This window comes from Pelmatolapia mariae, linkage group LG8, assembly GCF_036321145.2.
Source record: "Pelmatolapia mariae isolate MD_Pm_ZW linkage group LG8, Pm_UMD_F_2, whole genome shotgun sequence".
In the NCBI taxonomy this organism is placed as follows: domain Eukaryota; kingdom Metazoa; phylum Chordata; class Actinopteri; order Cichliformes; family Cichlidae; genus Pelmatolapia; species Pelmatolapia mariae.
Window position 1 is genome coordinate 7,919,718 of NC_086234.1, and position 72,089 is coordinate 7,991,806.

The 72,089-nt window shown below is 40.0% G+C and overlaps 1 protein-coding gene across 1 annotated transcript; it reads right to left on the bottom strand.

Annotated features, from left to right (window-relative positions):
* Window positions 1-10,203: 10,203 nt before the first annotated feature.
* On the bottom strand, window positions 10,204-45,324 carry LOC134633098 (heparan sulfate glucosamine 3-O-sulfotransferase 3A1-like). The gene is made up of 2 exons (XM_063481955.1): window positions 44,530-45,324; window positions 10,204-10,885 (listed from the first exon to the last, which is right to left on the bottom strand). Exons 1-2 carry the CDS (start codon window positions 45,096-45,098, stop codon window positions 10,264-10,266), a joined length of 1,191 nt encoding a protein of 396 aa, XP_063338025.1. The 5' UTR covers window positions 45,099-45,324; the 3' UTR covers window positions 10,204-10,263.
* Between the last annotated feature and the right edge of the window lie 26,765 nt (window positions 45,325-72,089).

Below are 72,089 nucleotides of genomic sequence, written 5' to 3' on the forward strand. Positions count from 1 at the left end.
ATATAGCGCCATCATTTGTCATAATGTATTTGGCAACTAAGATTTTGTATCAGGCTGAAATTACAAACATTTATAAACCAGCAGCTGCCTATAGATTGCAGTGACTTGGCATCTGATTGCCACCCCATTATTCAAATGAAGGGCGGGAAATAAAGCTATAGAGACAAAAACTGCTTCATAGCACGCAGTGAGCATATTTATTTCAGCTGTAAAGTTATGCACTTTCTCATGGGAGCCTTTGAGGATTGATTTTAAAGTGGCCATTAGAGAAACTTCTGTCTTTGGCACTGTTGTGCTCTCTTCACTTTTAGCGTTTATTTTTTTTTATTTTTTTGCAGAATGTAATACCACTATTAGGCTTGAACCCCATGACTTTGAAATGTGGACACAAGTTGGTTTAACTTCTGAAATTTTATAAGAGGCTAATTCTTCTTTGGCCGGTACTTGCAAAATACCTTCACTCTGTGACCAGGAGAGTCTTTAAATAACATTATTTATCATCTCATTGAGGTTTCCCCAAGTTAAATAAAGGTTATACACCATGTATCAGCATGACCACAAAGCGTGCTAAGAAAAAAAGCACCATGTGAAGGAATGTCAACACGGTTTATGACTGTTTTTTAAGGGCCAGGCGGCATTATGTGTAGCAATACATCACACTTAAATGCACCTTAAAATGGTCAGTGTTTGGTGAAATATTTGACAGCATGTGTAAATGATCCTCTATGCAACCTCGCTGATTACTATGGCATCCCCAGAAACAGATCCATCACCTGTGCACACCTAAACCTCAATGGCAACACAGTTCTTTAGAAAAGGGTAACAAACCGCCATACCTGTCATATTTGTGAGTCCAAGGGCCTCTGCTCGTAGCAGAGCTGGTGCGTACTTTATGCACTGACCCCTTTGGCACTCCCATTTGTCAGAACAAAACAGACCTTAAAATAAAAGGTTGAATAAACGGGTGGAGAAATCAGTGGGTTCAGTGACAGAACAGGGAGTGGTCCGGCAAAAACACACAAAGTTTTATATGCCGCAGATTGCATGTTATCACTAATCTAACACCAAAAGAAGTCAATGGGCTAAACTTAATTTAGCTGTTCAAGGAGACAAATGAGCCTCTTTCATGGTAGTGGAGGACCAACTGTTCAAATTTCCCATTGCTTGTTCTTAATCTTGACATCAACCCTAAGTATGGCCTTCTCCACCAAAATATACAGTCTGAAAGGTAATATTGAATCTGTCTGTAACACCTCATAAGGGTCTCCTGTAGGATAGTTCATCATGCTGGCACTCTCCAGTAACACTTTGTCTCCACAGCTATAGCCTTGGGTGATAAATAATTACTTAGTGGAACCTTGACTTTTCTTCTGTGGTGTTTGCATGCTGTCCCTTCACTCAGCACTGTGGCACTCTGACAACTTCAATTATTAACAAGCTCCTTTTGCTTTGGTGTGTACTCTTGGTGTGTTTCGATTTTTTCTGTGTTGGAAAAAAAAAAGGCAGAAAAGACAAACTTTAGACTGCAAGGGTAAGCACTGGCTGACTGATTGTTAGTTTGTTGTGTGTATGAAGTAGACAAGGGGACAGTTTTGTGAGCTTTCTTTTTTTTTGAACGAGAACAATAAGGAGCTCAAAGAGCCTCAGAGGATGTGTTTTCAGCAATAATGCAGCCCGTATGTGTGTTTGTGTAAGGGCCTCCGAGTGTGATGGGCCAGTGTCTGTAATGAGTGGGAGGTAAACAGGGCCGAGTTCTCATTTATTCATAAGGCAAACAGAGGATGAGCACTGAATGGGAATAAGTGTGTGATGATTTATTTAGAGCTATTTGTTTCAGGCCACACAGGCTAATTTCCTTCTAAAACAACTAGTGGTCTTTATCCAACTCTGCCCCCACTGTCTCTGGGTATGTTCCTCCTTTGTACTATCTCAAAAGAACAAACAGAACAATTTGTACTTTTGTGCAATTGCTTTTTTTGTATTGCTTTTTTTTTTTTTTTTTTTTTTTTTACAGTTTTTTTTAACACAAGCATAAACAGGAATAACTTGTGCAAAAAGGGTCAAGAAGTCATGAAAGAGGTCCAAAGAGAAAATATAAATGACGAGGAAAAGTGTCTGTTGAGAACAACATAAGTTGTATAAAAGATGGACATAGCCACTGTTATACTCGCTTTATCATAGCAAGTGAGCTTCAAGGAGCAGATTATAGGCGCATTTTTAAACTTTGCATAGACCCAACCTTGCAGTTTCCCCAACTTCCAGTATTTATAATAAGAAGAAAGCAGTGCGTCCCAGCTTCCAAGAACCAACCCAGTTAAGCTATAAAATGCATAAAAATCATGAACCCCTCAAGTTCTCCGAGAGCTTTTACTAAAGCGTGTGTGTGCATGAAAAAGAGAATGAGACGTTGATAAAAGCTTACACAGGCCTAAATTGAGTTCATGTGGGTGTGAGAGTGGGGAAATCCTAAACCTTGGAATCACTGACTATCATCTGATGACAAGCTTTTTTGTTTCTTCCATACATATGCAATATTTACCACCTGCAACATGAAGGTATCTGTTGGCTACATCACAAGTCCCAAAAAATAACACCACAGGTTTTCAGATGCTGCCCCCTTTGTTCCCTGATTAACCCACCGAGTCTATTTGGCTTTTAGAAACTGCTTCCACATTTACATTTGCAAAACACTCAAAAGGATTATCCCAAAACTACAGAAATCTGACCTTAATGTAGCATTCATGCAAATGCACTTTATGCTTCTATAAGAAAAAGGTTCCAGTGCAGTGGCACGGCTCACAGAAGTTCTCCACCCTTGACAACATTTTGGCTTTACCCCTAAGACAATCTGGTCATCTTGTTTAGAGGTCTGTCACCCTGCTTTTCTTTCAAAGGAAGGAAAATTTGAGCTTAACATGAGCACATCTTTAATCACGTGTCAAGATCAATTATCACCCTTTGAAAAGCAGCAACCCTTTTGAAGGAGGTTCTCTTAAGGAGGGATGCGTGAAAACTTCGAAGTCAAAACACACATGTCTGGAAAGAGTCCTGCTCCCAGACAATCTTAATTGCTAATTTTGTGAGTTGTCTGCTGTACTGTGGGCACAGAAGTGACAGTTCAAAGAGCAGTGCCTTGCTTTATTACTAGCATGCAAACCATTGGTAAAAATGCCTTTTCATCACGAACAAACAATTGGTCATTTTCATGAGAATGTCTTTAAACATAAAGCCAGCAATTTTGCTGCAGCATAGCTAAACATTTCTTTCTGTATGTTTTTTGCAGGCCACAGTCTCTCTGTTCTGTCACAATGAAAAACTTCAGTGAGGGTCAAAATAAAATAAAGTAATGACAGCTTGGAGGATATGAAAAAGAAAGTCGTGAAGCACTTTCATCTCCAGAGAAAATATTGATGGTTATTATCCATCATAACTATAAATCACATGATCACCTGCACTCCTGGAAAGTTAGTATAAAACACAGGTATATTGGTTCAATCTGAGAGTAATAGACCACGTGAGAAAGTAATTTTTTGAAATTTGGATATCTTTTTCAGTCTATGATAGATAAAGCAAACTTGAAACTGAAAAGACAACTCTATTGCCCCCCGGCTGTTTTGATTAAGACTGTGTGTGGAGCGTGCCTGGTGGATATATTTGCCCAGACTAGGCCAGGGATTAAGGGCTTCTCTTCTGGGAACCAAAGAAAACAGATCTGATCCCCTCCATGTCTCACCGCAGGACAGAAGTGGGTGGTGACTGTGCTCATGTGTGGAAATCAATGGGTCAGTGTGTATGTATGCGTGAGTGATTTCATACGTTGAAGCCACATCTGCATATATGTGCATGCGATTGACGGGAAGTTGTAGAAACGATCCTGGGTGTGTGCAAATTCTCCCACTGCTGCCTTCCTCTTCAAAGTAATCTCTCTGATCCCTTTACTTCAACATTTTACATGGCCTATATGATGCTTAGGGCACTTAACATGCAAGCACACAAGCACACTCAGTCCAGCCATCTTTAGCTGTGCTTCTGTACCGTCCGTTGTGTGCAAAAACAGGCTCAGATTTGCGTGTGTGGACAGAGAGATCTGGATGAAAGAAGGTTTAGGTGGCTTACTTTAAGTCGAGTGGGCTGCGAGCTAATTGTGCGCAGGTGACTCCACGCAGGTGCTCCTGCGTGCGTTTGTGAGGCACGTGATGCTATTATGATGGAATGAGGATAATAACCATAAAGGATGAAATATAAGAAGAAAGAAAAAGACGATCAAAGAGATTTGCAACGCTACCAGAAATGCCTGTCTTTCTGCAGCAGCCTGCCGCACCCTCAAAAAAACAAAAAAAATCTCACCGCATGCGGTCAGCTGTTTTTCAAAAGACAGACTTAAAGTTCCCTCCAGAATCGTGCCATTGATATCGAGCTGAATACACTCTGGCAAGGGTGGTCTGTATGTTGTCCCACAGCAGATGTCGGCGTCTTTCATACTAAGCTGCCCTTTGGAGAATTGAGCTGATGGATGAAAACTGTCTCTGTTTATTACTGTGAGGAACCGTCACTAAGGAGGACCTGCTGACCCACTCAGGAAGGAATAACAAGCAAATTGAACGAGTCAACAAATGGACATCAGCCTCCGCTTCCCCCCTGCTCCCGTGACACTGCGCAGGTCGTCGAAGTCACAACATCATTTTCAGCACACTGACAATCTCCTTCAGAGATTTTCAGAGACTTTCAACAGGTTTCCTCCTCTCATCACGGTTCATAAATGCTTGAGAGTGCAATTTCTCCAAATCAATCAGCAGACTGCGGGAGGAAAAGGCCAAGAGCAAAGAAAAACATGCAGGTGCAGTAGAAGAGGAAAGAAAAGACAGAGGTGTGGAAGAAAAAGGGAGACTGTCCCTTCAGGCACGGGCTCTGACTGATACACTGTTTATACATTCAGTCTACAGTTACTCTGTAGCTAGACAGAAGCATGTTGGCCATTTCAAGCCTTCAGTTTTACCTTAAAACCATCACAAAGCACAGCAGAAACCAGTCCCTATTGCTGTCAGAGGCCAAAAGGGGTTATTTGTCAGGCTGAAAATAGGCTTGACATGTGTTTCCCAGAAGTTAGCACTTCAGTGAATTCAATTCTTTATTCTTTAGAAGCTTTTCAGTCACCTCTGTCTTTTTTCAAAAAGAGGTGTTAGCCATGTGACAGATAGGTGTACCCTGCCTCGCCGACTGGATAAATGGATGCTTTATGGATGTTTGTTATGGCTTTTATTAAAGCCGTGCAGTCAATGTACAGATAGAACACTTTTTTGGGGTTCATTTGCACAAAATAATCACACTCAGTAACGCAATGGACATGTATCTGGAACAGATAAAGCACATTTTTATTGGATGGTCCACTTTGAAATATGACATTGTTTCAGTAGAAACAGCAGTGATTTTTTTTGTTTCCCTTTTCTTTACAGAAATGGGTAAAAACTGAAGAAAACCTCAAGTCTAAGAAAAAGAATTAAAAAAAATGGCTAAACATGAAACATATACTATGAAACTCTAACTTTAAAATGAAAAACTAAAATTAAAGATGACAACAAAGAAAACAACTCCGCAGTGGGCTGCATAACATTACTCTCCCACTGGCAGTACAGTTGCTGATTCGTCTTCTCCACTTTCGCAATATGAAAGAATAATTACTTACACAGTTAACTTATAATGTTGCTTAAACTGTCACTCATTAGACACATTTGAAAAAGTTAACTCTGGAAAAGCATTAATTAAAACATTAAACATGATGCTCAGAATCAGCATATTCTCCAACATATACCACACATCTCTTTCCGCCTTACCACACTTGGCACTTTCCCCGAGTTAAAAGCAGTCCAAATGGTTGGGTACTGGTTTGAAAGTTCTTGGGTTTAAACCAGGGGAAGGCTTGTCACAGAAGCATTTTAAAACTCAGCATTCTGTTTATTGTCACTCTGTTATTTGTGCATTGGTGCCACAGTCATGAGATCTTAGAGAAAGTCTGACATCCTTTAATCTGTACTAGCTGTCAAACAATGCATGCCAGCAAAATGCAAAAGAACAAGAGTCGACAAGCACTGTGTGCTCCTGTAATTTAGAGGTTATAAGGGTACTGTACTTGTTTCAGACTGCACTGCTATAAGACTAAAGCTCACCTGTTTTGCAGAACATAGAAACAAGGGTTAAAGCAATGTTTCGCACAGCACGCTTCTTTGAAACAGTAGGCACAGTAGATCGAAGAACCTTTGCTTTTATTTGTTGGGTGTGTCACAAGTTTAACCGGCCATCAGTGATGTGTGTATGAACCCAGATGCCTAAAAAGTTGGCATGCACAATGGATAAGCTCTGGGAGGTGCAAGCTTAGGTTACAATAGCGTGTTAAATGCATTTATCAGATTTTGAACATTGCTCACAATCTCCACATCAGCCTTTTCTTCTTCTTGTATCCTGGTGAAAGCAGACTGAAAATTACTTCAACTTCCTGGACTTTATTCTACAATAAGCCTGTTCTTGAGTCTTCAAGATGCTGCCAACACACTAGAATATAAAAGAGGAAGAACTCCCCAAGGAGCTGCTCAAAATGCATACTTACTGTTCGTGTACTTCTCGAATAAATACATGTGAAAAATAACAATGTTCTATCTTTTTATATTACTTTTGCTAGAAAAATGTAAAAAAAAAAAAAGAAAAAAAGAAAAAAGCAAAGTAGTTATGTTTAATACATGGCATTAGCGTTTTATCAAAAGCCCCTGGACACTATGTGAATTCACCAAACCACTTTAAGAAGCATAGCACACAATATTTGTTTTACAGTTATGGATGTGCAAACTAAAAGAAAAAATAAGTGTCCAGGTAGTGCAGGTGTTTATTTGCTCTGTTTGTCATATGCAAACTAAATGCATTTTCCAACCCAAGGACCCCACAGGTACTACTTCAACTTCCCGGGCTTTATTCCAAAAAAAAGCTTGTACCTAAGATGCTCCCCACACCAGTGTCCTTTTGACACTTTTCCGTGGAGGCTGGGCAGAGATAAGCTGAGACAATATGGGAAGGTTTTTTGTTTGTTTTTTTTTTGGTTTGTTTGTTTTTCCATAACTTGTGTATCTCCAAATATACTCATTCTGTATTTTTCATATGAAAGAAACTATACTGTGGTGGGGCTTGCTTATTTCTTGTTTTTGATTTATTTTGTTTTGCTTTTTGTTTACTTTTGTTTCATATGTTGATTGTTTAATTTAAGACTAAAAGAAAATTAAATGAATGAGAGGTAAAACTTGAGGGGGTAGGGACAAATAAGTAAATACTTCTGCCTACTCCTTTTCAAACAAATAATGAAATGATATTTTATAATGATTGCGAAGACACATGTTTGAAATGTTTGAAATAAAAATGAACTGAACTGAACTGAACTGAGGTGTAACAGAGGAGACGGGAAAGCAGGAACCAATGGGTGTTATCATTCCGTAAAAGGCTGAGCTTTAGTGGCTCATCCTTATGAGTGTGGATATACACCTTATGCCTGCATTTTTGCAATGAAGTTACAGCCATGACACCCCCCCCCCAAAAAAAAAAAAAAAAATAAGAGAGAGAGGCTCGGGTACACAAAATATTTACATATAACATCTTTTATTCAACGAGTGCGGAAAAAAACTCAACACTTTAAGAAAGAAACAGTCGCAACAATAAAGTTAGATTTGTTACATAATCTCTCCAAAGTCTATATAAGGTTCTTCTCTGAAGCTCTCTCGCACAGCCACGCACAAACACACACACACAGAAAATAACATTGTTAACATTGTTGATTGCGTTATCTTTTGAGGCACATCTGCTTTCAGAAAGTAGCTCACAATACAAGTGGACAAAGAAGGAACACAACTCAGTCATTGTTCTCATGCTTCCTGGGTTTAGCACAGTGTCCACACACACACACACACACACACACACACACACACACACATGCACACATTGCCTCAAGGCAAGGAAGGCCAGTGACATTAAGTGTATTCAATACACAAGGAGGCATGTTGAGGAATCTGAGTCACAGTTTGGGAAGGCCCTTTTCCTCCATCGGAGTCTATGTCTCTTGGATAACAGTGAGTGCTATCTTTGCTTGCAGCTTCATTGACTGAAGGTGGGTAAACGACCCTTGAAATAACAAACTCACAACTCTGGAACTGAAAGTGTTCCCACACCACGTTCATCCATGTATAGTAAATACATAATGAAATGAACGACCTGAAATTAAAACGAGGATAACACGTTTTTAGCGCACACAGTATAAAACAAACAAAACTCTAAAAGCATGGAAAACATAATAATAAACGAGGAAACACTCACCAAGGAGTTGCTCAAAATGCATACTTGCTTCTCGTGTACCTCTCGAATAAATACAATTCAAAAAATAACTGTTTTATCTTTTCATATTACTTTTGCTAGAAAAAATGTGAACATTTTAAAGCAGTCATGTTTAATATATGGCATTAGTTTTTATCAGAAGCTCCTGGACACTATGGGATTTTACCCATCCTCTTGAGGAAGCACAGCACACAATAATTTCCGTTTCACAGCCGAGGACTTGCAACGTGAAAGAAAAAAAAAAGTTTCCCCAGATAATGCAGACAGATATGATGCAAATCCTTCAACAACTCACTCTTTTTTTTTTCTTTTTTTGAAGAAAACATCTCCATGAGCGTGGATCACAACGAGCTCTGAGGATGGAAAACGTAGCAGAGAAATATTGCATATCAAAACTACCACTGAGGTGAGATAGGGCGTCTTGCTCTTTTTTAACAGCCCCGTATTGCTGCTAGTGTATTAATGCTGAGGATGTAGTGGTGGCAACACTGTTTGGAAAAAAAAATACAAGACTTTGAGAACAGATTTGGGAATCTAAGAGAACGGTAAGCAAACGAGTGAATAAAAGTACTGGTTCTTTGAAAAAGAGTAAATATTCTTCAAAACTATTAGGAAAAAATGTCATATCTCGGCAAAAAAATAAATAAAAAAATTAGGCATTAAAAGTGGCAATACTAATATTGATAATATAATAATTATAATGATTATAATAATTTTACATATGTAGTTTTTTTTATTTTTAAATTTTGAATATTAATTTGCACTAATTTGAGAAAAATACAAGATTAGCATAAAGCTTTAGGGGTTAAAAACCACCAGGGAAATAATATTTAGAGAAAGTGTAAGGAATTTCCATGGTTTTTGAACTCCAATGTTCTGAATAAAGTAGCAGAAAAAAAGTTTGTTTTTTTTTCTTATACCATTTTGTATCACCCTCAGTAAGCTACTCGTAAAAAACAAATACCAAATGATGCATATGCAAGTAAACTAATAAAAGCTATCACTTCTTTTAAATCAGTATATCGTTTCCTTCTAACCTGGCTCAGTTCACAGCCATGCCTAAAGTCTGCAAATACGGAGATTCTGGGTTTAAATCCACGAATCTTTTTTCTGATATTTTAGGCTGTAGTCACACAGATCTAGAGACCAGCCAGCCCCTAGCAGCCATCGAAAAATGAGTATTCTCCGACCAGCTGTAAAGTGGTTGCTGGGGTTTTCTGCCAGTAGCTAGGTGAAATTGGTTGCAAACAGGCAATCTCCTTGCAACTGCTTAGGTCGCTAGCGAGTTGCAGCCGTCTCATGCAGTTTGTAATGAAGATGCTTTGAAGCAGAATGTTTTCTTCTCAGTAAATGTTTGGTGAGTGTTTAGAGACAAGCTGGGGTCTTCCACAGGTAACGCTGCAATCTGTTAGCCTCTGAAACAATCAAGAAGGTTTTTGGTACAACACCCTCAAATCTGTGGCCAGATTTCACTTGGCAACATCCAGCAACCTCCAGCAACCACTCACCAACCGGTTGCAGAACACACATTTTCCCCTAGTGACCTGTTTTTGGCAGGGGGTTGACTACTATAAATAAAAGTACTATCAAACAAATGTATCTCAATAATTAAATATTATTAAAAATTATTTAATCGTTTTTATGTCATAAAATATATATTTTTTAAATATAACTATTTCTATATAAATTGTTTTTAATAAACTAAATTTAATATGATAATTATATATGTTTGGAATTATCCATAACTTTTTTTTTTTTTTTTTGCCAAAGTAGCCTTTTTTCCCCCAATAACTATGTTATTGTAATTAAAACTTTATTCTCATAACAACAAAACTTTATTCTCAAAATCTTATATTGATTTTCTGTCAGTTGTGATCCTAAACAAACTAAACTAAACATTCAGTCATCCCAACCAAAAAATCTTCCTGTCATCTGGTAGAACTTCATGTTGAAGGGTCTGTAGAAGTCTCGTAGTCTCTGCACCACCTCAGGGTTAATGTTTGGATGGGTTCGCCCTTTGGTTTTTCCAAGGCAGTGGGGCTTGCTGCTGCCTTCTGCTTTCTTCAGGCACGGGAATCCCTTGGTCTGGTTGAAATAAAAATGTTTGTCTGTGATGATCCTCTTGAGCCCGAGAAAGTCTTGCACACGGCCCAGCTCTCCAGCTGGGTCGCTGATCAAACGCTCGCCGCTCACAAACAGGATCTGCTCCATGGGGAAGTACTGCAGCCAGTTGTCCAGGTGCTTGGCGTAGATGCCAATCTGGATGGCGCTCCATGACGTGTCAATGAGCCCTGTAGTCCTGTTTTTAAAGGTGAGGCTCTCAAACGAGGGAATGTCAGGCTTCTTAGACAGTGTCTGTGTGTAGTCGGAGATAGCTCTAGTAACAGGATCCCTCACTACGACGATCAGCTTGGTGTTCCGGGACATGGCGGAGATTCGAGCAGGAGCCTCCCTGGTCACAAAGTAGCTGGGGGTTTTCTCCATTGTGATTTGGCCCTCCAGGGTCTTGGGCATCAGCTCTCTGAGAAGAGAAAATAGTGAGAGAGAAAAAAGGAAGTGAAATATTTATTTGACCTGCACTCTCCACCGAAACCTACTAAGCAACTGTCGCAGTTACACAACCGCTCTTACAACAATAAACATTAAAACTGGATGAACTCCAGCTAAGTCATCAAAAACATTGAATCCAATCAATCAAGAAAAACACTGGTAACAGTTTGCCTGCAGAAGTTTATTTATTTGATTTGTCTCATGCGTGACCAAATGTTGATTGGCAGGTTTGCCGCAGCTCCGCTTTCAGGAACGCCTCTGGATGTAAAGAGATGTGGTGTGGTTATAAAAGAGGGGGCTCTCCCTTGGGTGCATTTGAAAGGGGGTATTCCTCACTCTTGTCCAGAGCAAAAAAGAGAGCATGTCAATCTCTATACCTCTACTATGGTAATGCCAGTTATAAAATATTAATACTCAATGCCCTCGCAGTATGATCACCTTCTTACCATTCTTTCTCAACAGATGAAAAAAAGAAAGTATCCAAAAAATCCATTCAAGTGGATAGGGAGACTTTTTCCTCCTCACAAGCTTCACATATGGTTCAACATTATGTTTATTTCAAACATAATTTGGAAAATTCCTCATATAAATGGTTCCACTTGAGCAATCTGAACACAATGCATAGCCACATACTGATCCAAAATGAAATGAAATCCTGGTGATAAAGTTCAGCTAGAGCAATCCCTGAAATTATAATATTTGGTCGTAAATGGCATCTTTTCACCTTTTTCTTTCACATCCCTCTACCTCCACTCTCCTTCTGTCCAGCTGCCTTTAGGACAGCGACCTTAAGCAAAAGTGGGTAAAAGCAGCCCATAAATGATTAACGTGCCCTCCCTCTACCATTTAGAGTCTCTGCAGAATACAGCTTTAAAATTCACCAAAGTACAGAATGCAAGCGTCAATTATTCATCTGCTTGGCTGCTGCTGCGTAAAGCGAGGACTGGCACCGACTAAGTGGCCCGGCCTGTTCCCAAGGTAGATGAAGTTTCCCACCTGTGACAGAAGACCATCAAAAAGGGTGGTCCTCAGAAATTTCTGGAGAGTGCTCGACAACTGAATCTGTTGCGTGTAATACCATGTAGTAAAATGCATAGTAACATATACAATCAAAGTGCAGCTTCTGCCTGACAGTAGGCACGTTTTAATTTCTGATGTGACAGGCACCGTTTTTCATCCTTGCTAAGACACTGGTATACAATCATGCTCCGTTTAGCATGCACAGTATGAAATAAGACAGAGGGCATGTTTGCCGAGATGGAGCGCTAAACAAACAGAGTGCATTTCTAAAAGACACTAGCCGAGATGAACGTGATGGCTGGTTTTGCTCGGGGCTGTTTGCAATTACTCTTCATAATGACAAATACAAGCTCTTTCTGATCTAATGCTCTAACTGGTGGGTTGACAACAAACAGATAACAGGTGCAGACATTAAAGAACTGTCTGATCTGTCGCCGTTACGGCCTGAAGATTCAGATTTAGATTAATCTGCCATCTGCACAGGTACAGGAAAGTGCAGGGAAATTGGAATAAATGTGTGCACGCTCAAACTTTTCGAATATATTTTTTATAATATGCAGCAATAGTTGTAAAAGAAAACAAACTATAAGCATCATGAAAACAGTAAACTAGGTAAAGCTTGACACTGAGAGCTCCACAATGACAAACACAGGAGAGTGATATGTGTAGTTTAGTGGGATAAGGTTATCTCAACAACATCGAGACATCAACCTTTGCTGTTTGTTTCATTAATCACAAATTATCTGCTGAATGTACTGTTTTTGTGAGTAAAGCTGCAAGAATGGCATTGTCAGTTTTCTTTATGGTTGTTTCAGGTTTTAAAACAGCTGCTGGCTGATCTCAGTGTGTGAGGTGAAATGGATCTAAGAGCTACAAGTCAATACCTTCAGGCCAATGTCAAAACACATCCAGTATCCTGAGTGAATCCCCTCTTTGAGGGGCGATTTACGAGGTCAGCACAGTGGGGACAAGCAGGATGTGGTCGATAAGAGCAACAGCGTCAACACAGGTGCACCGATGTCTCGACATCTTCCTGCAACACTGACCGTCAGCTGACCTCCGGAGTCCTCTCAGTAACTGCGACCTCTCCTACAGCTGTGTAAAGAGGATCCCGGACAAGGCTCCTTTCCTCTCGCATTAGCTCTGCCCCATCGCACCGAGAGTCCAGAGCGAGGCAGTATAATAGTACTTTGAAACAAAATCAATGCCATCAGGGATTACAAAGGCTGCAGAGCTGACAAGTCACTGATGGAGAACATTGAGACTATTTATTGATAAAAGGGGACTTCCAGACGCTGGCATGCAGGTAGACACTCAGAATGTCTTTCTGCCTACATTGGGAACATGCTGATTTGGGAACCGCCAACCTTCCGAAGCAGTCCTCACAGGTTCCCGACGCAAAAGAGAACATTACTGCGTTATGAAAAAGAAATGAGTCTGTACTAAAGGAAGCATCCATATTTCATGGTGTGCGTTGAGCTGGTCCTGTGGTCGATGCGCTAACAGCAGTGGCATGGTGCTGCGAGGCCACTCGAAACAGTGGGGGGAATTTTCAGAGACAGGGAGGGATGTGGCATGGTGTAATGTAGATTACATGAAGACAGCCATGTTTGGAAGTTAAAATAGAGACGTCATAAAGTAGTAGTCAGAGTGATATAAATTTTATAGTTACCTGAAAAATGCAATACTGATTAAACAGCATATTTGTTTCTGTTTGAAAAATGAAATTTAAAAACTTATTCCAGGATTTCCCAAATTTAGCATTGGCTAACTTACACAGCTACACCATTTACTCTAAGCAAAGGATTTTATTTATCATGGGTTCTTGTTTATGTGCCTCTCAGTGCTCTTTCCAGCTCTGAGTACCGACCAACTAAATGCAACTGTGGTTACAAGTGGCTGAAATTAATTACTTTTAAAGAGTCAAGTAAAGGTAACAAGTCTAAATATGTAGAGGGAGTTTGAAATCAAGCCATCGCTTGTTACCTTCTTGCAACTTCTCCTGGGGGTCTAGAAGGCACAATTAGTAGGTCAGAGGCCCAGGCTAAACCCAGAACTCAGTTAAATGTTTATCCATCTCATGGCTTTGTGGGCATTACTGAGGAGAAGGACTGTTGCCACTGTGACCCAACTCTGGATAAGCAGTAGGCTGCAGCCAGATTTGCATCTATATGAAATGATGCAGCAGAGCCAGTTTTTGTTACTTTGATTCCAACCAATTCTCTTTTTGTCTATATTACCCACAATGCAACTTGAGTAGATCAGGCGTGTTTTTGTGCTTGCAGAGATCGTTAAGAAAATCCATGCTCATCTGGTGTATCTCGGAGTGGTGTCACAGATTTTGTACTTGTGATGACCTCCAAAGCAAATCCTCAAAGCTGTCAAAGGTCTAACCAATAATGTGACTCACACTAAAGTTATATAAAGAGAAGAACTTTAATTCTCAACATTAAAGTTTTACTTGGGGAAATAAATTTTTTTTACAGTAGGGGAACTGTAGTGGGACATTTCTTTCCATTCTAGAGAAGAAGCATGCAGCGATTTCTAATGAAACTTTACTGGCAGTGGTAGGTGATGTAACAGATGACAAACCGTCCAAGTGCTTGAGATTTACTGCAGTTCCAGATTCTGCTTTGATGTCTTCATCACGCTGCTAAAAAACGACTCCCTAAGCATACTGACGCATGAAACGCAGGCAGTGGGATCGACTCGTGAAACAAGATGCAGACCCAAAATGAAATACGAAACGGAGCACGCAAACCCAGGCTTCCCTTTAAATCAAATTCAATGCTTTGGCATACGTTTGACTACGGAAGACAAAACAAGAAAAAATACAAAGGCTGACTACGATGTTTAGAAGATGACAAACAAACAGTTTGTAGACATGACAGAACATCATACAAGTTGTAAATGTACGTCATTCCTCTCATATGGAACTAACTAGCTGGAAAGAGAGGCCAGGATTCTTTCAGGAAACTCTATTCCCTATTAAAAAACCAAATCCAATGTACACAGTAACAGGCAGTACATCACTAAATGTGCCCTTTGTAAGCTTGTCTATAAAGCAACCACTTTGGAATAAAGGGCCTGATGCATCAATGCTTTCCCTTCCCTACTGAACAAATTACACTTGCAAACCGACTCAGCTCTGCCCTCATATCCAGGCTGTGACTCATGTCTCTTAAATAAATGGTGAAAAAAAGTCTGAATGTGTCATAGGTCATATTTACTGTAAATCAGGTGCACACACAATATGACAGCACGGCATATGAATTAGCCAGGTGAAAATACTAACAAACTATCAGCTCCAAATGGGCCATTTCCTGGTGTTATCTTTAACCTTTTAGAAAGGGGTTTGGATTAGAGCCAAAGTCTGTTAATAGACGGGAGTTGTAAAGAAATAAAGGCAAGTGGGAATGAGTACTGTCCACTTCTCTCCCAAAAGCCTCTGATTCATTTTTCCTCTTTCAGCAGGGAGCACTGGCAGGCATAAATACACTCCCACAGTGTTCCCCTGCCACTACCACCAGATAATAATCTTGTAATTGGCTCAATATTTCTGCTGTTTGCAGGCGACGCTAGGGTCAGTGCCGCTCTTGGTGGCTTGGACTCACCAGATATTTTCCAGGTCAGTAGATTCTAACGGAGGTCAGGGATAAAGAAGGAGGAGGAGGAAAAAGGGGGGTGATTTAGAGTAATGGCTGCTGTGCGGTGAGGGGAAGGCCCATTCCTTTGAGCCCAGAGCTTTTCTTCTCTGTCAACCTTCTGCAACAACACAGCCCTTTACCTGCCCTGCGGGCTGTAATCGCTGGCAAGGCTGCCAACATAAAGGCATCCGAGAGGAAACTCATGAGGCAGGATGTTGTTGTGCTAACAGCCTGTGCAAATTTCTCTGAGATCCCATAGAAAGAACAATGAATGGCAAAATTATATATTTTCTTTAAACTCTGATTCACCTCCCTTAGTATTAATTAAATGTTTAATGGTAGTAGTGTGAAACAAAATGTTTCAGACTTTACTAAGTGGCGGCTAATCAAGAACTGTATATAAAGGATGTGAGTAGCCACATGACATCATATCTTAAATTAATTTATATTTTATTCATATAGCACCAGTTCTGAACAGTGTTAAAGAACCAGGGTTTTAAGGAGCCACAAGCAAACATTTTGGTTTACGAGGATGGAGTTTATGTCAAGTTTAGCTAGCTTAAATTTGATATTAACTAGCTCAGTCAATACCTGCTAGCATACACATGAAACAATTTTAGAATGTCATTCACTTAAAAAAGGTGCAGACTTGTTCATGCCAAGGTATAAACATGTTTACTTATATTTTAAATTTGAGAATTTTAAACTGAAGCGCTATCATAACTGGTAGTAAACTTGGTTCTGAAGTAGGGCTGTTCGATATAACGATATATATTGGATGACGATATAAAAACATCTATCGTTTCATTTTATGCTATCATTTGGTGTCGCAAAATAAACTTTTTATGGCAATATTTTTTCATCGTTTTGATGGTCACTGTAGTGGCTATATTAATTTCTTAAAGTTCTCTCTTTCTCTTATATTTAATATAACCACACTACGGACGGACAAGCTCCTGTTTTTATGCGTTGTCGTTAGCAGCAACGACAGCAAAACCATCGCGTGTCGCTGGTTTATTTTCCACATAAACCTTTCACAATAAAGCTCAAGATCCTGTTGAGACTTTTCAAAATAAACTGAATCACGTGAAAGAGTATGCAGAGAGTTTACGGATGGGAAGCAAAAAGAGCCGTGAGGTGCTAAAAAATAAATCTTAGACTCAAACGTCAGAACAGGCTTTTCCCCGCAGCACGCCGTGTAATAAATACTCACAAAGAAAACAGCGGCCGTTACAACCCATGTCTAAAAATGTATGGTTTAATGCATGGGTTAAAACACTCGACTCCGGGTATACGACGCCCAGCTGGAAATACTTCAGCTGCCCGAGATTCACAGAATTTACAGAAAATGTTAAATTTTTGTGATTTATATCGTTATCGGGACGATAGATGTCTTATATCAGGATATGAGATTTTGGTCATATCGCACAGCCCTATTCTGAAGCCAGTCTCCAGTGGCTATTTGAGGAAATACAATTTTAGAATTTCTGCATTTGCCCTAATTTTTCAGCTCCAGAAGGTTTGGTGTAAGAAATACAACTACGTATCATGGAGAGATTACAGGTGTTATCCTCCCAGCAAGTCCCAGTCAGGATTATTGTCCTTTTAAATCCCAGGTCCTGAAGGATCTACCTGATCCTTTTTTCCCTCTCTATTGGATTTAGAATAATCCCATATAATGTCACTTTTGCCTGCATACCTGCACTTAAAGTTTTAAGACCTCACTTTCTTTCACCATAGCAACACAGGACGAGTGTGAGTAGGGGGTCAGGTGTTAACTTTTGTGTATGTGTGTATTTCTCATAGACCAGGGGTGTCCAACTCCAGGGCTCAAGGGCCGGTGTCCTGCAGGTTTTAGATGTGTCCTTGATCCAACACAGCTGATTTAAATGGCTAAATTGCCTCCTCAACATGTCTTGAAGTTCTCCAGAGGCCTGGTAATGAACTAATCATTTGATTCAGGTGTGTTGACCAAGCGTGATGTCTACAAGCTGCAGGACACCGGCCCTCGAGGCCTGGAGTTACCCACCCCTGAAATAGGCAAACAGTAAATCATTAAATGATTTAAATTGCTGTTTGTCCTTCTGAGTTCATGCTATAGTGTGCATCCCCTCAACATAAAGACAGTTTCCTAATTTAAATAAAAAGTTATTTTTCATCATTTCTAACCTTCTTTTGTGGGTTTTTTTTTTCTGCAGTCACAAATATCCTTGAGTAAATCTCTTGATCAAAATACGTTAATATAATGAAGCTGGTTACATTGATTTCAACTAAAAAAAAAGAGGGGAAAAAACATAATTGGGATTATGATTTGTAAAAGCACAGACTACATCAAAATTATCCACCAAAGCTGTCTAAGAAATAAAGAGCTACACCAAAGTGATCCATGGGAACCGTAAGACGTAGGAAGTAATTCTGAGAGACATACAATTTCCAGATAACAGCATCGTCTATTCTTGGAAAAACAAATGGGAGGACATAGTCAACTATTCTCTGCTGGGAAATGACAAGGTTTTGATAAAGAGTAAGTCGGAAAGGAAAGAAACTCTGCAGGACACTGGGGACGCACAAGATAACAGCGTCATGGTGGAAAGAAGAAAAGTTTAAATGAATTAAGTAAAATGGCAACTTTTAAAAAATAGGAAATGTACTGTCTGCTTGAAAATTAGTAGATGAAAGGGATACAAACAGATTTCATGTAGTGGCTCTGGGGAGAAGAAAGCAGGAAATTAGGTTGAAATATTAAAATATAAAAATATTGGTTAATATCAAAGAGGTCTATAAAAAATATTTGTTGTTAATAACTTGTCATTGAAAAAACTGAAGAATAAAACTTTCAGCCGCTCCTTAACGGAGATGGTGAGGGAAACAATAAAGCAAAGGAACATAAGATTCAGTCACACTGGCTATAAATACACTGGTTAAAGCACTTGAACACGTTTTTTTTTCTACTCTCATACATAAAATCTGAAAAAATATATGCTGGCCTATTTCCATTGCAATTCATATAATGTCAGGCTGAACTTGGAAAATGTTATACACATTTAAATATTAGAGACCTCATAAATAATGAAAAAAAAAAATCAGACCACTGCGAGTTGTTACTGAGTGAACCTGATTATAAATAGACTACAAGAATAATATTGTATCATGCACTGTAGTAAAAACTTTTCTTTTTTCATATAATCTTGTGTAAATAAATCTCTCTGCTGGACACTCGCCCTACTACTGAGCTGTGAGGTTTTCCTCCCTTTTTTTTTTCTTTCCATACAACAACCACCATACGATTTAGTAAAAAATTTATAGGCTCAGCTTTGCAATATGTTCTTATAAATTTGTCAGCAATATTTTTAACAGAATCCTTCTCTTTTTTTTCGCTGGTGCTGAGTGTCCTCCAGTTTATTGCATATGGGGAAAAAAAATAAGCTTTATCCTTATGGCAACTAGCTTGTGAATTATTGAACCTTTCTAACTGCGTTTGGAAGAGTTACTGAGGGAGGCAAAGAGGTTGCAGGAGGCATTCAAGCCTCTGCTGATGTCTGAAACCTTTCAGACATCAGCAGAGGCTTCAACATCCAGACTGCACATGAGCAGAGAGGAGGTGAAGTAAGGAAATGAATGAGCGTCGGGGTGATGAAGGACAGAAGATCACTCACTTTTGCTTTATTGCTATATAAACTCATTTAGGTAGGATGGTTATCCACATGCTGACTTATAATCTGTCTGCTAGTGTTTTATTCTTCTATACAGTAAGGTGAAAAAGGTTTGACAGGACTATGTGCAGACCTGTAAAAAACTACATAAACTGTTGCAGCTTCTACAGGAATTAAGAGGATAAATTGCAGCCATGTGCTCGTAATCAAATGCACTTGATTAACTGATCCTCAGCATGTGTGAGCACCTATAAAAGCAGAGGTTTGGGCAGTTTACTTATTCAGAGATCTCAGGTGTGTATGTTAAAACAATGCCAAAATCTTAACAGGTCTGAACACCCTAGCAAAGTCCACTCATGCAATGCTTAGAAAAATCGCAATAAGACCAAGAGCTACATCTCAGACTCCACAGGCCGCAGTTAGCATGCAATGCAATTACAGAAAGAGTTAACAGGTATGGCTTTTTTTAGAACTGCTGACAGGAGAAAAGCCTCTTCTCTCTAAGAAGAGCAAGGTAGCACAGCTTTGGTCTCATCTGTCCAAAAGACAGACAAAACAAGTCTTCTGGTTTGGTCAGATGCAAACCAATGTAGCGATATCTAAACATAATGCACAGCACTGTTTTGCAAAAACCAAACACAGCATATCAAAACACACTTCACAAATATAATACCAAATGTCAATCACAGTGGTAGAGGAATGATTATTTGTTCTTGTTTTGCAGTCACACTCACACGCTTACATGAACTCCTGTATACCAAAGTACTTTAGAGTTAAATGTGAGGCCATCTAAGAGACCGCTAAAGCTGGGCTGAAACAGGGTAAAAGGCAGGACAATGATCTCAAGTACACTGATAACTCTACAACAGAACGGCTAAAAAAGAGAAGAATCAACGTGTGGAAATGGTCCAGTCCAGACCTCAAACCTGCTGCAGCCGGACCTTAAAAGAGATCTGCATAAAAATTCCCGGAAACTTGAAACATAAATGATTTCTTCAAGTTATTGTTGCCAGTATTTTCTTCAAGCTTTTGAATCATGAGATATACTTGATTTTTCTTTTTCAAATGCTTGTATATCTTTATATGCATATTCTAATTGTTGAGCTACAATCTGAATCAAAGACAAGGTTGAATTAACTTAACTTAAAAATTTATTTCTGTTGTGCTGCTAGTCCAGGTTAAGCAAAAAGGTTGAACATTGTGATGAAATGGGGAAAAAAAACAAACAAAAAAAACAAAAAACAAAGGTTAATGCACGTAAAGATTTCTCATTCTTTAATAAGGTTACACTTTATATACAAATAGTGTAATTTCTCTTTATAATCTTATAACATTAAGACAAAACTTTACATGTCTATGCATGGTTCAAGCCAGTCATTTTACTTCTCTTGGCATCTGGCAGATGCGCATGTGCCCTGTGGTGACGTCATGTACTGGATAAAGGCCATTCTGAAATGGGTCTCATTTCCAATCATCACATAGAAGTTTATAAAAAGACCCTCCCAATGTCACAATTAAACACACCAGGTAAGTTAATGATCAATGCTATGAAGGGGTATATTTTAATCCAAACCACAACCTTTTTCCTAACCCTAAACAAGACGTTTTGGTTTGTAAAATTAAAGTTTGCGTCCGAAGCAGCTGGGTGATGTGGAACCAATTCTGATTATTGCTTTGAGAGCCTGAAAAACCAACACAAACTGAGAGCAGCCAACAGACATGGGGCTTAATTTTGCATTTAGTGATTCATGTTCCATTAAACCAAATTGCTGGAGAACCTAACCATTAAATATAACCTAAGACGTATCTCTATATTGTACATAATGCCATCACATTGTATGTAGCTTTGAGTAGATTCCCCCACAGCACTTTTTTCATATTTCTCTGACCTACTTATTTGAAGTTACATGGAGTTTAAAACAGAGCGTGTGGAGATGACACTTCAGTGGGATCGGCTTTGGCAAAAGCTCACAGTTATTCTTCATTTTGCTAAGTCAGCTTTTAGAGACTCAGCAGCTAGTGGGAGATAAGACACCTAAACTTGGGTTTAATACCAAAGCTCATTTTCAAGGTATTGTGTTTTCGAATGTTCACTTATATGGGGAAGGTGGCTTCGTTAGGAAATTTCAAGTGGCCTTTCTATAGCCCTTCTTATCCCTTCTCCATGCTTCCTAATATCGAAATAATCTGGAGAAAGGAAAAAGCAGAAAGAACTACTTGCGTCAAACAGAACTCATTTCAGTGAATATTTAAATTCTACATCTAAGCCTGATTTGAATACAAAAAAGCCCTGTGTCAAATGCATGAGAGCAAAATTAAATGTGAATTTGTTCAGAGCCAAATGGAAGGCTTTAAGGGGCCTACTCTGTGATAATTACCCATGACAAAAGGCTAGGGCTTTTGTCTTTGGAACCATTGCCATGGTGATTTTCAAGCTTCTGAAACATTCAATATAAACATTTGAGGATGCTGAATATGCCATAGACTGTCACTAAAAAGAGAGCCGTTACAAGCCACATCTTTGCTGGCAGAGATCCTGCCTGCATGCCTCCATGCTGCTCTTGCAGAAAAAATTAGTTCAGATATTACGACACAGAAAACAGACCTGTGATTTGAACATATAAAGGCTAAACTCTGATAGCTACAGACACTTCTATGAACACAACGACAAATACATTGGATTGGCAAAAAGACAATCCTTTCTGTTTTTCGAAGGCATAGATACAACAATGCTAAATTTCCTGAACATTTCTGGAGCTCACTCAAAAATTTACATTTGTAAAAGGTTTTTAATTTGCGGCCTTCAATCAAGGAACGGCTCTATAAAGACATTTTCTCTTATTCTCTTCTCTTATTATTTTATCTGTTATACCTTATTCCTTTTGGGCATGGCCCTTTCTTTATCATCAAAAAAACAGCCTTGTAACGAGAGATGACAGTTTCATTATAGTTACCAGTGTAAGGAAACGTGACATTAAGATGTTTCGCGTACAGGAACACCACTTGGTCATCAAACTCTGATCATTGTGTAGTGTTTCCCAAAGAACTAGATTCAAGTTGTGGCAGATGTAAAGGTGTGTTCATGCGTCTGAGAAGACACACTGATGTTTTCTTAGATGAATTATTAATGAATACTATATAAGAAAGTTTTGTGCCAACATTTCAATGCTGAGCATTTTGTGACAAATTAAAAAATCTGAGTAAAATATTCAGGCGCTTCCCCAGTGAGTCCTACAGACAGATTCCACCGCCATCCTTCTGGACTGCAGCTGGCAACAGTCATCCTTGTTCTGCTCTGCAGTCTTGGTGAGCTTGCATATAAACTTGTTGCAAGCACTAGTTGGACTGACACTCCAGATTGCAGTGAACAAACTGCAGCCCAAAACAGACGGCAGGACTTGAGACTGTCTTAAAATGAGGCTGAATTGATGCTGTAACTGGTCAGCCTTCTGGGAGGACCCCCATGCTAGATAAAGATAAGCAGAACATCAATGACACAGTTGGGATTTAGCGATTGTTGTCTGTAAAACAAAAAGTGTGGCTTTGACCGCAATTTGGTTAAAGACCCATTAGGTGATCCCTGCAAGTTTCACCAATACTTTTCCAATACTCTGACTTTTTACGATGGCATGAGGTCACTGGCCCTTTAGCTAGATGTGCTTAAAAAAATAAAATTAAAATTAAAAAGAATTCTAAAATTAGTCACCAAATATGTTTCGGCAGCTGTTTATAGACCTGTGTAGTAGAGCCGAAATGGGATAAGACTAATATAGATACTGATATTTCTAAAATAAAAGGGAAAAAAAATAGGCTGACCAAGTTCTGAGTCTTCACAGAGATATGACAATCTTGTGTTATACCTTCTCGTTGGCAGGAAGGGGTAACACGACAACTTCAATAGGTCAGTACAACTGTTGTAGCAGAAGAGTTTTAATGGTTAATTTCTCAACAACAACAAAAAGTCTCAAAGCCATACAACAATGTGGGGGAGAAAGGGTGCGTTTGGTTGTGCCGAAGAAAAACACCAAAAAGACAAACCCAGAACCTAGCTGAGCTTTACTTTAAGAGAGAAACAAAAGAAACAAAGCCCTAATCCTCAACTCACAAAATAAGCTCAAACATTACATGGGTGGCCCCAACCTACTTACCTAGTGTGTTTAACAGAAAACATCCTACGTGAGGAAATGTACAGGGTCCCCCAGACTTACCTAGTCCTCTTACTCCCATCACAAACTTTACACAAACAAATGAAATGCTCTGGGGCAGCTCAACGCATGTGGCAAATGATCCTTAGCGAGGAGGAAGAGAGAACTGCCTCTAGCCACAGGTGAGTTCCCTTTTATAAGGGTGTCCTCAACTTCAGCTTGATGGCTCTGTTATTTCATATTGTCTTCTCAGACTGCTGACTGGTAACCAAACTTTCGAAATCTTTGATTGTGATGTGAAGCTGCTTGACTTCCTTCTCCAGCTTCTATCTCCAACTGACAAATCTGGAGTTTGAGATCAAACTCTGCTCCCCTTCCCGTGCTTCCAGCCGGAGGCGAGCTAGATGAACCTTAAGTCTGGCATTACCACTAGATTCATTGAAGTCTCGTGACACGGGTTAAAAAGGAGGAGGCTCCTGAGGTTCCACCAAGACTTTTGGGGGAGTTGCCATAACAGCAACCCTTTTTCAAAAGTGAGTACCGAATGGAAGTCAGGCTATCTCAGGCGAGCACATGGAGGGCTGTGCAGCCCCTCCAAAGCAATGCCACCCCACACCATTACTGACTCACTGCCAAACATGGAGGACGTCGCTGGCAGCAGAACGTTCTCCACGGCGTCTCCACACTGTCACGTCTGTCACATGTGCTCAGTGTGAACCTGCTTTCATCTGTGAAGAGCACAGGGCGCCAGTGGCGAAGTTGCCAGTCTTGGTGTTCTCTGGCAAATGCCAAACGTCCTGCACGGTGTTGGGCCGTAAGCACAACTCCCACCTGTGGACCTCGGGCCCTCATGCCACCCTCATGGAGTCTGTTTCTTACTGTTTGAGCAGACACGTGCAAATTTGTGGCCTCCATCCATCCATTCGCTTCCGCTTATCCTTTTCAGGGTCGCGGGGGGCGCTGGAGCCTATCCCAGCTATCATAGGGCGAGAGGCAGGGTACACCCTGGACAGGTCGCCAGTCTGTCGCAGGGCTAACATATAGGGACAGACAACCATTCGCACTCACATTCACTCGCACATTTACACCTAGTGGCAATTTGGGTTATCCAATTAACCTATCCCCACAAGCTGCATGTCTTTGGACAGTGGGAGGAAGCCGGAGTACCTGGAGAGAACCCACGCAAACACGGGGAGAACATGCAAACTCCACACAGAAAGACCCCGGCCTGATGTTGGAATTGAACTCAGGACCTTCTTGCTGTGCGGCAACAGTGCTAACCACCGTGCCACCGTGCTGCCCGAAATTTGTGGCCTGCTGGAGGTTATTTTGCAGGGCTCTGGCAGTGCTCCTCCGTTTCCTTCTTGTACAAAGGCGGAGGTAGCGGTCATGCTGCTGGGTTGTTGCCCTCCTACGGCCTCTTCCACATCTCCTGATGTGTACTGGCCTGTCTTCTGGTAGTGCCTCCATCCTCTGGACACAACGTTGAGAGACACAGCAAACCTTCTTGCCACAGCTTGCATTGATGTGCCATCCTGGATGAGCTGCACTACCTGAACCACTTGTGTGGGTTGTAGACTCACAAAAGTTTCACAAAAGTTTGACTTGAAGTTACATTGTGTTGTTTAAGTGTTCCCTTTATTTTTATGAGCAGTGTATATCAGTCCACCTACTGGGTAGCCCCCCTAAACACTGAGGAACTTAAAAGCTTATTTGGCCTACACTAGAAAATGCTTCTTCTGCACTGATACTGTGTTTTCATTGCTAATACTATTTTTTTGTATGTGTACTGTATGTCCATTCTCATATTAATTATCATAACTTTTGTCAGTGTGTATTGTAACCCTTACCTAACACTTTTTCTAACATAAATGTCTAGGGACAGTTGGGGCTTGATAAACTGGAGCTTATTTTTAAACTCTGGCAGTTGAACAATTAAAACTTCTGAGCTACTTTTAATCCTTTTAAGTTTTGCCCCACATCTGTTTCCCATTATACTGTAATACACATGGTAGTATGTCTTGATATTGCTTATGTTTCACCAGAACAGTCCACTAACACCCAGCGGGGATCTTGCATATGAATGATTAGTGTCATGGTTGCCTATAGAGCATTTAAGAAGGCTGTGCGGCTGTTTATCATTCAAATTTGAAGATACATCTGCCAATGTAACAATGCTTTTATCTCTCATCAGTTACCAGCTTTCCGACTCTGTGGCTCTCAGCCCAAAGTCCTTTAATATCTAAGTAAAGTAGCTCTGCACTCTTTTTTTTTCCTTGCAAAATGCATTAGTTAGGCACTACCTTCAGCCACAGACGAATACACAATTAGTATATGAGGGTTTGATTTAAAAAATAGGCATGTGCTGATCGGTTCTTTTGATCAGTTTTTAGAAAACTATAGCGAGATAAAAATAGGTCTTAGCTGCATAGACAAGACTTCAACTTTAGGGGGAAAAAAGAGATTTAATCAAGGGGCAAGAGAAAGGGAAGAAATGAGGAAGAGCTGGGTGTGGCGAAGACTGTGGTTAAGTGTGCATGTGTGTGGTTGGTCCTGCATTAGACAGTTTGCTCACTTTAACCACTCAAGATGAAAAGCTTGTGAAGATGTCTCATGCATCCTGAAAACTCTTAAGAGAGTCTGCTTTAATCTTTAACAGCATTTTCATCTCATACCCACTGCACAGGTAAGCACATCGATGCACAGACGATAATACAGTGGGATAACTGAACTCAACATCATACTGTACCACATCCACAATTAAAGTAAGAACTTGACAGGTTGAAAACCCAAGTCTGAGTCTTGTTGGCATACTTCTGAGAACTCTGACTGTAAACCGCCTGGGATTTTCTAAAATAGAACAACTTCTGAAAAGGAGTCATTGTTCTGTTCAAATGCAAGCATATAGAGAAGCCAAAATTAGTCAGGTAGAATCTCAGCCAACAGAGTTGGAGTAGACAGGCTGGCAGATTGTTTCGCTGTGAACTCAGAACATCATTGTATTTTTCTCTCAGACATTTAGGACTACCTCACAGCAGAGAGCCGGTGTTGGTTTCAGATGCCATCGTACAGAACCGCATTAGTTTTCTTACACTGCTTTGTCTCGGGACCTATACGCAGGAGGGGGCAAAAGGCAGTAAAACATAATTTCCATATGAAATTTGATAGTTTGAACATAATGAAATCCAAATATTTGAGTTCACTTTAAAAAGCTCTGGAAGCACATGGAAACTAAGCTTACCTAAATTAACAAAAAAGTTACAAGATAGCAAAACAGATCTGGACAAAAGTAATACTTCCAAAACGTGCGAGCTCAAGTTTCTGTTTAGACTGAGTAAAAAAGGAAAGGCACATAGACAGTGTGAGATATTGTAGAGGGGAGTGCAGAAAAGGCTTGGGGTAAGAGTCAAGTGTCAGGCGGACAGCAGTATCGGGGGGTGTAAAAGTGATTACACTGTCTCTGTGCTCTCTTCCTCCCTGTCTCCTCTTCCTATTTCATTTTCTCCCTCCTCCCCCCCTTCTTCCTGCCTCCATCCCTCTACTCCCAGGCTTAGAATACAAAGCGCCTGGCACATCACATTGCTCTCCTCATCGCTGTGCCAAACCACAAGGAGAGCACACCAGCACAGCTTGCACCCTCTGCGCTGTACTGCCACCACAGAAGAAGCAGAGAGGGGCAGGGATTAGCATATATGAATGCTCTCCCTTATCACTTCTTTTGACATGTACATGCTCACACAATCTTTTCGTTTTTTTCCCCTTAATTTTAGTGCCAGAGCGACACAGACAGCAGCAGATGAAGGTTATGTTCCCTTCCTCACATCTAGGAGCTTTAAATATTTTATATATTTTTTTATTCTTCCCCTTAAACATCCAGGAGAATAAATAATGAGCTTGGTAATAGCAAGTTACCAAAATGATTTATGCTCATCTGGTGTGAGAATGAATGCAGTTCAGGAAGGCAGGCAGGGAGGAGCCAGTGTTAAAGCCATGGTCGAATGCGTGATTTCCATTTTATGTCCCTTGCATTATCCATTAAATAAATAGCCTGGAGAAAATGGAACTTCGCGCCGCTCGTTTCTGTTGAGGCAGCAGTGCCGTGCATAACGAACAGGTGATGCTGAGATGCGCGAGGCTGGTATGCTATCAGCAACAGTTGCACACGCTGATGGTGATTGTAAGCGGTGCCACTGAGGTGGGGCGGGATGGAGAACAGGTTGTCGCTGAAAGAAAAGGTGAAAAATGACCCATTGTGGAATGTCACAGGAGCTAAAACGACACAGAATGGCTAAAGTGGAGCCAGTGGTTGCCTGGGGCTGGGCTGTGACCCAGAATTCCACAGACCCCCAGTGAGAAACCGGGAGGCTCCATCGTGGCTGAGTTAAACTGACTGTGTAACATGAAAACACCTCCTCTTTTTTTCCCCAGACTGCCGAGAGGTAACTCCATCTGGGAAGCTGAGTTGAGGGTACAAGATAATATGAAGTGTAACAGAGAACTGAGGAGACGCCGACAACGTGCTAATGTTTTAGCCTGTCAGCTCTCTGCGAGCAAAGACGGATGGTTTTAGAAATAGAATGTAATTACAGGGCAGAACCTCGTTGTCGGGGTTAGAACAATGCCTATACTGTAGTGGAGGTTTCTTTTTTCTCCCTGCTAACAAGGCCAATCGGTTGAAAGTGATTTTGAGTAAAGAGACAAAAGTGACACAAAGCAACTTCAATGATGTACCTTTTTTTTTTTTTTTTTTAATGAAGTAAGTCCCGCAAAATCCAAGAGATCTCTATTTAATTTTTTTTCCTGTTTTATTTCCCTATTTCAACAAAGTCTTTTACTTATGCATTTTTCATATCAGAAAGTAAAAGGTGAATATTTTATCGCCAAGAGGCCTAATGAGAGAGTTCGTTCTGATCCCTTCCATATTTAATATAGGTGTGCAGACGAACCAATGAGAACTGCTGGTGCAGGATAATGTGATCCCTCAATGACGCAAATTGTTTTCCCAGAGCAGTTACAAACAAAGTCTATGCAACAATGCGAAAGAATACAAATGCAAAACAGATACTTTTGCTAGCCACTGTGTCGTGAAACTCTGAAATCTCCTGACACCACTGACGATCAGAAATGGGGAGTTGGGGCGGCATAATTCAAATTTGCTTTTATATATAGACAGGGGAAAGAATTTGGAGAAAAGTAAGCAAAATTTTAGGGCTCTGAAAATTTCTGAACACATATTTCTGTCCCAGCTACTGGTTACTCTTGGAATGGTATAACGGTAAATGGACTGATTCTTATATAGCGCTTTTCTACACTCCTGGAGTACTCAAAGCGCTCTATACAACATGCCTCATTCACCCATACACACCCATTCACACAAGCACTGTTATCTATACTTTCAGTGCTTTCTAACTGTCATTCATACTCCGATGGATGCATTGGAGAGCAAGTCGGGGTTAGTATCTTGCCTAAGGATATTTAACATGCAAACTGGGGGAGCCAGGGATCAAACCACCAACCTTCCAATCAGCAGCTGACCTGCTCTACCTCCTAAGCTACAGCCACCCCAGGAAGCAGATCTTTCATTGACGAATATTTAGGGTTGGCACACTTCAGTGACTGCATTCGCACAAGGTTACACTCCTCATTGCGTTTCGTCTAGACACATTTTTTGAAATTCATGACAACAAGATACCAAAGGTACTTTACAAAGCAATGCCACACTTGGTATTTCTTTCTGAGAGTGATCCTGCTAGCCAATTGAAGCTAAAAATGCTAATGTGGTGAATTGGTCTGTGAACTAGTTCATTAAAATGAACTATTACTTCAGTAGTCACTTGAATATTAGGTTAACTGAATTAATAATAATAATAATAATAATAATACATTATTATTAAATAATAAAAATGTCTAAAGTCTAGATTATATTATCTAGCATCAGGGATATTGCACTGCTAAGAGACTCCACGTACAGTTTAAGTTTTTTTGTTATTTCAACATAGGTCAAATCTTTAAGTAAATAAGTGCAATTATAGTGGCAGGGATGAAGAGTGAACCCAGAATATAGTGCTTGACAAATTTATTAGATTAGACCACCTGTCATAAAAACACAAATATTTTATAAAACATTTAAAACTTGTTAAAGACTAAAAGCAATGTTGGCAAAAATGAATTCATGTTTTTATAGCTACGTCTGAATTAAATTCAAAATCCTGCTCCTCACATACAAATTCTTGAATAATCAGGCCCCAATTTATCTTAATGACCTTGTAGTACCATATCACCTCATTAGAGCACTTCACTCTGACACTGCAGGTATACTTGTTGTTCCTAGAGTATTTAAAAGTAGAATGGGAGGGAGAGCCTTCAGTTTTCAGGCCCCTCTTCTATGGAACCAGCTTCCAGTTTGGATTCAGGAGACGGACACTCACTACTTTTAAGATTGGGCTTAAAACTTTCCTTTTCGATAAAGCATATAGTTGGGGCTGGATCAGGTGACCCTGAATCCTCCCTTAGTTATGCTGTAATAGGCTGCTGGGTGATTCCCATGATGCATTGAGTATTTCTTCTTCAGTCACCTTTCTCACTCACTATGTGTTAATAGACCCCTCTGCATTTAATCACTACTTGTTATTAATCTCTGGTTCTCTTCCACAGCATGTCTTTTGCCCTGTCTTCCTTCTCTCACCCCAACCGGTTGCGGAAGATTGCCGCCCCTCCCTGAGCAGAGTTCCCTTTAAAGTTTCTTCCTGTTAAAAGGGAGTTTTTCCTTCCCACTGTCACCAAACTGTTTGCTCCTTGGGGGTCATATGATTGTTGGGTTTTTCTCTGTATGTATTATTGCAGGGTCTATCTTATAATAATATGCGCCTTGAGATGATTGTTGTGATTTGGTGCTGTATAAATAAAATTGAACTGACCTTGAAGTGACACACTGGACTTCTCTGAGAAGTCAGAAATGAATCAATCATAACAATTGAATTCTTTCAATGAACATCTGTAAGTAACTGTGATTTGGCATCATAAGTTAAAAAATAATAATGTGCTTTACTATTGTTTTTTTTCTGTTTTTTAATTCTGTTTTAGCATTAAAAAAATGATTTGCCAATTATCAATACTTTTAAATTAGGGCAGTTGTGACATAAACCTTGCATTGGGTAGTGGTCTAATACATTTGTTAAGCACTGCATATCTCCTCTGTTTAAATACTTGAGTCTTGAAGCTGACCTGGAAGCCTGAGGCTCATACACTTGAGCAGCTATAGATTAACAGTTAACTCCATGAGGGATGTTGCAGTGCCCATGTAGGCAATTACCGGCATGTTGCCATGGAGATGCTAAATGAGGTGTTTAAGGGGGCGGAGACACAGGCTTGATAATTCATGTTATCAATCAGGTTATTTTTCAATATTTCACATTGATGTAATCGTCCTAAAAACACATTAACATTGAGGGAGTACTCTGCAGAGAGATAATGGCTGGATATTTGCACTGTTATTGAGTCAAACTCTTCCAGCCTTGAATGACTGATGCGCCTCACATGCAGATAGAGGCTGCGCCACGAATAAATATAGCCTGTCTGCAGCGCAATAAGAAAATAAATAAATTGGGTGTAAGACAATAACGAGGAGGGGCTGGGCGTGTACGATCGCTCAAGAGTCCACATTCACATACAAAAAGAAGCAAACCAAAACTAAATGCACATTAATGCAATTCATATTCATGACAGTTGAAATGGGGGTTATTATGAACCCCTTTCAATCACATTTGCATTTACATTACAGGCCTGTAGTTCAGTTGTATACCCATAGAATAAATTGTGGCATATATAAAATGTGGTGAAAACAACAGGACTTCAATAAAAGACTTAATGACAGTGAATGCTTCCTTTAAAAAAACCTGTGTAACTGTATCTAAACACTGCATCAAATCCACTATAAGATTATTGACAGCTAGTATTAAACTACTATTTTACAGTGGACCTGCTATAAATTACAACAGGAGTTCTTTGCAGTAAAAAAAATGTTACATTAGGGTGATGTAAGGAATACAAGCTTTAATACTGTCAGTTGTTTAGCTGCAATTATGCTGTTATTTTAGTGTTCTTACTATAATCACCACAAACACATTTGGCTATATTTCTCGCCACGTACCACAAAATCATTTTCTTGTCTTTCTTAAACTAAACTTTTAAATCAGCTTAGTAGCAATTCCATTATTCTCTGCATTGTACCAAGGCAGGAATGCTGCTATTGTTATAGTTTAACAACTGAATAACACTGGCAGATGAGATTAATTGGTATAAAAGTCACAGACATGGTGGCGCAATCCTTGCTAAACATAAATTCAAGTTTTCAGGAACACAAAGGCTTAAACCACATCACACATTCAAAACAACTTAACCATCACAGCATCTTTAAAGTAACAATTTAAAACAAAAAAAAATTAGCATTTCCATGAGACTTCATGCTCAGCAGAAATATAGCAGTTTTAGATTGTAGCTCGCAGTATTTAACCATATTCACTGTACTGCATATACATCCATGCAATAATTTGTTAAAGTGTAAATTTTAAGTTGTGTGTCTTGAATGCGAACCTAATACATTTAAAGCAACCGTCTGCAAGTGCATGTTTTACACATTCACCTAGAGACTCAAAAGATCTCTTCCAAAAACCTACTTTTGCTACAATGTGCATTCAGGAGTTCATTGGGGAGAGCTAGAATCCCACATTGGCACTCGACTGCCAGAAGTAAAAGCTTTATGGGTGAGGGGGAAAACCCTTTAGCTGGATTTACGCCTTGCCAGAGCCGACCCTGTTTTAAAGCTAGTTGGATACAAGAAAGAGGAGGGGAAAAAAACCCATAGGAGCAAAAACAGGGTGGTGAAAAAGAATATTCACTGCTGCTGGGCTGAGTGGAAAATAATATGATGTAATAAATGGGATGTCAGAAACAGACCTGCCCACGACAGCCGCTGAGTCTGTGCATATATATATGTGCAGTGTATGTGTGTTTAGGTCTCTCCATTAGTGCTTGTGGAACATTTGGTGGGGCTAAAAAAAAAAAAAGCACAGGCCTATCAATGAGGCAATAGTGGGGCGAACCCTTCACAATATAGGCCTAATTACGCTGTTGTCTCAGAAGAGCCCTAAATCAATAGCTGTGGTGAATCCCGAACAAGAAAATCAATGCAGTTGCGTCTCAATGAGAAGCTTGTTGAAGATTTTGAAGCAGCCACATATGGGCTCCTTTGAGTGAACTAAATCTCAGCTGGGTGCGAAACATATGTAAAATTACAGCATGGCGATTAAAGCGAGACACACATTCTCACCATTTAAACGTGTGGCTCCAGCAAGAGGATTTAAAGTGGCACAGCGACATTTCATCGTGAGTGCAGATTTATTTTGTTCCTCCTGTTTATTGTGATAAGGAATTGTTATTTATAACTCAAGTACGCGGGCCGAGCCAGACGGAGTCAGTGTGAAGAAAAGCATGTGTAGGGTAACATGTAAACCGGCAGTGCCCCTGAACTCTCATTTGTGTTAATCAAACTTCTCTAAATTGTTTGTATAATGAAATTATGGCTGTCAGGGAGGCCTGGGGGACATCAATTAAGCAGATAAGCAAAATGAAAATAAATCACTTTTTTATCAAATGTGCAGCCGCCTGCTTGTGTGTCCGGTAAACACAGGAAAAACAGGAAGTGATTTTGTTCTGCGATTTGAGGGTCCATAAATCCCAGTGACAAGCAGTGTTGCCTCTTTGTTTATAGAGCTCAGGGAAATAGCAGACGGACATGAAAATGCAGGACTTCCTTTTCAGAACAAAATACAAATGGAGTTATGTGTTTTTGTTTTCTTTTTTCGACAGCGGGTATTAATTTTTGCCCCAGATTTTCTTTATTCGTCTTGTTTTAATCAGCAAAAACTTAATTGGTGAGCTTTGCATACTTTTGCTTTATTCTCATTAAGGCTTCAGCTGTCACCAACTCTGCTTTTTACATGACAGGGACATTGCACTCCTTGTGAGAAATCTATGGTAGAATTCCATAACAGCAAAGATAGTGATTGTCACACTACTAGCTCTTAAGAATCTTATTATTATTATTATTATTATTATTATTATTAATGAATAATAATCTATAAACTCAAGATTATATTATCCATCTATAAGAATAAAAGAGAACCTACATTTTTTTTAAAGGTTTTACTTATACATAATTAAAGTAAGGCTCACTTACTTGACTATAAGTGAGCCTTACTTTATATATAATGCTATATACTATACTATACCACAAAGTAGAACTGTTTTCACTTGCAGTCAGTATGGGACATTAGTAAAAAGTCCATGTAATGTTGGACTGTGCTGATGTGAGAGTAGCGCAGGCATTTGCTACTAGCGTGTGTGCATCATGCATGCTACATTCATGCACATTCTACCCAGGCAGCTCCCTTGCCTAAATACCCAGAGTATTTCCTGTAGTGCGAATGCCTCTGAAGTGAACCCCTGCTGCATGCTACAGTGAGAAAGCAAAGATATTCTGAACTGATCCTCTTGTGTGAAAACAGTTGAAAGTCTGTGCAAAAAAAACATCATGTTAACTTTACATTCTGTGCTAATGATGCATACAGTTTAGTCAGACCTATCGATTGTCTTTAATTTTTTATCAGTTACGTGTATATTGTAATAACACTTTAATGAATTGTAATATGTTTGTTCATCCTACATTTTCAATATCTTTGCTAAATTCACAAATAAAAAAAGGACAGTAATACCACTATAAATAAAAGTCTTTACCAAGGCTTAGAGCGCATTAAAAGGAAGCATTAAAGGGATGTTTCTTTATTTGATTGGCCCAACAAAACAAAAGTTACTCAGTAATCCCAAAGTAGTGTATGTGCAGAGTGTGACATGTAATAAGAAGAGGTGAAGAAAGTAATACAGCATAAATACAAATACACTACAGTACGTCAGCTGGGTAGGAGGAACTGTGGGATGTGTGACTGCCACTTGGGAGAGCCACAATAGGGGAGACAGTGAAGTTAATGGATGTGATCACAGGTTCCTGGTGAATAATGCAGACTTGCTAATTGACTGGATTAATAATTGATGGTAGCCTGTTTGAGGAGCAGCAGTAAGAACTGCAGTGGATAAAGAACAGCTACCATCTTATTAGAGAAGACACTGCATGGTATATCTTGTACATCTGTCTATGTTGGTGGCTTGCTCCGCCTATTGATGATACGACTGTATGGGAGGATGTGTCTATGTGAGACGAAGATGTCAGGATAAACAATCACCCTGACAACATAATGATATAATGAGCCCCAGCCCAACCACATGTTTGACGGTTAAAATGACTTGGGCTCATGACAAGTCCCACAGGCTCTACAATGTTGTTACACCCTTAGTCCAAACTGACCGTGGTTGACCCAGCTCTAGCCAGCTGCGTAAATAAAAATGACTGCAATAACGCAGAAATGAAACATAAGCTATTGATTTAACACGGTCAGTTTTTACAAATGCTTAGCATTGTATCTGGAGCTCGGTGACCCCCTCGCCTCGAAATAAGTGACGAGGACTAATGCTCTTCAGAGGCGTACTGAACAAAAGAAATAGGTCTGGCAAAAGAATGGGACATAGGAGGGTAAGAAAAATAGATTTTACTGTTAACTTGATTTATCTTGCTGTTCGCGAGCTATCCAGTTTCCAGAGAATGCATAAAACCAGCCCATAAAGAAGTCTTGTCTTTCTGTCTTTATGGATCAACACCTTCAAAGTACTGCTCTGCTCCTACAGGAAATAATAGGATCAATATCTCAGGGTGCATCTCAAAAGATTTCTGACAATCCAAAAACCTTTGGTGTAGAGTTCAATAGGGGGTAGTCACAAGAGAAAAGAAAAACAATACACTGATTTGATCACAAAAGAATATAAAACACTACACTTTTTGTTTATCTGATGACGAGCAGAAAGGCACAACATGAAGCCAAGGATTTGAAAAAGGGGCCTTCTGCTGTGGTTTGAGCTTCATCTGTGCACAAGTTTCAGCAGAGAAAATCAATACGCCTGTCACACTAGTCTGTTAAGTCGTGCGTTAGCCAAAACAGGAAGACACAGGTAACCTGGCTCTGTGGAAAAGTCACTTCATTAAATCTCAATACATGTATTTAATGGATATAAGACATTGGGAGGAAAAAAACTGCTTTTAATTTAAATAGCTAGAACTTAAAACACTGGTGTCCTGAAGCACCTCAATTGGCTAATTTCGATGTGGAGCAGAAGTTTAAATGTGTGATGATTAATCTCTGGATGTCTTTTGTCCTGTCTTCCTCCCATCATTCCCAACAGGGCGGCAGATGGCTGCCCCTCCCTGAGCCTGGTTCTGCCGGAGGTTTCTTCCTGTTGAAAGGGAGTTGTTCTTTCCCACTGTCGCCAAGTGCTTGCTTGCTCACAGGGGGTCATTTAATTGTTGGGGTTTATTATTGTAGGTTACTTACCTTACAATATAAAGCAGCTTGAGGTGACAACTGCTGTACTTTATCTCACAACAACAGAAATACAACAGTGATTTGTATTTCCGTATAAATAAAACTGAGCTGAAATGAAATTGAATTGACAGCTTCTCAAAAGGACATTTTCTTTATAGGTAACTGATGTAATGTAAAGCTTCTACTAGAATTTGAATCTCTTAATTATTGTCCACAACTGATGAAATCATGTTTCTGTTTCTCTCATTAACATGCAAATCCTCGTTTAAAGGATTTAGGATGATTTTTTTTTTTAAAGCTCTTTTTTAAAGCAATGGGAGCAATGGGAATGTTCCTTCCTACTTCTATTAGCTAAACATGTTTCTTTGACAGCAATCTTCCTCTTGTCTAATGTACAGTCAGACCTAGTTACAGTAGCAATTACTAGTGTTCAGGTTAAGATTAATTGAATTACTGTGTGGCTTCTCTGCACTCCCCTATGGGCACATCAATCACGGGCTCTGTGCTACACAGACCCTTTATCACCCTCTTCCATCTTTATGTAAAAAGACGCAGGTTGTGCTGTTGCACTCCATCTATCAATAAACGGGTCTTGGCTGGCAAACTCATTTTCTAACACATTCCTCTCCTTAATCAAGCTGCCAGACATCGGGCCGATAGTTAGCAAAAGCCTGTGTGCCATCTTTTCTCTAAATGAGCAAATTTAAAAACGGTATACCTGTGATTATAATGACTCTTGTTTGACTTGAGAGTTGAAACCTAGGCTCTGTATGAGGTCATAGAACATTTGTGATACATTTTATTTGATGATTTGTAAAGACAAATCCCGCTGCATTATATAATGAATGGCTCTTTTGTGACATGCAACCTTTTTAAAATTGAAATACAAAAGACTTCACGTAAAGCGTTTGTTTGAACAGCTGGATTCCTCCTTGAGAAACCAGGTAGATTTCTCAAAACCGCACATGCAATGGATCTGCGGTGCTTCTGTCTGAATAAAGTAGCTCTCAAGTCAGATTATATGCCAGGCTGTCATTCTCTCTCCATTCAGCACCTCCATTATTAGCTATTTTAAAAATTGTGCAGGATTTCTGGTCATGGTCTCTAGTACTGCCAAACCCTAATCTTCTGCATGTTTTATTTCACTCATCACTACCATACACCTCTTTGTTCAATATCTAGCAGGAATATACAGAATACACTGGATACAGAAGTGCTGAAAGCCTGAAAATAACATCTGAAGTAAATGATGTGTTGGCCTCTTAACTGGCCGTGCCAAAAAAATGCCAATCCCTCATTTTAGACGGCTCAAACACCCAGACAAGCACACATGTGCGCATTAAGTATACTGACAGTGTAATTCAATGTTCTGCATGGAGGCAGAGGTTGGGCAGTCAAACTAAAGTTGTGCCGGAGGTGCCGTCTGGCATTGCCCCTGCATGTCTGCAAGGCAAACTCTGCCAAAGCGACTGGCACTGGCCAAGCCCCCGATGGAGAGGGGGAAAAGGTTGTTTGGTGCCATCCTATCACCACACAAGCAGCTGCAGATAGCACACATGGCAAGTGTGACAAAGTCCATGCCTTTAAGCACAGAGGCAGAAAGGGAAACGATTCCAAGTGAGCCAGCAAGCTTAAAATAAGACACTTGAAAAGACAAAAAGGCTTTCCTGCTAAGCGAACACAAGCAAAAGGGTGGAAAGATGAACATCCAACTTCCTTGAATGCAAGCACTATAAACACTTACAATTTGTAGGGTTTTTTTTTTTAATTTACATGGACTTCAAATACCAGTCTGAGATTTTTGCCAGAAAATGCCAGAAAAAACGCTACAGTTGGAACGTAAAATGGAGGACCCAGGAGGAGAGGGCTTCCTTCTTTTTATTGGTTCCCAGGCTTTCCATAGCGGTGGTTCCCCCTCTCTTTCTGTCTGTCTGTCTTGTTCTCTCTAGCGGACAATATAGAAGGCTCCCTGTCCTGTGATAAATCTGTAGCCTGTGAGATGGGAAAGAGAGATCCATCACAGAGGCGTTGGTTTACCCTGCCAATCCGCACTACTGAGGGCTGTAACACGTACATGCTCAATCCATGCATCATTTCCCAAGCCCTTCTGTGCCCAAATAACACGGTTTTGGCTGCACGTTTCTAAAATCCTAAAGCACTCTAGCAAATCCTCTGAAAATCTTAATATGCATGAATTCTGGAGGTTGTTTTGTGGTTTGTTTACCTCGCTTCTATGAAGAGAGCTGACGGTCTAGTCTAAAACCCCTTGACTCTTCAGCGTCAAATGATAGGGTTACAGTCTTTCTTTGTTCAAGGAAGGATAACTCTTAACTTCCATCAACCTTGAAGTGCCATGAAGAAGGAAAAAGAAAAAACACAAATGTAGTACAGAAAGAAAATTGCAAACATGACTTTTTTTTCCCGTCCTTTCAGTCATACTGCTCAGCAGAGTGCCTGGAGGCAAAACTGCTGCGATGTTAGAAAACATTACCTGGCAGGTTTCCATGGAGTTGAAGGAAAATAAACATCACTGACATTCATGGGCATTGCTCTTAAAGCATTAAACCGGCAAAGGGCTTCAGGTATATTAGCTGAAAATAGAACAGCGGCCTTCAGAGTTAAAACAAAATGCTTTGAAAAGGTCAACCATCTCAACTGTACAATACAGCGATAGAAGTGATTACAGCCCTTCACAGGTTTACAGTGCAACGTATATTAGTACAGTCAAGCACGATACAAAAAAAAAAAAAAAAAAAAAAAAAAGGACACAAGTATTCCTTTTGAAATCTGAATCCCAGAATAATTGTCTAATGTACGGTTGAATACCTCGTAAAAAGGCCAACAGCTGCTAAGCTGAATAGGCCTGAGATACAACAGGGTCAAACAGGTTGCTGACTTGTGTACACATAAACCCAAATGTGAATAAACAACAGAATCCTAGAAACAATGTAATCTGACTCCAGTGTTACATTACCATCTGTTGGCTTTATGAACTCTGAGGGTGGCACATTCTGAGGCTGACCTTCCTGACTGCGATCAATCACCCTCCCTTTCCGCACATGCTCATTAAAGCTCTAAGAGGTCTGTGACACCTGAAATATTTAAAACAAAGAAACTTCCAAGCTTCCTTCATCTTTGCTAGCTTTCAAGAAGGCAGCAAACGCAACTTATTTTAGGTGCGTCAGGTGAATACATCAGGTGCGAGTGCCTAGTGGAGATCCAGGTGGTGTCTGCTGAGCACCCTGCACCTGCTGCCTGTCCTCACCCACCCATTGGAGGGCAGATTCCCAGGATGCCACAGGGCAGCTGCTGACAGGCACTACTTTGGATATTTCCCTTGCTTCTATCTACCTCCCCTTCACGGGGCCCCATAGGGTCAGCTGCTAAGGCCAAGCAAAGATGTTAGAGGGGGTGGCGGAGGTCAAGAAGTTGGCGAGAGGGGGATGAGGGGGGGACTGTCAATGTGCGCTGCATGCCTTCGGGAGGAGGTGACCGTCCCAGTTTTACAATTATACCACACGATAATCACTTTCACAATCCAGAGGCAGCTCAGAGCTCATACTCAGGTCTCTGGTGATCATGTTACGTCCACTATGTGGGAGTGTGTGCCCTCTACAACCTCAGCCATGACCCCTCCACCTCTGTGCGTCCCCCCCACTCCACCTGCCCCTGGCAAACCTGCCTTTATGTTGCAAATGTACTTCTGCTCCAGGAAAAACTAACCCTTAAAACACGCTTTTGTGAAGATTTATGCTGAAATTACATAATAAAAATAATAAAAATAATATAAAATAAAATATTTTAATTTAAACTCACAAGGTAAACCAACTGTAAAGCAGTTTTATGTATAATTTTTCTATGTTGGGCAGGAAAAAACGTTCCCTACCAAACTAAGTTCCACTCTTACGTCTAATTACATGACGAAAAATGTCTAACCACATCAGAAAATCACCATCCTAAGCCATTTCCACAGCCCTTTAACAAGGTAACTTATAACTGCTTAGTATTTTCCAGTGTGGTGTCAAAATAAGATAAATCAAACAGGAATTCCATTTGAGGAAATGGTTGAAATCTGTTTTTAAAATCTTCACAGTGCCTTGGAGAATAGATACAACAAATTGCTCCTTTCAAAGCATCTATAAAGAGACCATCTTGATATATTTTTAAATGTCGCACACAGAGACTAATAAGGCCAGACAAACAGTCTAGGACGTTTCAAATACGATCATATTGCAAAATTCCAGATAGGCAAGTGAAGTAGAATCGGCATACACAGAGGTGCAAAGCTAGTGGGTGGCATGAACTGAATTATTTTCAAGTGAGCAGATCTATTTACGACTCGGAGGAACATGTCATTCCTGACCGGGATACACTTAAGTATTTAAAGTTGCACATAAATATAAATGTATACACGTTCTCACACATGTTAGATTTTTCCTCATCTTCCAGCTGATCCAGCCACAAAACAAAATGTTTGCAAGTTTTATGTTTTGGTTTTTTTTAATCCAATTTCCATTTTTTATACTTGCTAAATTGTATGAATTTGTGACAGGCTAAAGATGCCGACAGCTAGTTTTTCATTATTAACAGCTAACCTCTCCCTTTTTGAGCCGTGTCATTCTTTCCACTAGTTCCCCCAAGCTGCTTCACTCTCAGAGTGAAAGGGGGAATATCAGGCAGCCGCAAACAGGACTGTAGTTTAAACTCTGCCACACAACTCACTGAAACCCATTGTAAACACGCTGGAAAGAGCAAAGTTGGAAGTTGGCCTCATTTCAATTCCTGGGAATTTACCAGCTTTTCACCATCAGACTTCACTTTTAAAATTTTATTTTAACAAATGGAGTTTCAAGATGAGTAACCTAATACAGAAAATTTTAATCAATTTAAAAAAACTAATAAAGTCCATTGCATTCAGGGGATTAAAATGTAGAAAGGACGCATGTTATCACGACACAGATTTACATCTGGACCTTTAAGTGTATTCAAAACAGAACGAGAATATTTTACTTGTTCCGTGTTCGTTCACGTCTCTACTGTGACCGCAAAGAAACACAGATCAGGCTACAAAACACGGCTCGTTTCTAACAGAAGTCCCCGCTGGGTCACTGCTTTTATGATTAAAACCCGTTTTATAGCCATTACAGAACTTCCTTTCAAATATGGCCAGTTTTATGAACGGGGAAACCCCCTAATTTAATGTGTTTCTTTTTCACTTTGCTTTTTTTAAAAATCCGAACATAATGTTTTCATTTGCTTTCTCGTGGCTTTAAGTATTACACGTATGAGAAAAATCATAGACGGAGACTTTAAAAATTTGCTGATACATAAGCTGGCAGTTTTTGGCCCTGTGTGTCCGTGTTAGTGCTTTAAAGACGAAATCCTGCATTTCTCCACTGAATACCGTTGTATTCTGTATTCTTTGTAATATGAATATATGTGCGGCAGAGCTGGCGGCACATTGCCCTTGTGTTTACCTATGCCCTTGTGGTCACACACGTTTGTAGAAAGGGTAATTAACCCATTAAGGGATCAGGTGAAGCCTAATCCAACCGGTCTGTGGACATCAAACAAAAAACTGCAATGGCAGGGTCTAGACAGGTGAAAGCTTGGGTGTTCAGTAACCTAAGTAGGGCAAAAACATAATAGTGACTACTCTGTAGCGCGGACCTCTGCTTTACTTCAGAGTACTTGTGCTTGACCTCCTTGTTCACTCTGAGTGTCCATTTCCACAACAAAAGCCTAATAGGTTGTGTGTGGTTATTCAGAGTAATGTGTAGTGAAATGTAACACTGACTGGCTGTGCAATTGGGCTGGGTGTTAGTTTCCTGTACAACAAAAGGCCCAAATCTACCACGAGGACACAGCTGAGACATCTGAAATGCTCCTGTGGACGAGCGGTGCATGAAAAACCAGATATTTTATTTATTAAAAAAGCTAAAGAAAATATGGTTTTGCTTTAAATCTATTATTAAAATCTATTCCATTTCATTTTAACTGAGGTAAGGTCAACAAGTTGGATATGCTAGCTGGGAACACCCAAAAACACCCAACCAGAATCTAAACAAGTGCAGATGGTGAGTCATAATTTTGCAAAAATACTCAGTTTTTGGAAATGTGGTGAAGTTAGAAGTTTAACCCCCCCATGTTTCATGCTCGTACAGCTGTGGTGTCAATACTAAAACTTTTATCTTTCCAGGTAGACAGATTTTTGCATCATATCTTTTGGTGCGGAACCAACTTTCTAGGGCAGTTGAAGGAAATTCCAATAACAAGCCAGACAAGTATAATTATGGGAAAGCTGGAAAAGGATGCCGGAGATGTTGCCATGTCACATTAAGAGCTTAGAGGTGTTAAAATACGTTCCACGCATTCCCTTAGGAGACAGAGACGAGTGATTCACACTGAAGACACATGGCGTCCTTGACAATAAACAAAGTCTTCTAAAATGGAAGCCCCAGTGTTTTAAGCATTCACTGTTGCTAATGAAAAGAATCACATAATTCAAGAAATTGGACACAGTGATTAGTCACACAAATCTAGTCCTGTTTTCTACAAACACCAACAGTTTTGGGGGGTGGGGGGGTTGTCCACCAAGCAGTGTAGTCCTGGCACAAAGATTTCAGCCTATCGTAGGTCAGACATGTTTTAAACATTCCCACAGCGTTGAAATCTTATAACCATTAGTAAAATGACAGTAGCTCCGAGGCACAGAGGCTGCACCGATTTTCAAGAGGGGATGGCAGACTTTAGCAATCAAATCGATTCCCCTGTTTCAACAAGTGCTTCTGAAGTGCACAAAAACACCTTCAGATGACCTCGGGCCAGCAACTTCAAATGGATTCAACTCAATCAAACGCTTCCAAAAACCCACAAAACAGGAAGATTCTCAGACTGTAGAGGAGAGCTGACAAGATGAACTCCCGTAGAGTGGGCCGTGCTGTTGTAACAGTTATTTATGCCTCTTTCATTTCAAGGGTCCTTCTGTTTTAAATGGGCAGCATTAAGGCGAACCGGCACTAAGGTCTGTCCTTGGAGGCACGGTCCAAATTCCAGAGAATCTTGGCAACTCCTCGGGATAGATGGGACCCTTATGGATATAAAACCCCACAATGGATGAATAGGTAAACAGAAGGGTGTGAAAGAGTGATGGCAAAAAGAGAATGTTCACTCTCAGAGAGGCACAAAGAGGGAGGTGTGTGAGTGGGAGATGGGAGAAAGCCAGAGTGTTTGGGGGAGGAAGGGTGGGAGGGTGAAAAGGAGAAGGGTCTGGAGGGAGTTGTTGGTGAGAGTTAAAGTTTTGTCTCCAGGCTTTTAGAGGGTGCTGCGTGTAGTGCTAACTCAATCAAAAGGTGAATTATACCTCCTGAGACACTCAGGTAACCTTTCATTATGGCCCTAATCCTTCTTAATAACAGAGCCGCAATGTCGGCAATGCCCCATTACACAGAGAACCACTGAGAGGAAGAGGCATTATTCCCCACAGGCCTGTGGAAATGTGAACACAAAACACTCACTCACACACACTCGCACTGACAGATGAAATCAATCACAAATTTGACTTGAGTGAGAAAAACGCATCGCACTCCGTCACTGGGAAATTGAGACATTGAAGGAGGGTAGTGTGTTTATGCGGGATCGGTGTTTAGACTTCTACTTTTGCCAGACAAGATTTAAAGTGATCAGAATTAACACTCAAGTAATGCTGTGTGTCGAGAAAAAGAAAGAAAATGTCAGCAAGGCAAGGAAGTTGTGGGTTTTTATTTATCTATTTTTTGTCTTTGCTTTTTTTTAACATTCAAAGTTATTTATTTTTTATTACACACACGGACAAACTTTGTCCTTATGCCACAAAAAAGCAGTCAAAAACCTTCACTGCTGTAATTTTTCTTCAGTAAATTGTTTTTGTTTCAGCTTTTGTTGATGAAGAGTTTTTCACTTTCTCTGGATTTTATAAAAGCACATGAGATTGACAATCTTGGATAAAGCCTCATGTCTGAGTTTTGTTTTTTAAATCCCCTTGATAAATAATTAACTTATGAAATCTCCGTTTAAGGTCTTCGAAGAACTTACCACATACATTAAAGTATTCACTACTAAATTATTAAAGGTGAAAGAAATTGATTTTAAACGCTAAGAGAAAATTACTCCTCAACACTCTGATTTTTTTTAAATACTTTGATTTACCCTTGTCTTATTTCCCAGCCTAATGAAGCCTTAAACTCTGACTCCACTATGGCTCGAACCAAAGCAACTTAAAAGGCAGTCAACCCGAAAATGTGAAACAAAATGAGCAGCCCGATAACATCTAATGAAAACAGGCCTAATGTAGCTTTCATAAATCAACAGACTGTCCTCAGTGCTTATTCCAGCTGCAATTAGGCTACCTCTATAAAAGCTGAGATGTTAAATAAAGATTTCTGGGTTATGAGGAACAGCCTTTATCAGTGATGTGGTTGTGGGGGAAATAAAATGCTGGAAAAACACAATCTATCATCGTGGCAATTTAATGACCGAAAACATTGCACAGATTTCAAGGAGACTGATAATAAAGTTGGGGAATGTTCAGGCGTAATATTAACTAAAGTGTTTAAATTGTGTTTGTGAGTGTGTGTTTTCTCTCTCTCTCTTTATAAAACAATTTACTTTATTAAATATTCACCTGTACCACTCCAGCCCGTTGTGGTAGTTTCGGTCGAAGAAGTGCGGCTCGGCTCCCACGGCTCTGATGTCAGGATGAACCCGAAGAAACTCAAGCAGAGCCCGGGTCCCTCCTTTCTTTACCCCGATGATGAGAGCCTGAGGTAGCTTCTTGCTCCCCTCCCCGAGCGGACTGACTTTACCTGCGAACCTGGGCGACACTCTCCTGGAAACGACTAAATCCGGAGGTGGCAGCACGAGAGCCTCTTCGGGCAGCTCCGAATCCTGCGTCGCGCGCTCATCCGCGAGGACCTGTGAGGTGCGCGCGGCGGTCCCGTAGCGGTTCAACTCCGATCCGCCAGTCCATTCATATACCAGTCTCTTGGTCCTCAGCGAACTCAGGTCCTCGAAAAGACCAGCAGTCCGACTAGAGGAGCCTCTGGGCGGTGAGTTGCCGGAGGTGGTGGTGCAGCTTTCGGTGAGGAGGTGCAGGAGGAAAAAAGAGGCGAGGAGGGAGCACAGCATGACCACCGCTTTCCTGAAGATGCCTCGGGACGGGGGGTCCAGTTTAGTGATGCGGCTAAAAGCCATACCGGTCCCTTGGTGGTCGGTGCAGGAGCCACAGCCATGCTAGGCGCACATCACTGAGTCTTCTTGCCATGAAGGAACTGAAGGAAGTCTCACCTCAATCTCCTCGAAAAGTGCCAAATGATGGATGCCTGCTGTGAACAGGTGATTAAAAACTTGCCCCAATAACTGTGCCACAGTATCCCCTGAAAGGTGAGCGTACAGCGAATCATACACACAGGTAATAAAGTCTGTGCTATCCTTGCTCTGTAAAGGATGCTACCACATCTCTCCCTGACATACCAGCAGCACGTGTATAGAGTTGTAAACTTGTCTCGCACGTCAAGTTTCTTGACAGGCACCTCTCTGGCCAATAATATCAAGAGAGAAGCAGATAGGAGCCAATGATATTCCAGGTGGGGGCGGGGACACTGTTGCACAGCCACTCTGCGAAATTAGATGGCATCTGCATGTGCAAATTAAAGTTAAAATTATCCGAGGGGGGGAATGCTACACACTAAAATACACGGTAGAAAAAAGTACAAAGAGATTCGCGAAAATCCTAAATAAAGGCAGATATGCGCATTTCAATGAATTTATTTTATGTTAATTAAGCCTAACCTCCTTAAGGTCATTTTCTGAGTTTTAAAAGAATGATCATATACACTGTAACTAGTAAAATACAGTCAAATTCTCAAAACATTATAATGCATAATAATAAACTCTTGAAGGTTTAAAACACGCATTACGCTAAACACACACTACTTCGTCTGTCATGCTTGCAGGAACAATTTTGCAAATGTTAAGTGCACCATTCCCTCTAAAATTACTGTGGCAGCATCTACCCAGATGACAAAATCACTCCTCAAATCTCCAAGACACTCACTTTTTTCTCCCAGTGAGAGGGGCCACATGCAACCTAAGTGGGGCCACCAAAGAAGATGGCCTCCGCCATGAACTCCTTTTTATAACACATAGAAGAACAAAAAAAGTGAAATAATGATAACGGGATACATTATTTCTTTACAAGTGAACAAGAACAGAACCAAATGTTTCACATCTGCTCCTGCCTTTTGGGTATTAGCATGAGAATGTGCAGGCAGTGCTTCAATGCTGCACAGCTCACTGCTTGAGAAAGCCGATGGAGACCTCAACACTGGGCAGTATTGCCAGTGCCAGATGTCCCCCCATGTTGTTGAAACAGTACAAAGGGGGTGTCTCGCATTTAACCAACCACACCCCGTGTCTTTTCTCTGTCTCTCTGACATTGGAGGGATGTCCAACCCCTTCAAACCAACCATTATGACTCCTAGCATTCCCTAGCAGGGGTCAAATGGCTTCACATCTCTGTTTATCATAGACGGACACTGTTAAAATAATGATGCTCAAAAAGAGAATGGTCTCAGGACAATCGAAATGCTCAAAGTTTTTAGATTTATTTATTTACACACCTCCCAAAATTGCTCCAAGACCAGAGGTCACAAGATAAATTCAAGGGGTCACACATGATTAATGGGAAAATAGATAATCCAAAATACATGTCCACACAAAGCAGTGCTTATAAAATCTGTAGTCTCACACTTTTAGTCCAGCAGTTTTATGCAGCAGTTAGACAATCCATAATCGTAGTAAAAAAATAATCATATGTTACAAAACATTGTTATAACTAAAATCTTGCATTCAAAACATTACTTAGTGTTTGAGTGAAACACAAAGTGTAAAAGTACTACTAGCAAAGTAATAATTTGCTTTCTCAAAATACAGCAGAATGTCCCCTTGAAATCATTTTTGTTTTTATATATATATATATATATATATATATATATATATATATATATATATATATATATATATATATATATAATAGCAGCTTAGCACTGATTCATTAATGTGTAAAAAAAAACAAACAAAAAAACAAAACAAAAGCATTTTAGTGTTATTTTTAAAAAATAGTTTCATTTAGTATTGGGCAGTTAATCCTTAAACAATCAAATGGCTTAATATTTGTACCAGAATTTTTTTTTTTTTTTTTTTTTTTTTTTTTTTTTTTTTGGGATCATTGTGAAATCAATAGAGTAAAGTCTATACTTCCTGCTGAAATGTGGCAAAATAATGGCATAAAACAGAAAACCTCATTTACTTAAGTAATAATTAACTGTCTTTTGGAATAATAATTTATTTATGGAATACAATAGAATTGAATTGACACGATAATTTTGATTATTTGGTTTTAATGGGCTGTTAAAAGATGACTATTTGATGTTCTCTTATATCAGCTTTAATGGAGGTAGACAAGGGAGAAGAATAAAAGGAACAAAAACAGTCAGGACAGTTCTTAAAAATGTCTTTTTCCAAGGTTTTATGTGTTTTAAGTTACTACACAGTTTGAGGAAGGGAGCTCATATTAGCTCAATACATCACACATATTAAACTTGTGACAAGGGGAAATACATTTCATAAGGCGTATCATGTTTCATTAAACCAACTAAGCTAGGAATCACTAATTCAAAGTCGTTGATTATTCTGATACTGCTGTTGTCATCAGCAGCTCCTGAGCAGGAGCTCTTTCATGGGCGTATCCTGTGCCTACTTTGAGTCGGGACTAATGTTTGTGTGGCGACACATACTTCCATTAAAAAAAACAAAAAGCCAAAAAACAGCATTTGGTGTGTAATTACACACCCAGACATTGGTGCTTTTAGAAAAATGTGCAAGCAGTCTGGAAGGCATGTAAAAACGTAATTCTGCTTTCATCTTCACCATTTATCCAAATTGCACCACTATGGTTGCACTGACGCAGCCTTTGTGGAATCTTGGATGCAGATTTTAGGGTTTCAAGTTTAAAAAGGGAGCACAAACACAAACTGTTTGTTATGCTTTGAATATATTCTTGCATTTTTACTTTACATAATGGATAAACTCTCAAGAAATGCTGTGGGAAAGCAAGCATGCGCCAGGGGACAAACCAAATAAGGAATGGCGGGGCTATGTGTTTCTGATTGTTGTTTCATAGAAATGTATTAACCATACCGAGGCTAGAGCATTAGCTCTCTCAAATGCACTATCAACGGTGAGAATATACTCATGCAGGAACTGTTTCCATTGCTTAGCTGGCCAAGTAGTTAGACTGTGTGTCTCAACCATACACATAATCTCAAGACAGGTTTATGAATTGAGGTTTGGGGGCTGTCAGTTTAGAGGAGACATCTTTACTGCCAGTATTACAGCTTTACATTTTTTTGACCTGAAACCTGTGGTGATAAAATTCTTTTTTTTAATTAATTTTGAATTCACAGCGCAATATTTCTTTTTAGACTGGAATTAGAAGTCTTCTTTTAATGGATAAGAGAGTAAGATAGATATTGAAATATTGTCACAAAAGTATAATGTTTCACGAGGCAAACACGGCTACAAGCAGATGCAGTGAGTAAAAATGTTTTACAAGTGGAAATTGTATAGAGATAATTTATGACATGCTCCGTGCTTGAACTGCAACTGGTGTTAAAAAATTTCCACACAAGCAAAGCGCCTTGGCACCAAATGTTTGTCCCCTAAAACCATCTCATTTTGAGAGAAACTGAAATGGCATTACCCACTTAGGGGCTCAATTAGATAAATTAGTAGAAACATAAAAAATACAGACTGTAAATATAATGACAACCTATTGTATATATGTAAATATAGCGACATTCACCAATTCTCATAAGCAACAAATTTTTAATATTACATAATGAATGCAAATTTCAAATGCTGTCCTTGCACATATGTGTATGCTGTGTGAGCTCTGACTCAGTGTTTACCTGAAACAGGGTGTTTTATTTCCTCAGCGCGAGGGGAAATGTGCTCCCTCTATATACACAGCTGTTGGCCATTCATAGTGGTTGGGCTCTTCTGGTCTATTGGCAGGCCGTGCGCAGCGCAGGAAGGGTTTCTATTGAGCACGGAAACCCAAATAAATTGTGCTCTTAATCAGATTAATGCTCATCTGAAGTGGGTTATTTCTCTGAACAGACTCAAAATGTCAACATACATCCAATTTGAATAAAGCACACGAGTAATTACTCTCCACTCATCAAAGCATTATTGTCAGAGCTTTGTTTGATAATGTTTGGAGCAGCAGCAGCAGCAGAAAAGGAGGAGGTCACACATACAGTAAAAATGCATTTTGATTTATAGATGTTACCATTATTTTAAAGGGAATATTGTAAAACTCAAGTTTTTAAATATCCTGCAAAACTGATGTAATTTGTTTTAAAGCTATTATCAAAACTATTGTAATTTATATTTATATGGGCAATGGGAGGGGCAATGGGAGGTGATAAATTCAAACTTAACGACGTGCACTCTAACTGAAATAACTCATCCTGGAGTTTGTGTATGGAGCGCTTCATTCTGTGTCACATTCCTTCCTCCAAGAGGCAGCAGGATGCAACTGATTATGAGAGAGGCAGGCAGGATGGGGAGGGGAGGTGGCCTGCCAGGGTCAGACTGTTGCATGGCTGCGTGTCCAGATCTCTTGACTTTCGGTAAACAGGCTGGTGTGGGTAAAACAAGGTTAATTGTCCAGAACAACTGTCCAGAATAATCTTTGCTCAGTTGGAAAATAAAATCATGGTCGAGGCATGTCAGTGCACTGAGTATGAAATGTAACCTAGAAATGCTCCACATGGGAAATTTCTAGCAGGGATTAAACTCTCCACTGTTTCAACATGAGATGTATTCTCAGTACTTAAAGCCCCTGAAGACTTGGTTTGTAATCTCCAGTATTTATCTATAATATTGAATACTCAGCAACAATCAAAAACTGAAGCATGCTGGGGTCAGATGAAGGTTCTGCAGATGTGGCAGTCGCCTTGCAACTAAGTAAATAACTCCAACAAATCATATCAGATTCTGTTTACTATACGTAAAGAAGTATGCAGTCTTACAGTTTATTAACAGAGTAAATTTCACTTGAAACCAGCCAGACAAGCAAGAATCTAAACACAAATACAGGAATTAACCTGAAATGAACAAAGCTGTTCTAAGTGACAGAGATAGGTGTATTTAGCATGATCTCAGATCGTATTTGCACATCACTTCATAAATTTAGCTGCACCGGCTCTCCATTAAATTCAGAGTCTACTTAACTTAAGATTTTGGTTTTGACTTCACATTCGGTGAACTTTTACATCCATACAACCCCAGCAGGTCCCTGAGGTCATGTGATCAGGGCCTGCTTGCTGTGCATCATGGAAGGCTGTGAACTAAAGAAGACAGAGCTTTTGTAACAATGGCCCAGAGATTCTAGAACTCACTCGCTATGAGCCCGAGATCTTTGGACTCTTTGATCTCTTTTTAAAAAAGCAGCTTAAAATGTCATCTTTTGAAACGTGCTTACTTTTTGCTAACTCTTTCTTTTGTTTTTGGAGTATTTCTGTTCTGAAGCACTTTGTGATATTTATTTCTTAAAGTGTTCCCTGGCACTTTAGGTGTCTTTTATTCTTTTTCATTCCTCAGCATTGCCATTTACAACCATTCTGGTGGACAACATCGATATAGAAAAGACTCACAAAGTCCAGGAACAAAGTCTTACTCTGTTGATGTCCTGACTCTGCTTAGTTCCTGGGATGAGGCCAAAATGTGGAGATGGTGCTGGGTAATATGGGATTGATATTGGTGTCCAAATGACCAGCACTGATGATGCATCACATGAGCCCATTAGAGCATCATTGGACAACATGCTGTGTTCATTAAAAAGCAATATGTGAAAGTCTGATCTGCCATTTCCTGCAGATTAGTATCTGCTCATACATTCAAAGACGACAGCTAAGCTGTGGGTTGTTTTAGCCTCCACAGGGCAGTGTAATCACAAAGCATAGATCTACCAACTGTGAGTACGAATTAACCATGTTGCTAACTGAGCCTGAAATTGTGTGGAATATGAGGTTAGGGCCTACAATCTGGCCAAAATATCTTCATACTGTTTTCTGTCTTAACGCCATGATGGAACCCAAGCAAAGTCAATTAAAGAAACCATTTGTTGAATCAGGTGTTTTTCTGCATGGGTGCAACAATGGTATGACTTTTCTATTTTTTTTTTTCGTGTCCCACCGAATATCTCTGACCTGATGTATTTGCAATATATGCAGAGCAGAATCTGTCTTTTTTTTGGCACTCAACCATGATTCATGTCAAGTAATTGACAAAATACAGTATCACTGAACATATGGAAATTATATTAGCGCTAGGAGTGAATATGCAATGTTGTGGTTTTAAGGCATGTTGTGCAACCACAACTGGGACTTAATTCAAGTTTTTGATGATGTCATAGCAATCAGACCCATTTAAAGCAATTACTCAGAGTTGCACAGTAGATACAAATCACTAGCAATATCATCTTGTGCCTGTTCTTGTTCCCTCTCACCTGTTTTTCCTTGGAAGTGATATCAATCAGTCTTGACACTTCTGTTTATCAATGAGCTCGGTTTTGTGTGGTCCTCAGCCCACATGATATGTGAGTGTAACCCAGCCTTTCCCCCAATGGACATCCGAGAGTCAGAACAACATCCAAAACAAACAAGACGTCAGGTTGTGTGATTATTGTGCATAGTTAAATTAATTCTTTGTGAAAGCAAAGCAGAGGGTGACAGGCTGCTGTCATGGCCAGAAAACCTGAAGGTGTGCAGCTTGATGTATGGAAAAAGACTCTTTTGGAGATCGTAGCCCACCCGCCGTCCCATTAATGAGCACTCTAAAGAGTTTATGAATGGAGATGCATCAACAGACAAGCCTGCAGTACTGGATATGGTGGATATTGCCTTACCTCTAGAGAGAGCTCAGTTGCTAATGACAAATGGACGGCTGAAGTAACTGGAAAGATATTTATCTCTTAACATTTTACCCCACAAATATTCCATCTTTTCCTAAGCCATCTGTGAGATGTGCTCATATATTAAAGTAAACGTTTTAAAGCTGTTATATAAAAGACATTTTTTTTCTTCATCTGAGCAGCAGCCCGGCTGGAAACCACACACTCTGAAAACACCTGAGTTTGGTCCTCCTCGTCAGCGAGGTCATGAGAACTGGGATGACTGGCAGTGAGAGCGTGTCCGTGAGTATGTTTTGGGGTGACGTTTAAAGAGATCAGCTTACTTCTGATGTCGCCACCAGATGTCCTGGGGGGGGGCTGTGGAAGACTTATACAGAACATCTTAAATTTATTAAAAAGGTTATTGGCAATGATTAAAACAGTATCTGCGAGGCAGCTATCAGATTATATGTCACATTAGATAAAGTCAAAGGAGGTAAGTATGACTAAATATTTCATATAACCACAAACTCCCATTTTAAATTAAATTACTTAGGAGGGTTGATGAGGAGGAAATCTGTTCTGAGGTGATTTCTCTTTGTCAGTTGAACAATAAACTTCCCACTGCTCATAGGGCTGTGCTTTTTTTTCATACTTCATGCGTAGGTGAAGAGGTGACCTCTCACCCAACACTGGCAATATATACATCAAAGAAGATCTTGGAATGAAATCTACTTTGTTAGTGTCAGTAGCTGGCCTGGTGGTGCCTCCTAAGATGATCTCAGGCTTTCGCTATTTAATGACGTCTTTTTTTCCCCCAGGTACCTCAAAAGTCTAATTAAATTTCTGCCTAGAATGACTCGTTAATAAGAGTTGCAGCATGAAAAACACCCTGTTAGCTTTGTGCATAATAATTTTTATTATCTATTTAGCATCACCACTTGAAAATGATACTTTTGGATTAAAAATTATTGCTTTTTTATTGAGTGTCACATCCCATTAGAGTTGCTGCTTACAATAGCCACTAAAATATCAGACCTTCAGTTATGTTGTATTTAAAAACTATATAATTGATGACTAACCTAAAAACCGGTTAGAAATAGTCTTTGGTGAGTCTGTGTGAATTGTAGTCTCAGTTTCTACTTCTTAACTGGTACGAGTGGCAGCCGGTGTGCTCTTCTGCTGCTTTAAGGTATGACGTGTTATGCATTCAAAGATGCTCTTCTGTATCTATGGTTATAACAAGTAGTTATTAGAGTTACTGTTGCCTTTCTATCAGCTCATAGCAGTCTGGTCATTCTCGTCTGACCTCTATCATCAACAAGGCATTTCAGACAGAGAACTGTTTGCTGTTTTTTTTCTTTTTTGGAACATTCACTGGAAACCTTGGACATGGTTGTGTGGGAAAATCCCAAAAGATCGGAAGTTTCTGAAATGCTCAAAAGTAGCCCAACTGGCACCAACAACTATGCCACATTCAAAATCATTTAAATCCCCTTTTCTTCCCCCTCGACATAAACATACATATCACTTAAATCAGAGTGACATCACTTCAACACTGCTGTAAGTGGCAAAATTATTCACTCCACCACTGATCCCTCCAGCTTCCAAATATGGACTTTTTTGTGTTTTAAATGTGGAGCATAATTTTATATACATGGACATGAGTCAGTATATATGAGACAGATGGAAAATCTTATTTAAGGGGATGAAATTAATCTTGGGAAACACAGGGAAATCCATGTCAAGAAACACAAATTGATAGAGGTCATGATTATCTTACAAACTACTGTGCTGCTTAAATTCTGTGTCAGGTTTAAATCCCAGCATCCTCTGTGTTCCTATCACTTCATCTTGTTGTGTGAGTTATTTGTTACTGGGTTTAGTAGTTATATTTGGGGTTGTTTCCTGTTTTATTTTGATAGTTAGCTGTTCTTTGTGAGCTGCTTTGAGTTTTACATGCCACTTCTGATTGTCTTGATTATCTGCACCTGTGTGTCGTTCTTCCAGCTGTGCCCACATCCACAATCTGCCCCTTCTGTGTAAATAGTCCTGTCTTCATGAGGTCATATGTTGTTCTCTTTTTTGTGTCCCCGAGCAAGTTCCTGGGTTCTGTTAGTTTGTTTGCAGTCTTGTACTGCTGGATTGTTTCTCTTTGCTTTACTTTGAGTTGTAAGTCTGCATTTGGGTCCACATTTTTACATTTTGGGATGTTTTTAAGATAAAAGAGTTTACATTACAACAGGTTTAGGGCTTGCAGAGCAGAGATACAAACAGTGAATCAACAAGAAAAGGGAAGAACCGCAGATTTGGCACAATGCACATCACAACCATTTGAAGTATTTTTACATTGTCCACATAGTCTGGACTATTTTTCTTTTTGTGGGGTTTTTTTTTTTTTGTTTGTTTGTTTGTTTTTTGTCTTTGGTACTCATGTGCACCACCTTGCTAGTTATAAATGCAATGGGAAGAGAGTGGGGAGACGCAGTGCTTATGCTTCAGAATTTCATCCAGTGGTTCAGAAAGCGGAATAGCGTCTTTAAATGCCTACCTTTACAACAAAGTCAGTTAAAGTTAATCACTGCTGAGTAAGTAAATGCATTAAAGCATTAAATATTGCTCAACCGAACTGTAATCATCCCACTAAAGGCTAGACACTTAAAGTGGTGAAACTGCTAAGGCTATTAACAGATGAGTCCCTTTGCTGCTAAACATTAACTGAGATCCATCAACAGCAATGAGACTGGGGACAAATAGTATACTCTCAGACAAACATATAGACAGCCACATATGTTGGGAAACTAACACAGAGACATATTTATACAAAGTTAGACACATTTAAACACCCACACATCGAGACAGATGTGATCACTCTGACAACTCGAGCACATCTGGGCTAATAGTTAGGTATGTGGAGGTTTCCCAGTGGCATTCACCTCAACAACCCAAATGTCCACTCAAACAGACTACAATGGTACAACAATGCGTTGTGTATATCTGTGCATTTGGGTACTGGGGGAATCTCAGTTTTCTTCCATTCTCAATCTGGCAAAACTGTTACATTCCACACATACACAGTATCTTAGATCCATTCTAACCTTGATGAATTGCCAAAGGAGGTGAAATGAGAATAAAATATAGTCTTGTAACACAGCCTTTCCGATCATTATTACTGCTGGTAAGATGACAGGGAGAGATAAAATCAAAGTCTGGCCAAGGTTGTGTCAGCTACCCATCATTTGTAATGAGCATGGGGGAATCCAGATGGGTGAAGGGAATCAGTTGCATTGCTAATTAGTGGGATAATTCAGATGCTTATGATGCCCAGGAAAGAATAAGCAAAACTGGATGTTTTAGTGTTTGAAATGTACCTTACCTATCTTTCCTATTAGCCTTAGCATATCAGCAAGCACTCAGAGGAAGCTAACAAGTACATGCTCTTTTTTTTTAATTGATACCCAGAAATTGTAAGGAGTGAAAGACTACTTTACATAGAGACTGGTGGGGCGGGGGACTATCATTTAATGGGAAAGAAATCCAGGATAGCTGAATCTCCCGCTCCTGCAACTGCATCGAACATCACCTCTGCCCCCCACCACAATGTCAGCACAACCTCATTTCGAAGTACAGATGGGAGAGATAGGGCCAACACCTCTGCCGCCACAATTTGACACAACTAATTTAAAGCTGGTCTTTTATGGAAGTCTGGAATACATTACCTTGCCAGAACATAATAATAATGGAGAAGCATCAATCAAACAGGCCCTGTGCATACATTGTGTAATAAAGCTTATCTCTGGTTGACACAGTCTGTCTGACTCAGCCTGCCCGCCAGAACGAAACTATATGTGAGCTCTGCCATCAGGCGCTGGTTAACACTGCATAAATTTGCAGTTTAAGAGTCAATGACATTTTAATAAGGTAAAGCTGACAGCTTATGGCTCGCACACAAACACCCGGTTGTTTCCAGAGACTCGGAATCAAAAAATAGACAAGGCCAGAAGTCCGTGTCTACACAGAGTCACGTTGTGAGAAAGAATGTTGTTTCTTTGAATATGTATACCCCCCTCAGCTGTCAACACACACACACACACACACACACACACACACACACACACACACCCCTACCCCTCCAAATTGTCAGACACTGGTGCCCCCTCCTCTCCCGTCAAATGTTTCTATAATTTTTTCCAGGCGTTAACTGGATTCAGCTGTTTGTGAACTGCTTTGGCTCTCATCTCCACTTTCCATACTATTTAGAAGGGACCTTTTTTTCCCCTTTCTTTATTTCTGATGTATGGTTCGGAGCTTGTTTTGCTGACGGTTCTCACCCACCGGCACCTCTGAAAGTCCTCATTGTGTTCAGGCAATGTGATGTCATGCTGCACAGACACCTGGGAGTTTATGTCAGTGTGTGTTTGGATGTGGCTTTTCATGGGTGTCTTACATGTCCAGTGCATTTAGGACAGCTTAGAGTTTGTTAGCTATGATTCATGAGGATGATGGGTGGCCATGTGGAATTTAAAGGGTAACAAGGCTGTCTGATTTGTCAGCTATGGTCATTAATAACAGCAAAGGTTGAACAAATATAATTTTGCATTTACATAAACTGAGCAAATTTGAGTATTTGTGCAAAACTAACATTAGTCTTAACATATACCAGAAATATGTCGTATCTGTCTGACCCTTGTGGAAAATAACTGACAAATTACTGGAATATTTGAGAATCTATTCCATAAAGCCTGAGCAATTTCAAACCAAAATCTAACCGCTGTTATTCTATTCTACAGCTACCAGTCCCCCTTGTCAGTCAAACATCTGCTGTCTCCTGGCATTGCATCAACTTTGCAGGCAGTCACTTGCTTCACGACAGAGGTCACAGACAGGACTATGACGGCTCCACATGGGCTGGAAAAACATCAGCTTTACAAACACACACATGCATTTTTTCCGTTCTTCAAACAAAGCCTTTAGCTCTCTTCACTCTTTAGGGCCTTTTGCATCAACTGGGATCTTGCAGCAGTTGTCAGCATCCTTCTTTTAGTTACTTCTTCTTTGGAAAGAATGCCCTTCCACGGTAATCCACCAACTCCAGTATGCTCAGCTTTTATACTTTACTTGGATCCCCCATTAAATCCTGCTGCAGTGAGACCTAATAACATTTTGGAGAGCCTATGCTTACCTGCTGGCACCTAATACATCACATTTTGCATAGGCTTGACACCCAGCCTACAGAGGAATGGAGGAATGGATACAGGCAGAGTGAGGGTTAACGGGGATGAGCCTCTGAATGTGGACTGTCACCCGCTGTCACTGTGGCTTGGGCATTCTTGCTATTAGAAAGATCATTGGACTACATGGCTCATTGAGCTACAACCATTTGTTGTCCTGCTTCTTCCCTTTGTAATGACAAAAGTCAGAGTGAGCTCAGAGGAACCTCAGCGTGATGGATCTCAAATTCATCCTGCAAACAGTGAAAATAAAAACATGTCTTAAGCAAGTAAGGCAGAATAGAATAGAATAGCCCATCTGTTTTTTCCTTTACTCAGTACAGCTGCGAATCAGCAGCGGAACAATGTTAGACAGTCTCGACTAAAACATTGTTAACTGAGACACTTTGAACTTGTCTAAACACATCACTGGTTAGTCCACAGTCAGTTTGTGTATGCATGTATTTTCTGTCCTCCACATTTTAAATGCTGGGTTGCTGATATCTCATTAAGTGACAGCCAATCCGGTGATAAGCTGCAGTCAGACAGGATGAATCCCCGTCTCGTCTGCAGGTCTTAGACGCCACGCCAAGTTCAAACACACACAAGCAAATATGGACCTTTGAGCACATGTGTACAGTGCATAAATACACACATAAAGAGACGTACACAACATCCTCAGCTGTCACAGTCTTCACAGCTGATTTACCATCTTGCCTTTGAAAATGTGGACAGCCATATACTTACCGAGCAAGGCAAAGGAAGGATAAGACTTTTATTTTAGGATGGTCGTGTATCACCTCAGACAGTAAAAATAACTTTTAACGGTGCTGGTTGTTGTACTCTAACATCTAATTACTTCATGATGTATTCTCCTGGAAGCGAACAGTATCTGTGCTGTGCTGTTTACTACACTGCTGTTCAATACAGAGAAGCATATATTAATTTGAAACTCGATGCCAGACTTCTAGTCTGTGATGGCACCACTTTGGCGATGCTTTGATTATAACAAGCTGTGACAATATATTCACCGCCACTATTGTGGGGTTGCTGGGCCTCATATTATTTTCTTGTCAGTCATTTGATTGGTGGTGTTTGTATGAATTCAAAACTACCATGAAATTTTTTGTTGATATCAATCACACCCAAAGCATGAACCCTAATGACTTTGGTGTAAACAGTCACATATCCAGTGTAATATCTTAGCAACTGGCTTCCCGCTGCTGCATTTCAACATTCACTTCATGTACAGAAGTATTGGGGCACACCTCTTAATGTTTGAATTCACATATTTTCAGTTCCCTTGCCGTGCAATCTGCTTTTGCAAACATTTGTGAAAGAATGGGTTTCTAAGAGCTCACTGAATTCGAGCATTTGTTAGATGCCACCGCTACAATAAGTCACTTTGTTAAATTTCTTCCCTCCTAGCTATTCCATGAGCAACTGTAAGTCACATTATTGCAACATGGAAGCGTTTAGGAAACACTAAGTGGCAGTCTATGTAAAGTTACAGACCAGGGATGCAGAGTGCCGAGGCACATGATGCATAAAAGTCTCCAACACTCAATAACTACAGAGTTCCAAACCACAACATCAACAGAAGAACTGTGCACCAGGAGCTTCATGTGATGGGTTTCCATGGCTGATAATCTCTGGTATGTGTGATGTGTATGTGGCCCAGTATTTTTGTCCATCTAAACTGTATGCCCCAGTACATGGTTACAATTCACTGTTGTTTTGTTACATCTTTAGGAAAGCTGCCTCCAGGGAAGTCATGATATACAGTGCTGGTATTTAACATAACCATGAACGATATCATCATTAATTATGCATATGAGGATGTCATAAATTGTCCAGTATGAGTACTATTATTGTTTTCTAAGACTTTAGACTTTCAGCTACTATGTTGCAGTCTGAGCCTTTCTACACACTTCATGGCTAACGGGGCAGCTGCTGTGGGAACAATACCAGGAGACTCACTTGCCAATTAGACTGAGTGACATACACAGGATCAGTTAAAGTAGTTTTATAGTCCACAAGTGGAAGTGGAAACTATAAAACCCAACCATCTCTTGGGTTTACAGAGAATGGTCTGAAAATGTCCAGTGTGCGGCAGTTTTCTGTACAAAAATGCCTTGTTGATGCCGGAGGTCAGAGGAGAATACCCAGACTGCTTCAAGCTGATAGGAAGGCAACAGCAACAGGAAGCAGAGAACGGAAAACAGAGGCTACAATTTGCACGAACTAACAAAAATCGAACAATAGAAGACTGGAAAAACATTACCTGGTCCGAGTCTCATTTGCTGTTATGACAGTTGGATGGTAGGTTCAGAATTTGGTGTATAAAATGAAAAAGCGTGGGGTCTTCCTGCCTTGTATCAACAGTTCCATCCCTTTATGACTGTGTACCCATCTTTTCACGTCTGTTCACAGATTAAGAATTAAGGCAGTTTTGAAGGCAAAAGGAAGTCCATCCCAGAACTAATAAAATGTAAGTGTCTGATGAGTGCACACTATATGCTTAGTCCAGAGTATGGTACATTTATGTAAGTAACTAAAAGTTACAAAATTTCTCTGGATTAGTTTTGTTGCAAATATGCAGACAGACATATGTGGAAGGACATAATGCAACACAAAGGTTCAAAAATAATTTAATGAGGAAAAAAGAGCTTTTATTATATTCTGCTTCTGAAAATACTATCAAGAAATTTCAAATATACAGTACAGTGAAAAAATATTTGCCCAAAACAACATACAAAGAGCTGCAGACATTACTTACATCAATGTTCATGATTCAACGATAAGACACAAGAAAAAAAAGGCATCTGCTGAGAGTTTATAGGTATAAACCACTGCTGACCAAAGAACTCAAAGGCTCATCTCATGTTTTCCAAAAAAAGATTAACAAGACTTTTGGGAAAATAATGTGTGGACTAATGAAACAAAAGGAAACATTTTTGGAAGGTTTGCATTCTGCTACGTCTGTTGTGAAAGTAACACAGCATTTCATAATAAGAACATCATAGCAACAGTGAAACACAGTGGTGGTAGTGTGATGATCTTGGGTTGTTTGCTGTTTCAGGTCCATTGTATTGCATTGTAAGCAGGTAAAGACTGCATGTACTGAATTAATGAAGTTAATGTGAATGGATGGTTCTGATTGATAGTAATTATTTTGGTTTTTTCTTTTTAGATTTCTAGTAAACATAACAATCCTATTATCAGAAATATTGTTGTAGTTTGTAATAGTTGTGCAGTTAAAATCTAATATAGTGACATCACTGCCACCACTGTTTAGCACTGAATAAAAGAAGCAATGTCTTCACCCTGTTCTGTGCCGTTGAGCCTTTATTTTCTTCTGAGATTTCATACCTTTTGGCATGCAGAACTCCATAGTGAATGCAGGGTTTACAGTCAGTCAATCTCAGATGGTGTGATAATTCTATAACAAACACATTGACTTATTTTTAAGATGTGAAAGCTGATTGCACACAGGAAAAGCATCCCCTTTTTTTTACCGCTTACATATGATAAAAAGTGAGGCTCTTTTATGACGCGTCTTGCCTCTAACTATTTTATTAAAAGCGTGTAGGGGGATCGACATCTGTGAAAGCCAAGGTTATGTTTTAGTGCACATTTGTGTGCTATTACGGATGTGCTATGTACACCGTGTATTAGCTCATGTTTACATTGTGCCCTCTCCTTATAACAGTCTTTATAGTACGCTCGGATCCTTATTACTCAAACGAGTGCAGGCAGATGGAATGTCTCCAACTGCTGCAAAATGGCAACTTCTAGAGATGTCAGTTCTCCCTAAACAAACCTGAAGGCTTTCGACCGGGGCTGCCTTGTGTCATGCACAGCTCTAACTCATCAATGTCAAGCCAAAATGCCTCTCTGCTCCTCTTCTCTCCTCTCAAGAACCTAATTACAAGTCACGTATTAGGACATTACTTTGATCCAGACACTTTCCCTGACAAACCAATGTATTGAGCTAGCTAATCCCCGACATGCTAAATGGCTACCTGCTTTGCTAACCTTTGATCTGTTGAGGTTAGTACACGCACTGGTCCAATTACACTCGAGCTTTTATGAGAGGGCAACAACGTGCTCTTTCAAAACCAACAGGATTTAAGCCTTTTTATTACAATGTGAGGCTTGTTTCTCAGACAGCACCCTAAAGTATTAAGGATTAGACTTTAAGGGGGAAAATTGACTTGGCCACTTTTTTATTAATGTACAGCCACATTTTGGCTTGTTACATGCTTTAACCCCTGGCCCCAGTGGACCCTAAAAACCCACCACAGCCACTGGTAGGATTTCAGCCATGCTGTTTGAGGTTAATGATGTCTTGGCAAAAGAGAACAGCTCAGACTGTGAAATTAAGTTGTTAGATGCATCCTGCATAACGGAATTATGCTTTGTGTTGTACTATAACTGAGATTATACGTTGGTTAGCTCAAAAATCAGTTCGAGGTTTTGAGGTTTCGAATTTTTGGCGGCGAGGGCAGCTTAGCTTTTTAAAGTTAGCTTTTTAGCATATTAGTATATACATAAAATATTAAACACTATATCTGCTACCTATATATTCCAGTATGATGCTTAAATTGTTTCAGCAGACCATGAGATCTGTGCCGAACACACCTTAATGTGTTTGTGTTTTTCTGCAGAAGCAAGCAGCAACAGTTTCAGACCTCTGGTTAGGAGCCCCATGGGAACACTGAGCTGTAATGGACAGAAAACTGATGAAACCGCCATTCCCTGACAGCCCAGTGTTTAGGCATTGTGTTGCGTAAAGGAGGGGGCGAGTGTGTGTGTGTGTGCCTGTAGCAAGTGTATGGATAACTGCTCACTAGGGTCTTATAGTCAGGCTGGGGAGGACCGATTCTAATAAGAAACCTCTCCATCTGCTCTGTTCACCATTTCAAGCTTCCCCTGCTTAACTGGTCACATTGGAAGAGATTAAAAAAAAAGCTGGGAAGATCCAAAGGACCAATTTCATTTCAAAACTCAATCCGCCAGTGCACGGGATTTGCATAGCTAATTAGATGCTGTCTTACCCTTTTTTTTTTCTCTCTCTTCCCCTCTTCTCCTCCTTCTCCTCCTCCTCCTCCTCCACTGAGCCTGGCTTTGTACTGACAGCAAAGGGAGGCTGAGCCCCATGCAAAGACCTCTGAACTGAGCTTATCTGGCTAAATGAAACACGATGTTTCTAATGTAAACTATTTTGCAGCTCATCACCAAACCTCAGTGTCAGCTCAGGCTTCCTCTGGTGGTTTTTTTTTTTCCTCGTAACTGTGAGTTTGGAGAACTTACGCCTGGCCTACTTTTACAGTAAAGAGTCCCTTATAGGTTTATTTGGCTATGTTTGTGCTGAATTATGTGGGGATTAGTAGTGTACAGTAGATTAAGCCATTTTACTCTCCATCTAGCTACAAAGGGTGATTACGAGCCCTCACAGACAGATTTCTGCAGCTTTATTCAGCCTTCAGAGAGAAACATTTGCTCTTTTCCAAACTTGCAGTGGCAATTTTTATTTCTCCCCCTTTTCCTCCATGTCTTTTGTTTCAGCCCCTCATCCTGTTTCCTCCTCCTCGTCCTCACTCATATCTCAGAGCCCGCATATACTAGAGAGGGGTATTAAAACAAACTCCCCGGTGGTTGGTTAAATCAGCACACACGATGAAACACATTGTTGTTTCTCGATGACTGAGAAAGAAGAAGGGAAGTGCGAGACACAGCGGAGAGACAGACACAGAAAGCGATGAGGACGGGCGGGGAGAAAACCGCACTAATATGCAACCACGTGTAATCTTGAGTCAAATGGGAATCACTCCATATATGGCATTAATTTCTGCAAAGCTTTACACCTAATCACCCCTAAGTGCTCTTTGGATCAGATGTGAGGCAAGGGTCTCGTAATCATAATGGGAATAATAACAGTCTGATGCTTATGTAAATGATCAAGGGAAGAACGATATTGTGGAGTGAGTGGAAATGGCTAATGAGGGTTCAGGAGTTCAGCAGGGGCATTAGAAAATAAAAATGTCTGTGTGCTTATACTGCAACTGCCATTCCACATGAACAATGTCTTCACTATTGATTTTCAATATTGTATTCTTGTCTAATGACATTTTAATGATTCCAGGATTGGATGAAGACAAATATTTTTCCTAATCTGTTTATCCCCATTAACAGAAATCAGACACAAATGTCAAAGATTTGCAGAGTGTCTGTCAGTGTCTCCATCACTCTAATGAATGTAAATAACAGCTGCGCTGAGGCGCTCCGCTCTTCTCGGTGCAGTTTTGCTGTCTCCATGTCTGCCCGAGTTCTCCTTCCCCCATTCATTTTCACTGTCAGCCTCTCCCACATATGGACTCCCCTCTGAATCTCTCGCGTCGCTGAGAGACTTTACACTGTGTGTTTTCTTAATCATCTGCAAATTAGCCCCTTGTCGCCGATAAAATCCTCAAATCCCCTTGGCTTCGATCGCCCCGTCCAGCCTCGAACAAGGCTCGAGCGAGCGCTGCTGGAAAACTCTGCCTCACCGTCGTCATTTATTTTCACTACGCTGGAGGAAAATACGCAGTGTTTGTGTTTGTGGATGTGTTAAAGGCCCACAACGTTTGGGTTGTAAACTCTCCTCTCTAGGCTGTTAATTCCAAGTTCAACATCGGCTCTTGTAGCCGACTGTGTGTATGCTGTGCTACATGTGTGCACATCCTGCAGCAGGGTTTGGACCCCGGCTGCATGCTGCCTTGCTGGTTTCTACGCAGGCCTCACACATCAGAACCGCTGCTTTTGTTCATGGTAAGGCGCATCAGATGAAATAAATCACAGTTGCTTTTAATCAGAGTGAAGCAGCACAGGGAAAGCCTATAAATGATGGGCAAAAGTTAGCTTCTTTTCCTCCCATCTGTCTCCATTTTTTTTGCTCTGCTGTCTTCTAACAAGCCCTTTATCTTCCCTGCTTTCCCACTATCGCTTTTCCTCCTCCTCCCTTAACTTTTCCTGTGCTCACTACTATCTCTCAATGTCCTTGACTGCTGGGCTCCTCCTGTAAACAAACTGGGGAATCACATTTTGGCATTCCTGAAACAACTCTGGATTTGATTTTACAACCCAATTAAAGTTGAGCAATAAATCAACGGGACCCAGGAACTTTCTTTCTTCTTCTTTTTCTTTTTTCTGCCTCTCAGTAGGCACCTCTTACAAAATTTAGGACTCCCTTGAGCCACAAACCATTATGGGAACAGGTCCACTTTAACAGAAATAAAGCAGAGAGCAAGAGACCTCTACAGAGTGTTTACTGAGCAGAGACGGCACTGTGGGTGTCCTATCTTTGTGTGGAATGCCAGCACACATGCACGGACACCCACAGGCACACTCGCTCACCAAGTCGTGTAATCACTCATTCGCACTGTACCTTCCATCTCTTCCTCTTTAAATATGTCGCTTTCACACACACACACACACACACACACACACACACACACACACACACACACACACACACACACACACACACAAAGTGGCATACCTGACTAGATATATACTAAACCTGTCACTAAAACGGAGGGATTTGATTCATCAGAAAAAGAAAAAAAATCAATAGTGGAATATTCTCCACTCTACTAGTGTCCCATTAATCTGCTGCTAGATTAAAATGTCACACAGAGTAGTGGATGTGAGCTGCCACAGAGCTGTTTTTCATGCAGCTCTGTGCCCCAGACAGTAATTGCACGTGCTAATCAATCAAAGGGATGTGCACAGTTGTCATTTTTCATTACAAAGACAACAGACCACAACAGCCTGTCAACTTTGTGAGAGAAATGTGTGTTAATGACTTATCAATAACTGCCTGCAGCTGCGTTGATGCGTTGAGACAACGGGATGGAAGATAAGAATGGAAGGTAGTGTGGGAAGAAAATTAACCTGTGAATTGCAATTGTAGACTTATTTACCTTCTACTGGAATGCAGAAGAAAAAAAGATAAAATGATATAGATAAGAGTCACACTCTCTGCTGATTAACTTATTGTTGGACTCGTGGTTAAACATCTGGCAAAACGAGACACTTGTTGAACAAATTTGTAAACTGTTTGTATCGACTGGAAAGCTCAGCAGAGAGGGAAAACATCGGGGGAATTCTCAGTGTGGTTTTAGATGAGCTGAATAAATGAATGTGATTCTACTCTTTACATCAGCTGGTCTGCCTCTGAAGAAGAAAACAGACTGTCATACCATGCCGCAACCTCTGGGACTGAAGAATTACATCAGAGCCAGAGTCAAAAGCTGCAATTTCTCTGGTGGCCACTAGAGACTGGTTCAACCTTTTTTGCGCCACGGACCGGTTTATGTCCGACAATATTTTCACAAACCGGCCTTTAAGGTGTCGCAGATAAATACAACAAAATAAAACCAGTACCGGTATTAAAAAAAAGAAGACTTATTCATAACACATGGGAAAACACCTAGGGAAACTGAGTTAAAACAATTAAAAAAACAAAAAAATTTCACACCCGAGCCTCAACTCTCGCAGCCTGGTATCAAACAACTCATCCGTGGCCCGGGGGTTGGGGACTGTTGGCTTAGAGTTTAAAAGATGACCGTAAGAGAGCTGTGCATAAACATACCTGCAAACCTTAATGACCTAAAGCTACACTGTAAATGAAGGGAGGCAATGATAAAGCCAAACAGAAAACAATTGCTTTTTCCAGAGGACGGAATAAAGTGTAAAAATGTTTTTTCACCAAGCTGAAATTATAATTACAACCTATCCAAAATGTATTTGCTCCAGTTTTGGTGAGTGACATTCTCAAATTTTATTCATATGTTACCTTCAAAACACAAGATGGTGTTAGGCATATAAAAATGAGGTTTCAAAAAGTGAGTCCCCAAACTAATGAATAAATATTGAATATTGTCACAAGGGTTATACCGTCTCTGAGTCATGCAAACAATAAAAATATCATTACTGAAACACCAATATCCATCCAACATTTCTGGCATACATACTCGATACTGCTAAGTGATAAATGTTGTGAGCACCTTTCAAAGACTGGATGTCAGAGTTAATTTGGCCCCAGCAGACACGTCAGAACGATGAAGTTCCATATTACTGCCGCAGCCTCACAAAGGAACCATTATACTGCGGTGAGAGGTTGTTCATCCACAGAGCTGCTTTACATGAACGCTCCCAGCTCCTTTATTAACTCTGTGCAGCTCACGCTGTAAAGTTGGAGGCGTTACAGGGGGGAGGTATGAGACTAATCAGACTCCAGCTCAACTCCCAGTGCCAAACAACTGCCAAAACTCTTTAACAAAAAAAGGACACAGCCTTAAAAAGTCCACATGAGAAATTTTTGCTGTATCTCTGTTATTTCCTTGTTTGTGCAGGACAGCAGAAAGAAAAGTTAGAAATGGTAGTTACTTATATATAACGGCCTGCCACGCATCATAGTTTTGTACTCCTGCTGAAAATGACCTCAGATACTAAATGATGTGTCTTTCTAGTGCAGGTTTTGCGTGTTAAGAAAGGAATTCCCTGCTAAGGTCAGTTTTAAATGGTCATTAAGTCATGCTTCTCAGTTAGCTACGGTGTTCACCAGATCAGGCTGACAGTTCTTCTAAGGGTACCCTTAGGATTAAACAAAGGAGCGGAGTTGATAATATAACCAGGGTCAAAAGGCGAGAGGCATCAAAGACTCATGATTACACAGGTATCTCAACAATGTGCTACTTTGTCTCCAGTGAAGGAGACCGATATGGATACAGAGTGAAAATAAGGTCACTCTTTAGGTAAGAATTAAATGATGGATCTCTCTCAAAGAGAACTGATTCTCCAAGACTGTCAGGCACCGAATTCACACTATTGAATACGTATGATAAACCACCCTGAAGATATTTTGTATGCTTTGCAACTTCGGTGCTGTCTAACACCTGTAAGGCACTCAATTTATCAGACGGGATTTGTTTTTTCAGCTGCCACTTTGGAATATTTTTCCACAAAGTAAACCCAGGAATCCTACCTTAGAGAGCGAGAGTGTGACCATTAACAATGAATGCTTGGCTTTTAAAAGGCAAATACTGTGTGAATAACTCCACTGCAGCTGTGCAGAGACGTGAGCATGAACAATGATCTTTATGGAGGAGCTGACTAAAATTTTTATATTTATACTCAGCATTTCTAAAGCTTGCATCATTGTTGGGGATTCTAAAAACAAAGGTTACTATTGTAAATATTGTATTTAGCTGTTTTTTTAATCAAAATATTTATATTTCATTCTACCTTTGATGAATATCTTACCACTGGAAGGCACTCGTCAGATTTGAGCTTTGTATCGCTGAAACTGGTTCAAATAAACACAAAGAACAGACAATTGAGGCCACATGAATACAGGAATGTGTAATCACAACCAAAGTATATTGAGGAAATTTATATTAAAATATAGCATGGACAGCATAGACATGCTTTACCATGTCTATGTTGTCATAATGTCTGATTTTGTCTTTACTAAATAAAAAAATTGTGTATTTTCAAGTAAAGACGCAACAGCACAAGTAGAAAAAATAGAACTCATTTCCTATATCACTCAGTGAGTACACTGAACAAATGTCTTCTTGCATACCAGCTTACTTAGATTGTTAATATACTAACTCAACACTCTCAGCTTTTACACAAGGGTTTTAAGGTGGATTTTGCTAAATTCTCAATTTAATGATTTTTTTTGGCCATGTAGTATGTGTTGTTATGTATAATCTCAGGTACTGTTAATACAACTGCCACAGTATTTTCTGAAAAGATTTATTTATTTATTTATCTATTTATTTATTGTTTAGCACTTTAAAAGGAACAAGCTTCCAGGGGATGTAGTCCAGGCAAGTAATCACAAGGCAGGACACTGAGGTCATTAAGGGATGGACATGGTCAGCAACAATATTCAAGTAGGCTGTACCATTGTAGCATCTAAAGAATGCACAAGAAGCACTAAGGGGAGCCCAGATTGTGCCAAGAAGATGTCCTCCACAGCAGCGGTCCTCAACCTTTTTTGCGCCACGGACAAAATAAAATCAGTACCGGTACCGAAAAAAGGAAGATTTATTCATTACACATAGAAAAAGACTCAGGGAAACAGAGTTAACGATAAAAACGATTAAAAAAATAACGATAAAATCCCTGAAAACCATAAATTTCACACCCGAGCCTCAACTCTCACGGCCCGGTACCAAACTACTCACGGGCCGGTACCGGTCCATGGCCCTGCTGCTCCACACCATTATATCAACAGTAGCCAGAAGCAAAGCAAAATGAATCCTTTCCCTCATGTTGTTTGCTTCAAATTCTGACCCTAGTGGAACACACTTACCTAATGAAGTGGACAGTCAGTGTATTTTTCAACAAATTTAATGCAACATAATTTATAGCAAGCTAGCTAGCTATCGCTACACAATTAGGAAATTTCTGTTTTAACCCCCCCCCCCCCCCCCACACACACACCAAAAAAAAAAAAAAAAAACCACAAAGAAATTAACAAATCACATACTCAAGTCTGCAGAACTGTAGTCCTCTATTCAGTGGGTGACGGTACAGTCATCTTTCTACAAGTCCATCTTTTATATACAGCCTATGTATTCCCGGATTAGGTGTAATTACTTTTATTGGTGAGAGCTGATATATCATTATAAATTTGTTCAGTAATTTGGTTTAAAAACAAACACTTGCAAAATGAATCCAATTACTGCACAGATAGTAAATATTGTGTGTATACTTTCTCATTTAAATTCACAACTAAATGACATTGTCTAATCAGCTTGGTGTGATAGAACAGATCTTATTAAGTCTTCAGAAATAAAAATGAAACGGTGACTATGTCAAAGCATGGACAGGAAAGGTGGTTTGAATTTAAACCTTAAAAAATCCAATGCTATGTGAGAAAGAGAGAACAAACCACCATAAATAACTCAAAGTACTCCATAACTGAATTCTAATGAAAGCATATGGTGACTCGATTCTCCTAACGCCCCCTTTATGTCATGTCCAGCTGTACCTGCCCAGTGGTGGTGGAACCCTCCATGCTACAGTATATAATGCAGTGGAGGCTGTGACTCATCGGTGTGTGGCCCATCCCACTGCCATAATTATTACGAGTAGTAACCCACATGTTTGAGCCACTGGTGGCACTAAAATCTCATTGCAATGGCCGTGTGAAATGAAATCACCGGGGACAGCTGGGTTTAGCGGCACGGTCGGGGATCCACTTAGGCTGTAAAATAACAGGGAAAAAAAGAATTTGTGACTCTGTGAAGGGTTTGATGGTTGGATAGGAGGTGTAAAGGGGCTTCCTGAGGCTCATCACATACAAACTGCTTTCACTAGAAGTTGTTTAAAACCCAGCCACACATGCGCAATTTCAACCATTACATATACTTTAATTTTAAACTTTTAATTTTCAAGAAGAGAGACCAGGAATTGCTTAAGTATAGGCCAAAAAAGGTGTGTTTTAAGGAGATATTTAAAATCTAATACCAGTATAGCTAATCAGATATCCACTGGGCCAGATGGGTATGCTCAATGATCTTCTAGAAAGAGCATTTAGTGCTTGGTGTGTTTTGTGAAAGGAAATGAAAAGGACCCATGGGAGGCATTTCTTGGAGTGAGAAAAAGACAAACTGAAGCATTTATACTATCTAGACTGAAGGGCACTTCAGTAGCAGGATGTCAATGACATCATTGTACTCTTAGGTAGATATTGTACCTAAATGCAGTTTTTAAGATTGAATACACAACTTAAAAAAATCTAAACCTACAAATCTAATCTACATTAACAGTGTTTAAATCCTTCTCATTCTCTGCTCTAATCTTTGCTTAGTTTGTGCTTTTGGAGCGTCAAGAGAACAAGTTCTTTGTTAGCATAACATGGGATTAAAGTGAGCGTGTAGCTGCTGAACCCACGGGATTACAAAGTTTACTTATGCTTTAAGTCATAATGATAAGCAATGCTGGACATTACCTTTTTTTCCCTTTCCTTTTTTCACTCAGATCCGTTGTCTAAAATAAACAGCATACTTTTTCTATTTTTGTCCAGCTATTTTCTTCTGAAAATGCTGACATGGCAGTGGCTTTGTTCTGAGGAAGAAGCTGTTTTTAATCTTCAACAATTTATTCATTTTTCTTTTCTTTATTTATTTATTGACTGCTACGGAAGACTGCAACGTGGATTGTTTTGAAAATACAGGGAATTAGAAAAATGCTCAGCTCAAACTCTTGCAAAATTACTCCCAAAACAACACTGAGAATGGAAGGAATGTGAAGGAACTGGCAAAAATATATATAATGCAGTTTGGTGGAAAGCGAAAATGTGCTGTAAAATGCCATCTTAAATTCTACTGTGTGTAGTGGATTATGGGAAACCACAGTTTAAATATTATGCTAAAGCAATTCTGCCTTGGCATTCAATCAGAAATTCCAGCAAAATGGTGTTATCACAACGGAGTTCTCACGGGATTATGCCCACTCATTATTAATACTCCACAGACAGGCGGGACAGGGAAAACTGTTGAACATTATTAAGTCTTTAAACATGTCACTAGCATGGTTGCAAATGCCTCAGTCAGTTGATCCTAACAAGTGCCCTAAAGCCTGAAACTAGTGCAGAAGTGCTGAAAACCTTTTTATTAATAGCTATCTCACCTGTATCTCAGTTTTACATGCCTGCTTAGAGTAACAGACTTGTGCTGACACGACCCCTGTCTGCTAGGCATCGCCTCAGCTAATTCGAGTCACTGAACTGACAAATAACATGGCTTGCTGTGTGGTTTATTATGCTAACAACACATCCAAGAAGTCTATGCTCCATTGTTGGTTAGTGTAACCAAGTCCAGGACTTCATTAGTATCTTATCAGCAGGTATTTGTGTCTGGGTGATGCACCCATAGTCTTCGAATGCTGGTAAGCAAACTGGTAATCCTTAACTGATAGCTTAGCACTCCACTCTTGTATCCAGATATCTTCCAGCTCCAAAGAAAACAAAGATGGTGACAGCAAAAAGGCTGAACTTTAGGAGTTAACAAACCAGTGGGTGAAATCATGAAGGCAGTCAATGTTTCAACCAGTGGTCCACCAGAGAACTGTCATCTTCATTAAGGCAAAGAGAAGGTAATCAACCAATTACTTTAGGAACTTCAAAGATGATCGGGTCATTAAAACATACATGAATCTTCTCTGTGATACAACACAGATCAATTAAACTGCAGCAATGTCTTAAAGACACAAAGACCTGGTTGATCTCTAATTTCTTGCTTCTAAATTCAGATAAAACTAAAGTTATTGTACTCGGCCCTAAAAATCTTAGAAACATGCTGTCTAACCAGATGCTTACTCTGGATGGCATCATCTTGGCCTCCAGTTAACACGGTGAGGAATCTTGAAGTCGTTTTTGACCAGGATGTGTCCTTCGGTGAGCATACTAAGCCTATATGTAGGTCTGCTTTTTTGCATTTGCACTAAATCTCTAAAATTAGAAACATCCTGTCTCAGAGTGATACTGAAAAACTAGATCATGCATTTATTACTTCTAGGGTGGACTACTGTAATTCATTATTATCAGGATATCCTAAAAGCTCCCTGAAAATCCTTGTGTTGAACTAAAATGCTGCAGTGAGGGATCCAGAAAGACCAGACTAGAAAGAGAGCGCATACTGGCTTCTCTTTATTGGCTCCCTGTTTAATCCAGAATCCAATGTAAAATCCTTCTCCTCACATACAAGGTCTTCAATAATCAGGTCCCATCTTATCTTTAAAGTCCTCATAGTACCATATCACTCCACTAGAGCACTCTGAGACTACGGGCTAACTTGTGGTTCCTAGGATAATTAAAAGTACAACGGGAGGCAGAGCCTTCAGCTCTGAGGCGCATCTTCTTTGTAACCTGTTCCCAGTTTGGATTCGGGAGAAAGACACTCTCTCTACCTTTAAGATTAGGCTTGAAACTTTCCGTATTGGGTTTTCCTT

Bases quoted from the DNA above. Each gene is read 5' to 3' on its own strand.
- LOC134633098 (XM_063481955.1), bottom strand. From the start codon at position 45,098: ATGGCTTTTAGCCGCATCACTAAACTGGACCCCCCGTCCCGAGGCATC. The intron at 10,886-44,529 runs GTGAATATTTAA...TTCTCTTCTCAG, and splicing joins AACGGGCTGGAGTGGTACAG to AGAGCTGATGCCCAAGACCC.